This window comes from Lactuca saligna, chromosome 5, assembly GCF_052625555.1.
Source record: "Lactuca saligna cultivar CGN05327 chromosome 5, ASM5262555v1, whole genome shotgun sequence".
Lineage (NCBI taxonomy): Eukaryota > Viridiplantae > Streptophyta > Magnoliopsida > Asterales > Asteraceae > Lactuca > Lactuca saligna.
Window position 1 is genome coordinate 38450554 of NC_136421.1, and position 72089 is coordinate 38522642.

Sequence of the window (72089 nt, forward strand, 5' to 3'; positions counted from 1 at the left end):
AGCAACCCTAAACGGCTGGCCCTTCAAATCTATTTATAGGGCAAATTTGGCCCTTCCTACGTCGTGGCAACCTTTTTCCACGTCGTGGGCTTGGTCGTCACTGCATGCATCATCCCAAGTTGCATCTAGGGGCCTCCCGGAGGTGTCAAGAGACTTGCCATGTCGTGGCACTGCTTGCCACGTCGTGGTCTCTGACAGTTTTGGGGTTTCGCGTCCCGAACTTCAGAAATTCATAACTTTCGCATACGAACTCCGTTTTCGACGTTCTTTATATCGACGCGAAGGTGAGATTATGATCTACAACTCTAGTTTAGACTCCATTGGCTAATTTTGACTTTTTTTTAATATATTATAAGTATATTACTTATATATTATCTTTAGTAGGCCGGGACAGGAAAACTCCGTTCGAAATTCATAACTCCTTCATCTGAACTCCGTTTTCGTCCGTCTTTCCATCGTTGCACTACTATCGATGAGATCTTCAATTATCATTTAGATCACTAAGGATAGATATCTATCTACCTTAAATTCACTATTTACGTCGCGCTGGGTCGTGCTAGGTCGTGCCGGTTCTGTCGCGAAACTTCGATAGGTCATAACTTCTTCGTTATAACTCGGATTTTGGCGTTCTTTATATGCACGGAAACCTTGTGACATATAATAAAACTTGGTTAAGATTAATCCTTCTAAATAACCATCCATCAAAAAGTCATTTTTGATGCTTATCGTCTCTAAATTGACTAGCCCTGATCTACGGGCGTTACACACAACCTTCAAAGAACAAATCCTAATACCTTCACAGCCATTAAGAAAACCAATACCAACCGCTTTCAATTCTGTTTTGTGGCTTTAGGTTGCATGGTATAACATATTTCTTTTATTGAGTTATATAATATTTCATGGTAATGTATCTCGATTACTTTTTACTTATCACTAATATATGTTCGTTTTTATGTAGATTCGTACCTTCCTTAGGTGCATGATACCGTTGATATATGTGGATTATTTACCCCTTCTTGGGAGCTATCTGACAACAATGTACTTCGCAGTGGCTTTAGATGGAAATCATGAACCCCTACTCTTAGCAGATGGTTTGGGAACCTTAGAGTGTGAAGAATCATGGAGATGGTTCATGATGAGGTTAAAAGATTGTTTAGGTGAGGACATAGAGGTTGGTTTCATAAGCAACCTATGTGATAAAATAGACTTTGGTGTTCAGAGTGCCTACCCGGATTCCTATCATGGATATTGTCCTAAAGATATAGCTCGAAAAATACGTGAGTCTATCGGACATAACAATACGGAAGTCGAATCGTTGTTTTGGAAGTCATGCAATGCATATAGCGTTGATGATTTTTACTTGTGTTTGGAAAGGTTGCAAAGTACATGTAGGAAACCACCTTTCCGCACCTTGCTCAGGAGTCCAATTTACTGGCTTGACGATATACCGATTTCAAAATGGACATGAGCATTTTTCCCAAAAGTACGTTACAATGTTAAATCGATTGACGTCCCTGAAATTTTGCAAATTATATCCACACGTGAGTTTCCTATAACAACGATAATTGAGTTAATCACTACGTCGATACAATCAAAGTGTGGTGAACGGGCTGAAGTGGCGGGTAAGGGAGATTGTTATATTTAGTTTATTTATCGTGCTATTATTTTTCTAAAATTATCAAGTTTTACAGGGAGGTTGTCTGATGGGTTGACCCCTTATGTTGAGAGTAAGGTTCATAAACGTGTCAACAAGTCTTATAATTGGAAGGCAAGACGTTTGTATGGGGATACATTTGAAGTCGATGACAATTTTGCCACCGCCAACGTACAACTTGAACGAAGGGTATGTATTTGTGGTAAATGGGAAAAAAGTGGTATACCATGTGGCCACGCTATAGCATGTCTAAGAACTCGTACATCTGAATCCATTCACAGAATGGTTGATTACAAGTTCACTAATTTTGTGTATCGACTTGCATATGGATCTGAGTTGGTGAATACTATACCATCACATGTGCTTTGGGAAATACCAAATGAAACGATGGTCCTGTTACATCCCTCAATGCAGTAGTTATTCATGTAGCACCTTTATATTTTATGTAGTATAATGTATTACTTTTTTATGTACCCCTTTTTTTTTAGTGCCGTGTTATGTATTAGTTATTCCTGTACCCTGTTTATATTTTATGTCGTATTATGTATTATTTATTTATGTACCCCGTTTATATTTTATGTCGTATTATGTATTAGTTATTTATTTTATGTCGTATTATGTATTGGCGATTGAAGAAACAACATACATTAAAAGAAATGGACATTTATTAAATAGTAACAAAACACACATACAACAGCAAGCAACTTAAATAACGAAAAACAATTAACTTAACCAACATGCATATTAAAAATAAGGGAAATTCTTTAAAAAATTCCATTCATCTAAGTGGGTAAACTCGCTACCATCATATTCAAAACGGTATAGTTCCAAAGCCACCTGCCGCAGAATGTCTTCATCCGTATTTGCATGTTCATTATCCAACTCGTTATAAATACGTTGAAATTGTTTCACCTTTATTTTCAAATCCAGAAACTTCGCATTGACATCTCTTCTTCTGCGATATTGAGTACGCCCCATTAAATGGTGAAACAAATGACAGACACGAGACCAAAATGATCCAGCACGAACTTATGGGGGACCCGGTGGAAAATCCTTGTAACGACCCAATTTTCATGTCCGAAAATTTCATTTTAAAATATTACTTTAGAAAACATTAATAAACAAAACCTTGTTTTAAAAATTCAAACCATACATCCCATCAAAATATCATAGTACAATCCCAGTGAATTTTGTAAATGCGGAAACCAGAGTGTGTGCATGATGTGCCACTACCGCGCCGGCTCCTTCCCCTTCGGTGAAGAGGTACCTGAAAACAAAACTGTAAACGTAAACACAAAGCTTAATGAGTTCCCCCAACGTACCACATACCATACAAACACATAACATACGTACTGCCAGGCTATTCTGGGGTGCCTGACTACCCGGTACGGCCATTCTGGGGTGCCGACCTACCCATACGGCCATTCTGGGGTGCCGTCCTACCCGTGTCAAGCCATTATGGGGTGCTGACTATCCATGTCAAGCCATTCTGGGGTTCTGACTACCCATGTCAAGCCATTCTGGGGTGCTGACTACCCATGTCAAGCCATTCTGGGGTGCTGACTACCCATCGGTCCTAACAACCGATCCTCGGGGACTGGTCCCCTCCTGCTACCTCTATCACATAACATAACAGGCTAACATACAAACATATCATCACATACTGTAAGACATTTCTGGGGTATATGACTACCCTGCGGTCCTAACAACCGAACTCTACTACTATCGCATATAACGTATCATGATAGCATATAACATATTAGGTAATAGCAAACCTAGATGATATCACAAAGACAATCATCTATCATACATCTCCTACTGGTGGGCCGGCATTGTGGCCTTAGACCCACCACTACTGGAAGGTAACTCACCTCAAAGTAGCTGCTGAACTGATCGGGAACTAACTGACCGCTGCTGCTCCGGAAATCCTCCGGCTGCAATTCCCACAACATACTCAATCAAACACTATTAACTGTCCTTTGGGTAAAATGACCATTTTACCCCTGGTCTAGCTCTAAGTCAAAGTCAGAGTCAACTTTCAGTTGACCCGACTCGCCGAGTTCCTACGCTCAGGGTCTTTCTTATTCGCGACTCGACTCGCCGAGTCAGTCTATGACTCGCCGAGTCCAACTAGTTCCAAGTCCTGACCTGTCCAACTCGCTGAGTAACCACCCGACTCGCTGATTCGAGTCTCAACTTGAAGGGTTTAGGGTTTCGCGATCTGACTCGCCGAGTCCAAGAACAGACTCGCCGAGTCCTAGACAATCTTCAACCAACTCGTCGAGTTGTTCATCCAACTCGCCGAGGCCATGCCTAACTTCATCCGACTCGACGAGCTGCTCATCCTACTCGTCGAGTTCCTCCTCATCTTCAAGCTACTCGCCGAGTCCACTCGAAGGACTCGTCGAGTCTATCCAGTCCTCAATCCATGCAGTGGCTTTTCGAGCCAAACAGAACTTCCAACTCATAGATCCATACTTCTAGGGCCTATTCTCCACGTAAAGTGGCAAACTTTACGTGTAGATTGAGAGATCTATGCTCAAAACATACTAAATTAGGGTTTATGGCAACCATGCTTCTTCAACATACCAAGGGCTGATACTTTAGGGGATTCAAGACCAAAACCAACATGGATCTGAGGTAGCAACCTCAGATCTGAACCTCCAACTCGAATTGGTTACATAACAAACCAACAATGACCAAAACTCACACATAAGAATAGATCTAGATGCAAAAGGGAGTCCAAGCAACAACTTATTACCTCCAATTGTTCTGAAATGACTCCACAATCCCAGATCTACAGTCCCTTCTTGCACCTCCAAGGTCTTTCTTCCTCCTCCAAGTTTTAGTGCACTCTTCAAGGCAAGATCTAGCTCAAAAACGAATATGGCGGCTAGGGTTTGGTGTTCTGGGGTAGAGAGGCAGTAAAGGAACCCTAGGAAGGAGAATGAGACGCTTAAATAGGCTCCAAGTTCCTGGATTTAGGGTTTTCCTCGTTCAGACCCAACTCATCGAGTCTCCTTGGCCGACTCGCCGAGTCGGTCGCTTTCACCACAACCCGGATCCCGCTCGGACTCGCCGAGTCCCTCCATGGACTCGCCGAGTCTCCCCTAAACTTGAGGTCTTCTTTCTTTTCTTTGCTTTCCAAACTTTGGGGTTTTACAACTCTCCCCCACTTAAACTAAACTTCATCCTCGAAGTTTGCTACGATCAAATGCCTTCGAACTGCCTCCAACTCTCGGTCTGGAAAATCTAACGCCCTTTTGTCCATCACTCCAGCCACTCACCTTGCCGATCATTATCGTTGGTACATACTGAATCCTTCTCCTTTCCATAATTTTCCTAGCGTTACTTCCTCTGACTGGGAATTCTGTACCCCTCATCCGCCTACTGGATGCACTGAGACCACTTTGGTCCAACTAATCTACCGATATCCGAGTTACCGGACTCCCACCGGTCACTATACTCCATCGCAATCTCCTAGTCGCTTCCAGCGACTCCTGAAAATACTTCGACTATCTATAACTGTTCTATCCATTCTTTCGCTCATACTGAAACGATGTTGCTGGAAATAGCTTGCTTATATCCCATCTGATTACTCAACTCCTACTAACTCGAGCCTTCCATCCTGAAAGAAAAGCTACCTGCCTAGCTATCTTTACATATCACTATACTCGGCCGAAGGCTCAGCTGATCCTACTGAGAGAGACTTGCCATTTCCAAATCAACCAGCTATACCGTCAACACTTGCATTCCAACGCAAATACAATACTGACCCAAAACCCCGAAACCTTCCAAACACATAATTGCCTGCAATACTGAACCTGCCTGAAACACTAAACTGCCTGAAACGCTGATCTGGCTGAAACACTGAGCTGTCTGAAACACTGAACTGGCTGAAACACTGAGCTGCCTGAAACACTAAACTGGTTGAAACACTGAGCTGCCTGAAACACTAAACTCAAACCCAACTGTGGAGTCAAGGGACCCGCACTTAGTCGCTTCCACGACTTCTGAATGAAATCTTCCTCTAGGATTAGTTTCCACTAGTTATCCTGTCACTGTGGCTCTAACAACCTTCCGATCCAACCGATCGGGTCCATACATCACATCCTGACATCATCCATTCCATGTCTATCAACATGATGGTTCCCAGACTGACGATAGCCCTTAACATACCCGAACCCCAATGGTCTACTGCTACTCTGATCTCATAACTGATGTGACGATCTATAGCCCAAATTGCTGACTTAGCCATAACTGAACCATTTGGGAAATCCGAAATCTAACCCGTGGATTCCCATATTCCCACTGCTGCACCCGAACGGGTGGGAATTACTATGTTCCCGCGTTCAACGACGCGCTCATGCTGCTACCAATCTGAAAAAAGGTTGTGACTACGCTCGCGGACTTACAACTCTCTAGTACTATCTGGCTACTAGTGAATGCTACGACTACCCTCGCAGACTTACAACACCACTTACTACTATCTGACTGCTAGTGAATGCTACGGCTACCCCCGCAGACTTACAACACTACTACTACTATCTATCCCGAGGACATCCTGACTATCCCTAGTCCCGCTAGTGATTCCTCATCCCGATTTCTCAAACCAGCCCTCAGTCTTTGAATTCTGCATCATCCTCGACATCTTATATCCTTGATATACTTAGCGCTTCATCGAGGAATGCTCCGGATTGGTTCCCAAACCAACCGTCTACTAATCCGGATACAAGAAGCTATTGTTGGGAAGTTTCCAACCTCCCAACTCCTGAATCCACATAATCCTGCATGCTGGCTCTGCCACTGGCTACTAATACGAAGATATCTCCTGCTAACCGTTTTCTCCGGATCCTCATTCCGACTCACTTGAGCCTTTACAGGTGGTCCTCAAATCCTGGATTCCCAACCAGCTTCTAACCATCTCCATTACATGAACCCACTGCTGGGAAAAGTTCTCGAACTCCCAATTCTGAACTTCTCAATCCATCCATCACTGTGCTACTACCACTTCTTCTCAGAGGCCGCGCACTCATTCTGAGTGACTCTTATCCATGTATACCCGGAGGGTTCTCCCCCACTTCGATCCTTCTTACCCCTTGCTGCTTCACATTCAAAAGAGATCCCGACCTTTACTACCATTCCAAAACTTCTACTGGGGAACCCAAGCCCGTCAGGTAGGAATTTGACCATTCCATCCAAACCACTATCCACTAGCGAAACGAACCAGATCTCTCCCTACCATGCTACAGTTACTGCATCCTCCGAAACTTCTCCATATGAGCACATCCCCTAACTACCAACCAATTATCCGAGGTATGCAAATGGCATATGACATAATCACAAGCAAGCCACTCCATAACACAACACTTATACCACAATTGATGCAGAACCCATAACAACATAATCATAACATAAGCTGACAAAAACAAAGTTACATACCTCCATTACTCAGTGCTGCTCGAATCCCTGCTGAAATCTACCGGAGAAACTTGGCTCTGAGCCGTAGGCACCCTATCCCGGCCTTGACAACCACTGACGGTACTTGAAGTTCCAAGGGCAGGAGCTGGCACCTGCCCTGCTGAATACAAACTCGGACAGTGGGACTTCTTGTGGCCCCTCTGACTGCAATGGAAACACAACGGATCAAGTCCCTGGGCGATGGTAACAACACAGTCTCTGCTAAAATGACCAATTTGGCCGCACTTGAAACACCCAGCATCGCCACCACTTCTACGCCTACACACACCCATGTGCGTCCTTCCGCACTTCCCGCATCGACTGCGACTCTGATAGTTCCTCATCCTCAACTCTGAAATCTTGGGCCTCTTACTCGAACCTGTGGCAACCTGAGTCTCATCCATTTTCCTCTTCCCTTCCGACTCCCTGCCCGACTCTCGCTCCTGCGTTACCCCAACGGCAACGTCTGCTGACTGAACAACAGATGTCTGATCCTGAAGCCTCGCTATCAATCTATCAGTGATCCTCACGACCATGTCTGGCAGACTCTCGCGAATGGCTCGCGAAACTTCCTCAACTATCCAATCATGCAATGGTTTCTCTTGGAGACAGAATGCCCCACACACCCCTGCCCCCTGATAGCAGAAACTAGAAATGGGATCTCCCTCCCTAATGGATCCCTGAACTCCATAAGATTCGGGACCTAGACGAGCCCCAATCTATCCTGAAACTAACCCGGCCCTAAAGGCCTCAAGATGACTGTCCATGAGCTCCACAATAGCCTCTCTAACTAAACCGAAAATCACTGGAGTCTGATCGATGATGTTGCGCATAATCTCTGCGGAAATGAAATCCATCATCTGATCATCAAGCTGCCCGGCTCTAAAGCCCGAGCCAGACCCCTCCCCTGCACCTGAACTGCCAACTGATATCTCGCGCAACGTCACCATGCTGAAAATATAACAATCCCTGACCAATTACATACTACTGCTGAGGGATCTCTCACATACTCTACTAGTTCCTTGGTTTCGCCTCGGCTCCTCTTGAATCGAGTACGGATCCTCTGCTTTCAGTAGTATGGGCCCCTACTACCTTCCACATCTATCCGTACTTTCCTCAAGAGTTACCTCAACTCCACCCAGTCCCCTTTACTCTTCTACTGATCTCTGCTACTCTCATCCTAGGCTTGCCCTAGGGAACCTCTGACTCTACCCAAACAGTCCTCAGCTGCTGAAGGCCTCCTTGTAATGCCAATTAGCCACCACCTGAATACCATCACATGTGATGAGGCTCGGATAATCCTTCGAGTAAAAGTCTCGTCCCTACAACGGTTGGACTCAGACAAGAGCTGCGCAGTAGGGCCAAATCTAGCACTCTTAGATTATCCAACCCTAATCACATGTGATGTGACGTATTCACCTAATGGATAACTCCCATCACTCAGAGTCCCACAAAGCACAAAGCAAGCAGCATTCGGATAAAGGAAACATACTCAGGCAAAACAATTCTCATAACAAGAAACTGCACTAGCATACAATGCTAAGCTCATGCTATCAGGCATAACCTACACAGGCTATCCTACTACTGTCTACTCAATACTAGCATGCAATTCTTATCAGCTGAAACACATAAAACAGGCACATAAGGCATCATCCTAGATCCTTAGTCTTATTCTAGCATGTTGTTCTACTAAAGCTGAAACTGAAACTGAAACTGATAATGATGATCATAACATAACTTGTATGGGTAAATTGGGAGTACTTACTTGAGCTCGGCCGGTCGCGCACATCACACACTTTTGTTCTTTCTTAAACTCTTTTCTCGTTGTTCGAAATCATTTTCTAAAAAAAAAAATTCTTTAAATCCCTAGATTTGAGTTCAGACACCCCCGAAGGTGAGTCCGAATCCCTCAAACCAGGGCTCTGATACCAACTTGTAACGACCCAATTTTCATGTCCGAAAATTTCATTTTAAAATATTACTTTAGAAAACATTAATAAACAAAACCTTGTTTTAAAAAGTCAAACCATACATCCCATCAAAATATCATAGTACAATCCCAGTGAATCTCGTAAATGCGGAAACCAGAGTGTGTGCATGATGTGTCGCTACCGCGCCGGCTCCTTCCCCTTCGGTGAAGAGGTACCTGAAAACAAAACTGTAAACGTAAGCACAAAGCTTAGTGAGTTCCCCCAACGTACCACATATCATACAAACACATAACATACGTACTGCCAAGCTATTCTGGGGTGCCTGGCTACCCGGTACGGCCATTCTGGGGTGCCGACCTACCCATACGGCCATTCTGGGGTGCCATCCTACCCGTGTCAAGCCATTCTGGGGTGCTGACTACCCATGTCAAGCCATTCTAGGGTGCTGACTACCCATCGGTCCTAACAACCGATCCTCGGGGACTGGTCCCCTCCTGCTACCTCTATCGCATAACATAACAGGCCAACATACAAACATATCATCACATACTGTCAGACATTTCTGGGGTATCTGACTACCCTGCGGTCCTAACAACCGAACTCTACTACTATCGCATATAACGTATCATGATAGCATATAACATATTAGGTAATAGCAAACCTAGATGATATCACAAAGACAATCATCTATCATACGTCTCCTACTGGTGGGCCGGCATTGTGGCCTTAGACCCACCACTACTGGAAGGTAACTCACCTCAAAGTAGCTGCTGAACTGATCGGGAACTAACTGACCGCTGCTGCTCTGGAAATCCTCCGGCTGCAATTCCCACAACATACTCAATCAAACACTGTTAACTGTCCTTTGGGTAAAATGACCATTTTACCCCTGGTCTAGCTCTAAGTCAAAGTCAGAGTCAACTTTCAGTTGACCCGACTCACCGAGTTCCTACGCTCAGGGTCTTTCTTATTCGCAACTCGACTCGCCGAGTCAGTCTATGACTCGCTGAGTCCAACTAGTTCCAAGTCCTGACCTGTCCAACTCACTGAGTCACCACCCGACTCACTGATTCGAGTCTCAACTCGAAGGGTTTAGGGTTTCGCGATCTGACTCGCCGAGTCCAAGAACAGACTCGCCGAGTCCTAGACAATCTTCAACCAACTCATCGAGTTGTTCATCCAACTCGCCGAGGCCATGCCTAACTTCATCCGACTCGACGAGCTGCTCATCCTACTCGTCGAGTTCCTCCTCATCTTCAAGCTACTCGCTGAGTCCACTCGAAGGACTCGCCGAGTCTATCCAGTCCTCAATCCATGCAGTGGCTTTTCGAGCCAAACAGAACTTCCAACTCATAGATCCATACTTATAGGGCCTATTCTCCACGTAAAGTGGCAAACTTTACGTGTAGATTGAGAGATCTATGCTCAAAACATACTAAATTAGGGTTTATGGCAACCATGCTTCTTCAACATACCAAGGGCTGATACTTTAGGGGATTCAAGACCAAAACCAACTTGGATCTGAGGTAGCAACCTCAGATCTGAACCTCCAACTCGAATTGGTTACATAACAAACCAACAATGACCAAAACTCACACATAAGAATAGATCTAGATGCAAAAGGGAGTCCAAGCAATAGCTTATTACCTCCAATTGTTCTGAAATGACTCCACAATCCCAGATCTACAGTCCCTTCTTGCACCACCAAGGTCTTTCTTCCTCCTCCAAGATTTAGTGCACTCTTCAAGGCAAGATCTAGCTCAAAAACGAATATGGCGGCTAGGGTTTGGTGTTCTGGGGTAGAGAGGCAGTAAAGGAACCCTAGGAAGGAGAATGAGACGCTTAAATAGGCTCCAAGTTCCCGGATTTAGGGTTTTCCTCGTTCAGACCCTACTCGTCGAGTCTCCTTGGCCGACTCGCCGAGTCGGTCGCTTTCACCACAACCCGGATCCCGCTCGGACTCGCCGAGTCCCTCCATGGACTCGTCGAGTCTCCCCTAAACTTGAGGTCTTCTTTCTTTTCTTGGCTTTCCAAACTTTGGGGTGTTACAATCCTCCTCTACAGTTATAATCCAAGCTTGAACCAACGCGACCTCCTCTATAGTTACTAAACAACCAATACAGCTGTTCAAATATTGTTTTTTAGATTCTACTCTCTTTGTTTCAATCAAAATGAGTTCTATATCATGGAGCAATGAAGAGTTCTTGGTTCTTACACGTGCTTATATTCATGTGTACGAGACAAGCAATTTGAACGATCCAATGTTTTGGAGCCGTTTAACCAATATTTTCAATGCTGAAAACCGAATGGCTACAAGAAACGATCGTGACGAACTATACATCTTAGCAAGATGGTATGAAATGAAAACCGAAGTTCTATTATTCAACGATCTTTATACCAAAATTGACGACACCCGTTTAAATGCTACTGAGGAGGTCATCTTGGAAGCTGCTAAGGAAGAATACAAGTCATTAAGTAACGAGTTGGAATTCCAGTTTGAAGCCCCTTGGAATATTTTGAAATATATCCCGTTTGTTTAAAATCTATTTTAGTTTATTATGTGAGTACTAGGTTATTTTCATGTATTTCATATGTATTTCGTTTGTTTAAAATCTATTTTAGTTTATTATGTGAGCAACTCGTATGATTAATTTGAATTAATAAATGCCCATTGCATTAGTTTTCACAATACATTAGAATACATTACTAACAAGAATTCCATTAACCATTATAAACATTACAACAATTACATGAAAAACAACGACATAATACAAACAAAGCATTAAAATAAAACACAAGTCCATAGGTTATTCTGAATAGAAATTAGAGCGGGCTACATGAAATACTGTTTATTTTTAACAACCTTCCAACCTTTCTCATATTCGAAGTCTCTGTTGTCATGCTCACAGATGTAAAAATCTGTAACACCTTCCAAGAACACTTCTTCGTCCCGATAACGAACATTGGTACTTTTCGCATAATTACAGGCTCGATTGAACCATGTCATCTGACAACCCAAAAATTTCCGTTAGTTTTAACGTCGAAATTAATTACGTCAAAAATTAGCCAAATTTATCCCGAAAATATTTTTGACCAGAATTAAGGAATATTTTAAATAATATTCGTCAAGCGAACCAAAATTAAGGCGGCATAATTTTAAAATTTGCCGTGACTAACAAAAGTCGTGAAAAACCCTGTTCGCGGTTGGTGTCAGGTGAACCACAACCAGTCCATAAACTCCACCCTATATAAGGGTTGAGTGGGTTTCCTTCCCACCTTTTTCCCCACCTTAGACACTCTCTTTCTCTACTTTCTCTCTCTACAAAACGGGTTTTGGTCAAAAATCACCTCTTCGAGCTTCAAATCGGTAAGTTAACCTCCCTAGCTTGTTGTTCATCTCATCTATCCTTCAAATTCGTGGCTTAAACATTCAAAAACCCCAAGAACATGAGTTTATGGTCTTGGGAGCATCCCAAAACCGTAAACCCCTTGGAAGTGGGTTTTGATGCCGAAAAACCCTCCCAAACACTTCTAATGCTTAGCAATGACTTAGAGGCTTACACAAAAGGACTTAGAACACCAAAAACTTGCATTTGGGGAGTAAACATGAGTTTACGGTCTAAGAACATCCTTAGACCGTAAACCCATCTTCTTGGACCATAAGCACCTTTTAAGGTGTTAAACTACCCCTCAAACACCTCCAAAAGCTTCCACGAGTGCCTAGAGCCTTGTAATCCTTTGTTTGTTACACCAAAGCATAGGATTCATGGACAAAATGAGTTTACTACCGTAAACTCATGTGTTTAAGGTAGTAAACTCCCCAAGAACATCTTCTTAGACCGTAAACACCTTTCCAAGGTGTTTAAGTGCCCTAAACACCTTCCTAAGCTCCTAAAAGTGACTAGAACCTTACATGCATGAGTTAGAACCACCAAACAACAAAAGAAATGGCCAAGCATGTGTTTACGGCCGTAAACTCATGTGTTTACGGCCGTAGACTCCTCAAGGAGTGTCAATGGACCGTAAACTCCTCAAATGGTCCATTTTAAGACCTTAAACCCTTCATACGCCCTAGAATTGAACCTAGCCTAATTCCACAAGTGTTATAAGACCTTAATGCATCAAAGACCACACCATCCATGAGTTTATGGCCATACACTCATGGGGATAAGGTCTTAGGGCTGTAAACTCTATAAAGAGTTTACTCTTGAAGAGTAAACTCTCTATCCAGGCCATACACACCCTTGGATGTTACCCGGGACACTCCTAGCACTTGACCAAAGTGTTTTCCGCATTTTAGAATGCGTATACGTGTTTAATTAGCATTATATTTACTAATTGTATGTAAACATATGTCATCATATGTTAATAGGTCACTAAGTGTGCTCAACTCTTTATTTGACACCGAGCACCCAACCGACACCTTCACCCGATCTACTTGCAACAAGTGAGTTCATACCCCTGAATTTACCTTTTTAAATGTTTTTACATGATTTTATGGGGGGAATACAAGTTAAAACATGCCAGTTATCATATCAATCACATGTGATTGATAACCCGCATGCACAAGGATTTATTACACTGTCAGCTGTTTTACCAAGTATGACACTATAAAGGGTTTTCCAAAAACGTTTTTACTTGTGTACACCTTTTCTCAAATTGTATTTCGTGTTGTATGTTTTACTTCGAAACCAGATACAACAGTATTTTAAACAAAGGTTTTTCTTTACTTACATTGTTTTATCAAAGTTTTAATCAAAACTTGTTTATGAAAGATTTTCAAGGGTTTCTAAAGGTTTTCAAACTTATTTTACAAAAGAATACCAGGTCATGATTTTCTTAAGTGTAAAGGTTTTCCAAAGTTTTCATCAAAGATTTCTTCCATGTTTTTATACTTCTACTTCGTTAAACGCTTTTACTTAGTAAATGCCCCTACTTCGTTATGCCTCTACTTCGTTAGGTGCTTCTATTTCTTTAAATGCTACTACTTCGTTAAACGCTTCTACTTAGTTAATGCTCCTACTTAGTTAAATGCTACTACTTCGTTAAACGCTTCTACTTAGTTAATGCTCCTACTTAGTTAAATGCTACTACTTCGTTAAATGCTTCTACTTCGCGAAACGCTTCTACTTGTTAATGCTTCTACTTCGTGAAACGCTTCTACTTTGTTAACGCTTCTACTTAGTTAAATGCTTCTACGTCGTTAAATGCATGTCTGTACCTGTATATTTATATAAATGATGTTTAAAGGACTTAGGAAGGCTAGTTCGCCCTATTTCCTTTTCCTCGTTTGGATGTGGTCTGGTGGGATCGGATATCCGTCCGAAGGTCGTTTAATCGTTAATTATATATCATGTGTACATGTATAGACATGAAGGTTTACATCGATTAGTTCAGTTGTGAGTCTCTACCGTTAGTCCAGCACTTACATCAGAATTCACTTTTCGAGATGCATCTTCAAGACACGGATCTCCCCGTCGTCGAGTTGGTAACCAGAGTCTCCTGTAGGGAGATCGGGCATTGTGTGTATAGATCTATACGAGATTGACACCCCCGCATCCTGACTGCTAGCTACAGTCCACGACCTACCAAGACAAGGGGTGACAAATGTCATATTTACACCGACGCTTGCAGGGCGTCAAGTACTCTAGTTTCGATCAGTATGGTTACGAGTATCTCCATGTTTACCTTATAATTCATGGCCTTAAGGTAACGATAATTAACATTGTATGCTGGAAACACACTCTTAGAATTACACTTTGTTTTAGACCTTGCTAGCTATATCTTTCATTTGATATTGCCTGGGGTCTGTGTTTCTTTGTTTTAGACCTTGCTAGCCATATCGTACATTTGATACCGTCTGGGGTCTGTGTCTCCTTTTGGTTAGACTGAGCCAGGCGTATCGTTCATGCGATACTTTCCTGGAGTCTATGATTTCTTTTCCTTAGTCAGTAGTATTTTATGCTGAGGCTTATGTTAGTTTCCCCTAGTATTTTTACTAGTGATATTCTCCTACTTTCTTTAAAATCAAATACCGTATTTTGGTAATGATAGTATTTCAGGGAAAATTACTCTTTAAAACATAACTCTGTCGAGTCTTGGTAGAAGACTGCTTTTAATTAGAAAATATAGGATTTTCTGGAAAGAACTCTAATACACCGTAGACCCTAAACTACTAGTTTTATAAAGTTATTTTGGATAAAATGATTACTTACACAAATGAAATTAAATACTTATGAACTCACCAGCATTTATAAAAAATGCTGATACTCGCTTTCAAAATAACTTGTATTCTCAGGTCAGCAATAGACAGGTACATTCCAGGAGCTTTTGGTGAAGACAGTTTAGTACTAAGCTGCACCTATATTATTACTTGTATTACTTAAATGTCTCTATGAATTGTAAACCATGTAAAACTATTACTATTAATGCAGTGGTTGTTGTACTTTGATTACTATACTGCATATGTTGTGATACTTGACATGACGTCATCCACCCCAGAACGTTTCCGTCGTTTCGGTTTTGGGGTGTGACATGTCACTTCTTCCTTTACATCCATCCACTTAGTAACATCTGATTTTTCTCTTTGTTGTCCTTCTCCCATCTCATGGTTAAACAAAGATGTTATGCGAGTCCATTCATCACCAATTAGGAAATGCGGGGGAGCAAGTAACGATACACCATTCTTAACACTTAGCCAGCATCGTGTAAGAACTAACACCTCGTTTGTCGTCCATGGCCTTTCAGAATTGGAACCAGGTACTTCATTTGAAGAACTTGCTGCATTCGACGACATTTCTAATAATGGGAGTTCGTTTCGTTTAGGTGATTTGGGTGTTTGGTTTTTAGATCTTAAACATCTATTTATATAAATAAATACAGGACTATGAATTAAAACTTTGACTATGAAATGGTTGCATTTGGACTACGATTTTCAGCTTTATGCAGTGATTTATCATGTCAAACTGTCATCTATGTCTTGTCACTTAAGGGTTCCACTACGATTTGCAGGTTACTGCAGTGACTTGTCATTATTGTCTAGTCATTTCAAAGTTGGACTTTTCATTACTGTCTAGTATGTATAAATACCACTTATAGCATAAGTTTATTACAATGTCGACTTTATTATGAGTTCCTCACACAAATTCGAAGTTTGCTCATGCAACGAAGTAGATTGTTACTACTGTGATTCGGTAGACCCTTTTTTTACATCCTCTTCAGTTGGGCCATATATGTCACATGAAAATTTTGAAGAATTGAAGAAGGCTGAAGAACAACAAGAAGAGGACAAAGAGTCATCCCGACTTCTCACTCAACTTGCTAATGATATTGCATCAGAATGCAAACAAGCTCAAGAATGGATAGACCTAAATAAAAACAAAATCGAAGAGCATAAAGATTGGATAAAAAAGAGTAAGAAGGCAATCAAAACGACTGAAAAATGGCTTGCTGAGAAGGATGAGCAGTTGATACACATTATGGTAAAAAAGGATCGTTTGGAAGACAAAATGAGAATTAGGGATGACTATATAACAATGGAGAAAGAGAAGTACCCATTGCAGTTCCCTGAGTTTAAAAATTAGTTACAAAATTGTTGTAATATTATCATGATACATATTAGGTTGCAAAAGGATCGTTTGTTGTTTTTTTAAATAACATGTTGTAATTGTTAAAAAAAATCTGCAAACTATATTTTATAATATAAAGGCTTCATTAATTGTTATAATCAACAAACTAAACTAAATTATGAAAGCATAGCAATGTCTTGTAAGATTTAATAAAAATATTACAATACATAATAAGTTAACAACTCGTCATTACTCTTCATTTCAAGGTTGTTTTATATCAAAATCAGCGTTATAGGTTTGTGAGCAACTCGCTAAACCACCAATATTAAATGTCATTTCTGCAGTAGAAATTATGTGACGTGCTCCACTACCGGACGCCCTTCCAGTATAATTATTGCTCGTGTTCCTAATTGACCACATGTAGAACACTCTTTTATAATTGGACCCTCGCTTTGGGATGGAATGCGGTCTGTGTTTCTTGGCCTGCCTGGCTGACGTTTATCCATTATAGGTGGCTTAACAATCATCAAATCATTGGGGATCTCCCATTCGGATGGCTTTGGCAAAGGGTTTATTGATTCCTCATATGTTTTCCTCAGTGTTTCGGTAAAGTAAGCATTTAATGCATAACTCGAGCAGTCTTGGTAATTGTTCACTGTTAAACATCTTGTGACATGACCACAAGGTATCTCATCAAGTTGCCAATGCCTACATGTACATGTCATATGCTGGAAATCAACAATCACATTTTGTGCCCCCTTTTTGACCTCGCATTTCGTATTTGAGATCATGCGAACATCCCATTTACTAAAAGTTTTCTTGTTTTCTTTTACAATTTCATCCGCCCAAGGGGTAAGTATTGTTGTTGCTTCCGCTAAAAAAAACAGCCAAAATGAAGAAGTTAAGATCAATAACATCAAAATTAATAAAACATTAATATTAAAAATTTACTTAATACCTGCAAAGTTACGTCTTTGAAACCACCATTGTTGCATTGTAGCACGAAAAAAAAATCGATCAACTTAAGTATTGGCACCTTACGTGCGTGTCTAGATAATGCATTTATAGACTCCGCACTATTAGACGACATAAGATTGTATCGGTTCCCTTTAAAATGTGCCCTTGACCAAGTTTCTAGATTTATACTTTGTAAGTACTTCCATACTGGTTCTTATGTCTTTTTCATAACATCCATGGCAGCATCAAAAGCATCAACTGTGTACGCCCTACACGCCTCCCAAAAAATTCCTTTAGCTGTCTTACTCTTGTCGAATCTAGATACTATGTTGAAATACAAATGGACACCACATATTCCATGATGAGCGTGAGGAAAAATGTTGGCAACGGATGTTGCTATAGATGGAGACCTATCGGATATAATTGTAAGCTCCTACATATTTCATATGCAATCACGTAGTTTTTGAAAAAACCATGTCCAAGAATCGGTACACTCATTTTTGCATATACCATATGCAACCGGTAATATTTGGTTTTGTCTGTCCTTAGTAACTGCAAGTAACATGGTACCTTTGAACTCGCCCTTTAGGTACATTGTATTTAAAAATTGACAAAAGCGCGTACCTACAATACATTGTATATCTATTCAAATGCACCAAATAAATATTTAAAAATTAATAAAATATTATAATACTAACCGAGCAACCGAATGTGACGTACAAAAACTCAAATCGGTCATCAACATCTGTTTTAATATGTGTCACCGTACCCGGATTATGTTTGACCAGATTGTGACAATACGCCGGAAGTTTGGTAAAAGAATCCTCTTTCGTACCCCTTAACAACAACAATGCATATTGCTTCGCACGCCATGCCTGATGCTATGAGATATTGATATTCAATTGAGCATTCATATCATTAACAATATCTTTTCCCCGATAAACTCTACTATAGTCTTCAACCAAAACATCAGCAACATATTCACCCAAAACATATTTGTTTGCTTGTCGATGATTAGGTTGCAAAAATGTTGAAGAACATGTGTGTACATCAACAAATTTATTCACTTGGAAAAGTCCATCAGAATTTTTAATTGCTTTTGCTCTTAGTAACCAAGAACAATTTTTGGAAACACACACAACTTCATACCTTGATTTGGTGGATCTACTTGTCCTCGTCTGGAAACCTTCTCGAAGACATTTTTTACCAATACACCGCTTTAAAAGTTCTTTGTTCTTAAATATACTCTCACATTCAATCTTTTGAAGATTAATGTCTACCATCTGTGTTGGGATATCTTCATTAATATCAACTGGGCATGCTGGTACAGGGGGCATACCGTGAAAAAGGTTATCGGGAAACTTAGCTTTAACTTCATCACCCAACTCATCTCTATCGGAATTGCTTTGTAGCTCGGTTATATCTAAACGTACATCACCAACATCAACATAATGCCCTTAAACATGCTTTTTTCATTTTTTTTGACTTCAATTTTTTTTTCTTTTTAGTTTTATCTACCACACGCCTATTCATAACTTTAGATTCTTGTTCGGCAACATCATCACAACGACCACCCACATCATTAAGATATGTACCAACATCATCATCATCAACAGACTTGTAATTCTCAGGATCCACATAGTGAATAGGTGAATAACTAACATTAACATTTTCAGCAACACTGTGAAACTGAGGTACACTAGGAGTATTGAAAGTACCTATCGGATCGTTGCTCCCTTTATAACTTCATAAATTACCAACAAGCTGATTTCCAGTTTGACCACCCCCATTAACCTCCTCAACTTCATCAACCACCACAAACACTTTCATAGCCCTTCATCCACTACATTTGATTACGTTTATCAACATTCTAACATCCATGTCTTCAACTATAGCTATATAATAATTTAATTCAGGATGATGGAAACAAAGACTAATTCTATATTTGTCTAACAAACCAATTTTGCTTCTCACCAAAGATACAAAATCACTATAATTAATATACTCAGAAAATATCAAAACAAATTCAGAAATACCTCCCTGTGGACATACATATTCCAAATTAGTTCCATTAACTTGTCATTTCCCACCGGTTAAAAGACAAACCAAATATTCAATCATTTTTTAGAGCAAATTTTAGAGAAACTTCCTAAACAAATAACAACCAAACTGATAATTTTCTACAAAACTTTTTATATAGCAACATGATTTCGTATTCAAACTGAAAAAAAAATTAAAAAAATCACAAAATGGAATCAGAGTAAATCGCAGATGGGGCTATTCCATCTGCGATTTTACCCTACATTTTCAATATATATAGAGAAAAAAAAACACCTACGAATGTACAAGCAGCTAAAGCACAACTGTGCTTTAGCTGTGCTTTAGCTGCTTGTATATTCGCAGATGGAAAACTCATTTCGCAGATTGGACTATTCTATCTGCGAAATTCAAGGCTATTTTTGCAATTTGGTTTTTTTTTTTTTTTTTTTTTTGTAATGTAATTAATGTGAATGACTATTTTTTTTATTTTTTATTTTTTAAGGTTTCCAAACTAAACAAAACTCAGAACATAAGATATAATTAAAGCATTTTGAAGAAGTTAGAGCATTGTGAATTGTGAGTTGTGAAAAGTCTTCCCGTGGGTGAAGTTCGTTAAACCACCACCTGTCCAGTTCAGCTCACTCACAAATCTAACGCCGCTCTCCCCTCGTTCATATCGCCATTGATTTAACTCGACGCTCCTTCCATTCTCTGGTTTCGCCGCCCTCAAACCCTTACAAAATCCCTACAAATTTCCTCCGACATTGTCTCCCTTTGATTCGATCTGAATCTCTATACCTCCTATACTTGGAGTTACCGTCCTCCTTCATCAATGGCGTCCTTCGCTGTTCCTTCGCCCAAGACATCGGCTTTGTTCGCGGTTCAGCCAAATCACAAGCAGAGTCCTAGTCCCAAGCACCGCAACAACTCGGTTGCTCTTTTCCAGTCGGATTTGAAATCCAGCCGTGCATTGGTTGCTGGATCATCTTCACTAGGATTTCAGGTGTTTGATTTTTTGCTTTTCTTACTGAATTTACTTGAATCTAGGATATTAGTACATGCTTGATGTTGGACTTACCTAATTGCTCAAGTGATTGCATTCGGTTCATTTCAGAACTTTTTTTGCATATTTTTAGATACTTTATCTCTGCTTGCGTAGTCCTTAGACATTGTATGTTTCAATTGATTAGCTAATTTGTTAGCTAGGAGTTCGACTTTCTTTGTTGTTATCGGCATCTTTTGAGTTTTCCGAGATAAAAAGTAGTCTTATAGCACGAGAAGCTTTTATTGCAATTCAAATTTGTAAATGTAAGATGATTTCTTCTTAATTGGTTATTTATTTATCTATACCGAGACCAAAACTAGTCTAAAATCATCAGTACCAAGTTGGAGACATGCTAGGATGGAAGTTTGCCGAAGCATATGAACTCTTTCTTCCATGGATATCTGTTGAAGAATTTTGCTGGTTTGCCTCCTGTTACTATTGGTTCAATTTAAAGATGGAAGAATCAGGGTGAAGGATAAGATAAACTATGCTTATTCCTGTAAGGAATCAAGAACAAAAAACCCGACACAAACTAACTAATTAAATGATGGGGATTACATTGATCATATAACACGATTATAATCTTGGCTTTTCTTTCTGAATTGCAAAGTCTTGGCTTTATCCAGAAAGATTTATTTGCTTATTCTTACCTGTAGACATCAAAGAAGAACCAGAAAGATGGTATGAGAGTATCTGCTCAGCTTAATAAGGTTAGTTAATTGGTGCATACATTTTTATGTTGCCTTTATCCATATCTAATACCCTTTATTCTTAAGGTCATTGCTCTTCAGGAAACAAATTCATCACCATCTTCAGAGAAAGCAACAAAGACACCCCCATCAGAAACCACCATCCCTGATGATGCAACAATTACTGCATTCATGAATCAAGTTGCAGAGCTTGTTCAGTATGTGAAACCACTTTACATACAGTAGACACAAGTTCTGTATAATATTTAATGGTGTATGAAATGATGTATTTCAGGCTTGTGGATTCAAGAGACATTGTGGAGCTGGAGCTAAAGCAACAGGGGTGTGAGGTTGTTATAAGAAAGAAGGAAGCTTTGGCACCACCTCCAGCATCTCCTATGGTTATGATGCAATCTCCACAACCACAGGCTATGTATCAATCACTACCACCTCCACCTCCCGCTCCTTCTGCATCACCACCACCACCACCATCAGCTTCCCCTGCAAAGCCAAAGTCCTCCCATCCTCCATTGAAATCCCCCATGGCTGGAACCTTCTATCGTTCTCCTGCACCTGGAGCCCCTGCCTTTGTCAAGGTAACTTTTCATACTCACATGCTTCAGAATTTTAGGGTTTAGGGTTTAGGGTATCTACATTGCTATTGTTGGGAAAGTTTTAAAAGCATAAAATAGAGTACATTGCCTATATTTGGTACAAAGAGTAAAAAATATGGTGTATTTGTTGACATTTGAGGTTGGTATTTTGGTAACGTATGTTATGTTGATGTTATACAGGTTGGAGACAAGGTTAAAAAAGGTCAAGTTATCTGCATTATTGAGGCAATGAAATTGATGAATGAGATTGAGGTAACTAATGTTGTTGCACTTTGCTTTCTTTAACATTTTGGGTTATATTCATGTTAACTGAATTATTTTTTGTAAGATAAGTTGTCCACTGGAATAACTATATTTAATGTAACGTAAAATGATAACAAAATCTCGTATGAGATGTGTATCAGCCCAATTAAAGCATGTTAGAAGTTATAATAAATATAATTTCTATTATTTTGTTATTAGGCTGATCAAGATGGAACAGTAGCTGACATTGTTGCTGAAGATGGAAAACCAGTTAGCCTGGATACGGTCTCTCTCTCTCTCTCTCTCTCTCTCTCTCTCTCTCACACACACACACACACACACGGGAAATTTTGTTTTTTTAAAACAGTCAAAAAATATAATGGTTTAATCACTATGTAAAATCGAATTGATTGATTTTTTGTGTGTTTAAGTTTAAAGTATGACTAAAAATTAGCATTGCATTGTTGGAATGGTTGCAGCCTCTGATTGTTATTGAGCCATGAAGATTGAAGAGGAGTATGAGGGCAACCATGTGATAAATTGAGGGAGCTTAATAATTAGACTGTTTTTATTTTTATTTTTATTGTGGTCTTGTTATCAAAATTTATGTAACAGATTGGTTTTGTTCACTTCATTTCATGTAAGATAAAATAACCAACCGACCAACCATTTTTAATGAGGATGTTGTTTTTTTAATCATGGATGAAATAACAAATATGTGTTAGTGTTGAAGGTGTAAGATACATTTACGTAAATTAATATTTCTGTATGAAAATAAAATAAAAATAACGGTCTTATTTATTTAAGTTAAAAATAAATATATGTGTTATTAGCAAAATTTCTATTTTATGTTATGGATAACATTCCATGTTAAAAAGGCCACTTTCACCATGGTTTTGAAAAACAGACCAAATTGGAACACAAAAAATCGACTTAAAGGGTTAACACACTATACCCGATCATTATGGTATAAACGGAAAAAAAAAATATATTCAAGAACTCGGTATCTGTAAAAAAAAATTAAGTGAAAAGAAGAACTTTTATGATTCAAAATTTTCTTATTTTGGATGAAAGTATTCGAAAAAAATCCTAAAATTTAATCTTAATCTACGAAAAAGTTCCAAACTAAAATTTGTTTATGAAAAAGCATAAATTATCTGTAAAAATGACGATTTGACCCATTTTTTCTGGTTTACCGGTTTTATTAAAGTCTCATTATCTTACCCTAATTTATAAATAAGTCACAAACTAAAATTTTGTGATGATTCGACCCTTTTTCTCCCAGTAACATATATTTTACCGATTTCATTGCTGACCTGGATGCATAGTCATTAAATAAGCTAATAAGATGGATATGTTGGGTTATATAATGTTTTATGTTTACCATAAAATTTGATATCCTTATGCATTGAATATTTTTTTGGAATATAAAATGCATCTAACGAACATTGCAATAATTACATAAACAAACAACTTCGTCAATTTTACATTTATAAGAAATTTCAAATTGTCTATCTAATCTTATGTAACCTAATATATCCATCTCATCAGACATCAACTTATTTCCTATTGTTTTTTTTTCTTTTGGAAACACACATTTTATTGGTTTCATTATTGACCTAGATACATAGTCATAAATGACCCGATGAGATTAATATCAAATTTTACAGTAAATATAACATTATATAAGCCATCGTATCCATCTTATCAGCTAATTTAATGACTAGATATCCAAGTCAGCAATAAAATCGCTAAAATGTATGTTAAATGGAGAAAAATATCAAATCATTACTAAATTTTAATTTGAAACTTATTTATAAACTATGAAAAAATCGTAGGACTTTAATGAAACCAGATAAGTAATGAAACCGATAAACCGGGAAAAGATTGTCAAATCGTAATTTTTACCGATAATTCATGTTTTTTCGTAAACAAGTTTTAATTTGAAACTTTTTCATAAATTAAAGTAAAATATTTTTACTTTTTTGAAGATTTCCGATTTATTCTTTATTTTTTAAATCAAACCATGCTATAATTTCATAATCACATATTACTTATAAATTGAACGTGCAAACACCTGGCCTGTAACACTGCCGCATAAGGGTGATCGCGGTTCGGTTTGAGACCGTGAAACCGGCCAAACCGGTCATTGGTTTGGTTTTACGGTTTATATTTTTCTATACGGTTTGACTTGCGGTTTTGAAAATTTCAAACTGTAATGAACGTTTTGGCTTACGGTTTTTAAGATTTCAAACCGTATAAAAACCGGATCGGACCGTAGAGTTTATATATATATATATATATATATATATATATATATATATATATATATATATATATATATATATATATTATTTTTTAATATATAATTGTATTTTGTTATATTAAATATTAGTTTTTATATATAGAATTATAGATATTAGATAATAAAATTATATCCCGCAATATTTAGCTACTAGAGTCCAACTCAATCTTAATTTGTAACCGGTAAATGACTAAATGGAGCACAAATGTCCAATTAAGAAAGTAACGTCCAAAGTCCAAATGAGTGAATCAGTGAACAACGAAACCTAATCGCAAGCGGCATGACTCAAACACGAATCGAAGCCGTTGTTTCTACTTTCTATCTTCGTTCTTCAATCTTCATTGTCATAACTCGTAAGTCCGAGACGCACTAACGCAGCCTCCGACATTTGGAGTGGGTGTTTGGCTTAGCTTTTTAAGGCCAAAAGATCTTTTTGGAAAAGTTACAAAAAGTCAGGTTTTTCTGACTTTTCCAAAAAGTTGATTTTCCTTCTTTGCAAAATCCAAAAGTAGCTTTTAGAAGTATTTTGCCAAACATCTTTTGTTTATGATCTTTTTTCTAAAAGGACTTTTTGCCATTCAAAAGCTAAGTCAAACACCCACGGAATACACCTCGCTGTTTACGGCCTCCGCCTACAGCCGCTTCTCCGTCGCCTGCAATAGTGTCGCCTCCACCTGCAACAACTCCTCTTCCAGCTTACAGCTTCATTGCTCATTCTCTGTTATGGTAATTTTTCAAAGTCTAAAAAGTTTTATATTTTCTCTTTGTTATTATTTTTAACAAAATATAACTTGTATTTAAAATTTTGCAAACAAACTTAATATTTGTACCGACAATATCGATTGAAAGGTATTCTTCTTCTCATGGTTTTATATTGAATTTCTTGTCTGATCTTTTGATATTGATTTTTTTGGACGGCAAAAACTTATGGATTGAATGTCATTTTGGAAGTGAACTTGCGGATAATGAAAAAATATTTGTTGTTTTGTGCGTATTAGTTTAATGTTTGAAGCACTGTTTTCAAAACCGGACCGGACCGGCCGGTTGAACCGGTTCAACCGGGAACCGGTCAGGCAACCGGTTCTTTAATACAAAAAAACCGCCTAAAAGCAAACCGGTAAGAACCACAGGTTCAACCAAAAACCGGTAGCAAACCGGACTGGTCAAACCGGAGAAAACCAGCCTGAAAAAAAAAATTATAAAATTTTATACTTGAAAAAAAAAATAGGACACGCCTTTTATGGGAGATCCAGGCTTGTGAGCCATTTAGACATTTAGCCTCCATCCCTTTTATGGAGTTTTCAAGGCTTCCAAGTTATATTTTTAGTCGATGTGGGATATATAGCCTAAACAATCACTTGTTTCATCTCTCACCTTCAAATGACTACATATACTTCTTTTATTTTTTTTTTCAAATGTTTCAAAATTACCGAATATTTTTTTTTAGTTTTTACGTAATCTTCATAATATATTTTAAAAAACTCAAATATAATTATTAGAAATTGGTTTTTGTTGTTTATTTTAAAAGTTTAAAACTCATGATATTATATATATATATATATATATATATATATATATATATATATATATATATATATATATATATATATATATATATAACGTCGTCCGGTTCATCCGGTTTTTGAGACCGGTTCAACCGGTCGAACCACTTGAACCATCAACCCAGTAACACGATCGGTTCGATGTCCGGTCCGGTTTTCAAAACATTGGTTTGAAGTAATAGAACAATATTTGCTGTTTTTATTTAATGGATGGTTTTTAGGTTGTATGACTCGATACAAATGTTAGATGTAACATTGCAGTTTTTTAAACGGTTTGCACTATAAAAATAAAAATAAAAAAAAAATAAAAATAAAAAAAAAATAAAAAAATAAAAAAACTGGACCGTGAACGCCTGCTCCCGCAGCCAGTGGTCTTCTTCTTTGTTATTCATCGTCTCTTACTGTTGGATTTTGGTTTCAGAAATCCAGTGAACGAATTCGAAAACCATAACTCAAATGGAATCGAGACTTTCTTCACTCTCTTTATCTGAATCAACCCACCAAAGCCCTCAGAATTCAGGAGCCAAATCTTCACCATCTTCAGTAAGTGTAAGTCGGCTATGGAGACCAGCAGCACAGAGAAATACGAAAAATCAATGGTCTAGATTGAATTCTCTTAGACAAGAGTGGATATCGTCATCTTCAACTGCGAGATCACACGCCACTTCACTCGTCAATGCTTATCTTTCTCAGAGGCATTTTCTCAAACACCTTCTTAGCAATTTCGCTGTGAATAAGAATGTTCTAAATTCTAGCGTGAACTTCATTTATTTGCGGTTGCTTTCTGTTACAGGTACATGAAGGATATGGAATTGGGTGTTTTGAGTGACATGGCTGACATTCAGAAAAAAGCTTGCTTGAAGTTATTAAAGCAACAGGTGATCAATTGTATCTTTTCATATTGATTCCAGTTGTGTTGTAGCATCTGAGCTTGTAATCGTAACCTAATACGACATATGAGGGTTGAAAGATTCAAGATTGAAGCTGATTATAGTAAATTCAAAGAGCCGAGTTTCAGTTTCCATTTTGTCGACAAATACTATATACTAGTATTAATAGCATACTGTTCATTTCAGTATCTTAAATCATCATATATTTTATATTTACTCATTTCTTGTAGGTTCTTCATCAAGATAAACTCATATCATCATACAAGGACATGGTAAGTGCATTTCAACAGTGAAGAATTAAACACCATTATACCCATTTTATATTTATGATCTACAGGTGACTACAGTCGTCAACATGGTCAACACAAGTGCATCGATGAGATGTTTCCTTAAAGGGGCAACCAATAGCCCCTTCATACAATTCTCTAGCACTTCTGAAGACACAAATGACAATGGTGATGGTGGAGGCATACCAGTCTTTACATTTTACCCTATATCTACTTTTGGTATGCCACTATTGTCTATAGTAGAATACACACAAAAAAAAAAAGGTAAAGAAATTATCACTAATATTTTATTTCTTTATAATGATGCTAGAGAAATTAGCTTGGAAGATGGTTGAGATGTTTAAGTTGGAACTATATTTGAAGGTACATTTTGAAAATGCAACATATTTTTTTCATTTTTTCTACAAACATTTGTTATAATTGATTTTTTCCATGGTTTGAGCATGAAAGTGCAGCGATTACTTGTGATAGAGTTTCTTTCACTTGGAAACAAAGAAGATCAGATTAATAAAAGACTATGTTGGTCAGATGAAATATACGAAGGAGAATTTGGTAATTTAAGTAGGTGCAACATGGATCATAGAGAAGCTCCAGAATCAACTTTTGTACAACCCAATTTCCAACCAGATTCTGATATCTTACAGGTATATATGACTCTAATCAAAGGGGTTGTTTTTTTTTCCCCATTCATTAAGTTCTATATGCATTAAGTCATTATGTCCAGGTTTAGTGCTTAACCCATTAGCTCAAGTATTGTAATTCAAACTGAAATACAGATACACCATTTGAAGATATGAATCTTTTTTTAACTTTATTTGTATTATTTTGCAGGTGTATTTAACAGCCTGGCTGACTGATGTCAATATAGATAAGCTCAGGTATTAGCTGGATTGGTAACACTTTTAAAACATTTTTTTTTTTTAATTTCAATATAGTAAATTAATTTGATTATAGCATTACCTGTAGTTTATCACTATCTGAAGATGTTTGCATACATACATATATACAGGGTTGATGATATATTTTCTGAAGTGGGAGAAGAAATGCATGTTAACTATGTGTGAGATACTGATGCTTTTGTTTAGGTTAAAGAAACTTTGCTATCTTTTATGTTTGTAATCAACCTCCTTTTTGCTAGATTTTGGTGCAAATTGCTTTTTTTTTTTTTTTTTGTTAGGGTTAATGCAAGAAATAGTTATATACTTTCATTGATTTGTTTATTATAGTATACTATATTCATTTGTTTTTATTATTGTGTCGTATTTTGACAAGTCTATTCAATTACCACAATAATATTCTAAATATAAATTTCACTTATAATTCTGTTGATTTTTTGAACTTTAATATTTATAATAAGAAGAAAAGTAGAATATACAATGTTATAATTTTGTGGATTTTTTAAAATTGCAGTGTTGTAACCGAAAGAAATGAAAATTGGATGTTATAACTTATAATACTTATAATACTTAAATATTGAAAGCAACTGACATTTGAAAATTGCCAATTAGATTGGTTTTATCTTAAACTCGATTGAGTATGAAGGTTGATAGTTTTGTATTTTTATGAAAATACTACCAAGTTAGTTGGTTTTTTTTTTGTGTGTAGTTATTTACTCTTCTTTTTGGTACATTTATTGAGATTAAAATAAGTTCAAATTTTACATTTTTCTTAAGAGAGTTAAATTCATATCTATAGAACCATGTTAAACTCTATTTTTTTCTGTTTATGCAACAAAATGGAATTCTTTATGCAACACTATCTTGATGCATCCAATATATGCAATAGAGTCTATCCCTAATCAATTTATGCATGAATACTTTGGTTAATTTTTAGCAGCAAATTGAAACATGATTGTATAATTTGTGTCAAAAACTTTTTTGTTATATACATTTCACCTCTCCCCCAAACCTTGCACCTTTCAATATCAAGGAGCACGCTGCGGTCGACAGTAGGAAACTCATTTTTTTAATACCAAAAAACAGTATAACAATTTAGCATTTGTTGTGTAGCTGTTTAATATATATATATATATATATATATATATATATATATATATATATATATATATATATATATATATATATATATATATATAAAATGACATAAGATAGCATTTAGAATAATAATTCAATATTATTAGAAAATGATTGATCAGCTAACTAGATAATTCAATAGTATTCCAAAAACACGGAAGTACTAAAACATTCATTAAATGTGTTGATTTGATCTTTTAGGATGAGGAGTACACCAAGCAAAACGTTAGGCCGCCCCTCCTTATGAGTTTACTTATGACCATGCATTAGTACTTTAGTAATTTTCTTTTGAAGCAACATAAATCTAAGATGTAAATTAATGATAATAAACAAGTTACAAAACTATCTAAACAATTAAGAAATAATATGTTTAGGAGAATTTTAAAAAGCTTCATAAACTCAGTCTAAATAGCCTACTAAAAAGTTAGCTTATAAGCTAATATTTGAGTTTATCAAATACCATAACCTAAAAAAAAACTAAAATAAACAACGTAGCACTAAACATAAGATTGATAAAAACGATGGGTTTGGATTGGGATTAAAAAAAGTAAGCAACTATACGCCAGCATAACGTACAAGGTCCAAATATTCAAACCGTATAAACCAGATGCTCATCACTCATTGGAACCAATATATACCAGAGTTGATTCAAAATAATAAAAATGTGGGGTCAATGAACAATTGAATTATATTAAAAAAATGCCATGTTAAACCCCTGAACAATCTTTAATGGCCGAAAAAACACCTTTTTTTTTTTTTTTTTTTTTTGAGCTTGGAATAAAAGATAATAAGAGTGAAAATATTTAGGGAACGCAAACAGAAACAGATAACAAATTCCCATAAAATACATATCTGATCTTGATCCATTCATTCATTCATTCATTAAAACTCTGAGATTTAGAACATTTTATCTACTACTCATAAATGGAATTTTGCTAACTAATTGGCTCTTCTTCTTCTTCAACTGTTCATTCCCACATCTACCGCCCACCCCCACCCCCACCCCCACCCCCACCCCAAAAGGAAATCCCAAACTTGTATCTCTCTCTCTCTCTCTCAAGAATATGTAAGTAACCTAAACCCCAAAACACCAAACTGCCATTCGTTTTCATAAGCAACAACCTATTTTACTCACTTTTTCTCCTGCCTTTTTGGTAATGCACATTACATTACGTGCAAGAAAACTGATGAGGGTAGCAAAAGGGCAACTTGATGTTTTTACCAATTACCAATTCCCAATTCCCAATTCCCAATCAATCATCACAGTGAGAGGCATTGTACCCTTTCCGGAAGATTCTTTGGCAATGGGACTGCAATAACATATCTTTGAGGGGAAGGTTTTGGTGCATTTGCAGCTGCATCAGCAGTTGATGATGTCGATGTTGATGATGATCCTTCAGCATCCGTTTGCCCCCTTCCATGGAATTTCGCAAAACGATTGATGATGCTGAATTTCTCTAAATCTTGACATTCCACTCTTAAATCCAAGATTGATGCTCTCTTATCCAGCCTACCACACACAACAAAAACAAACAAACAAACAAACATTATCAATAATCCATAACCATTACCATATTATAAACCCTAAACTGCAAGAAATATCAACCTACTTTACTCTTTCTTTTAGGCAAATCAAACAAAGTTACCTTGAAAAATCATTTTCTAGACTTTTTGATTTACTCATGCAGTCTTCCACGACTTCATCAAGACGACGATCCTCGGTTTTCTCAGATTCTTTGCTTTTATCAGAGAGGCTGCATTTGCCCAAACAATATACAATATATAAATACAAGAATGCAAAAATCTTAAATGATTTAAAAAACATCTCAAGGATCTTTCTTACGAATTTGATCCACCATGAGAATCATTACAACTTGTTCCGGATGATACTAAATTGCATGCAGTTCCTAAAGCCTTTCGAGCCGCATAAAAAGCCACACTCTCATAACTCAAAGTAGCATCAGTTGACAGAATAGTGGCTGGGGGAGGAGGAAACAGTTGCTGCATCAGCTGTGTTGATGAGATAATACGTCTCTTTTGTCTTGGCACGTCTTCAATCACTTCACCATCATCTTCCACCTGTCACCACCATATACTTATTATTAGAAACTATCAAAAAATATATATACAAGTAGTCAAAAGATATGAAGAAAAAAAAAAAAAAAAAGCACGCCTTTTCCATCAACCGATTCGCTGCTCCACACCATTCCATTGAAGCAGAACTGCAATCAAAGAAATCAAAAACAGGTTAAGAAAACAATCTTGTATGAAAGAGGAAAGACATGAATGCCCTTTTGACACATACCATATGTCTTGATGACTTTTAGAAACCCCTGACACTTCCTTGAGCCAAGGATGAGGTTCAGGTGTAGAGTACTTGCGCTTCTTTGATCTCAAAGCAACCGAATTTTGAACACTGATGTTTGTTTGCAATGGAGGGGAGGCAAATTGCTCGGGTGGAAAAGATGAAGGAATCAAGGGTTTTGAGATGACAACAGCCTGGCTGGGATCAGCTGCAGCACTTGCCTGTTCCTTATCATGTGCCTCCATAGTCTTTACAACATCAGGTCTATGTGACATCATTTGACCACTTTTCAGCACTGTTCCATATTGATCAAACCAGGATGGAGCCATTTGGGGATTTACATGAGAGTGTTCAATTTTGACACCAGGAAGAATGCTTTGAGACCCGTTTTGATCAGATGCAGATGCAGGAATCTCAGAATCTTGAGGTGGGGGTGGGACTGTTGGTTGCCCTGACCATGGAGCTGCATGCTGACCACTGTCGTCTTTCGGTCTCTTCAGTATGAGGGTATTTTGGTCATTGTCCATAGCCTTCATTTGGTTTGGTAAAGAATAAAGAGTATTTGGTTTAAGAGAACGACCAAAAGCTTCAATATCCCTCTGAGACGCAGTAGGGTTAAGAGATGATGACGACTCATTGACATCTGTCATTTCCTTTTCAGATGGGGATTCTTTTGTCGGCTGCTTTTGTTCCTCAACATTCTGCTGACCTAAAGATGTCGATTCCACTATACTTAACGGGTGCAATGTGGAAAGATTTGATTGGCCTTGGGCTTGGGCTTTACGAGCTTGGGCTGCTGAAAAAAGTTGCTGAGTTGGGATATTGGCCCATGCATTGGGCAACATTTTTGGGAATGCAGCTTGTTGAGAGTTTCCACGAGGCTGAGCAGCAGCAGGGAATTTCTCTTTCTCTTTTTCTTTCTCTTTCTCTTTGTCCCCTGTTGAAGGCTGAGAAGCAGAGTTTTCATAAGGACCCGAGTTAAGTGATCTGACACGGGTGGCTTCCTCTGCTTGCCTGATTTGAGGAGTATGATGATGCCCTTCATTGCCAGAATGATTTGTGCCCCTTGAACTAACCATTGTCTGGTTTTGAAACTGATTTCTTGAATTTGGAAAATCAGTACCCAAAGCTGCAGAGAAGTTGGTTCCCATCTTATGCCCCCCTGAGCTTTCACTTGCACTTTGCCCCGAGATACTTGTTCTATCATTTTTGAATTCTCCACGTGATGCTTCTTGGAAAGGAGGAAAAGGGGACAAATTCGCATGACCCTTACCTCTTGAATTAGCCTGAGCTTGGGCCTGTGCATGTGCATGTGCCTGAGCCTGAGCCTGAGCCTGAGCTTGAGCTTGGGCCTGAGCCTGGGCCTGGGCCTGGGCCTGAGCCTGAGCCTGAGCCTGGGCCTGGGCCTGACTCAAAGAATTAGGTTTAATGGTCTGCATAGCCCTCTGGGATGGAGGTCCGAGTTGTAAACCAATCCCCTGAGAGTTGGATGACTGACTTCTTTGGTGGCCTCCAAAAGATCCATCAGAATTTTCTGGTTCAGGGATCTCAGATGACAAATTGCGTTCTAATGAGTTCATTTGCCTTGCAACTCCACGGTCTCTTGATTGATCCACCTTGTGAAGAAGCTCCAGCATATTTTGACTGTTAAATTTAATAACAAAATCCATCAAAATGAAATCATAAGATCATGTACTTTCTTTTTTATTATAGTAAATCAAGAAAAAAGAGACCCGCAACTCAAATAGTATACCTAGGTTGAGATGCCTTATCTGATCTGTCACGAGGAGCAAAAAGATCAGGCACATGACCAGGAATCATGCCCTTGAACCGCATATCATGTAACCCTTTGGGGACTCCTTCAAGCTCCTGAAAGAAAAAAAAAAAAAAAAAAAAAAAAAAAAAAGTGTTCACATCTAACTAGAAAATATCACATGAGAGAGACATTAGGTATGAATATACAAAAAAAATCACCTTTCCCACTTCAAAAGCTTTAGTGGGTTGACCTTGACCACCAATTTTAGCATGTCCAAAATTTCCTTGAGAATGCTGAAGGGGGATGCCCTTTGTATTGGCAGCTTGTGTTCTTCCATATGGCATTCCAACATCTTCATCTAAGTTTCCCATTGGATGATACTGAAACTTTCTTTGAGCTGAAGGCTTTCGGTTACCCTGATTGGACAAACTTTGTTTTGTCCCACCTAATGATCTCGAGTCACCAGCATCTGATGAAAAAGTCTCCCTTTGGCCAAGAGCATTAGGAAGGTGAGATGAACTTGACCTGTAACTGTCATTAGAGTTCTCCCTCTCATGCATCTTTAAATCTTCCTTATCAGAGCTATTAAACGATGATTCAGAGACTTGTGGGCCCTTGTTCACCCGACCCTGTGATCTCTCTGAGTTCTCACTTCCTCTAGATTTAGAATCAACATGTTTCCAGTAATTAAGTTGATTGTTGTTTGGAGAAAACTGGTTGCCTAAATTTGGAGCAAGACCTCCTCTGTTTACAGCCTCCCTGTTAACATTGGGATGAACACGGGAATTAATACCAGATATACCCTCACCTTGTCCTTGACCCATTCCATTCTGCATTACTCTCTTCCAATCATTGCTCTGATGAGATTGCTGCAGTGAACTGTTATCCTCATTGATATTGAAACCAGTGTTAGCAGAAGGTGGAGGAGCAGACTCATTCGCATTCCAATGATTTTGTTTGGTATTTGGCTGCTGCTGCTGAGAACTTTCATATAGCCGGCTTTCTTGAGCTCCACGGTTTAACCAATTGCTTCCTCCTGAAGTATTTTGATTCATCTGTTTAGAATGATTCATATTTAATCTCTCATCGTTCTCATATGGATTGTTCTTAAACCCCATGTTTCCACGATGCTTATTGTTCATATTGCCACCATCAGAGAGAGGAACAGATCCAGGATTAGGCACGTTCATATCATTCTGTTTGACCAATGGAACTTCAGGATTCTGAAAATTCAAATCAGGCCATTCTTCCTGTACACCTGCACCACTGCTAATCGTTTCTGCTACTGCAGATTGCATCAGAGCACTCCAGCTACCACTCTGAAGAGAAGAAGGCAAACCACTTGCAAACTCATTATTATCATCCAATAAACTAGAGACACCTCCACCTGTGTTTTTACTAGTACCAAAAGCTTCCCAAATGTTAGTATCATCTGAACCAAATAAGATCTTCTCCTCATCAGGATCTAAAGCAGCTTCACCACTTGCTGATTTATCCTCTACTACAGGCCCAAATAGATCCTGTGCTACATTCTGTGAGGAGGCTTTTACTTGCTGAATGTGCCCTTGTCCAGATGTGTTTCCAAATAAACTTTTACCAGGGACAACTTGCTGTTCTGGAATTACATAGTGGTTACCAGGAAATGGATTTTGTGGTTGCTGATGTGGAAATTGGTTTACAGGCACCCGTGAGCTGGACACAGGTACTCCATACAAGGACTGATCAACTTGTTGATGAACAAAACCCATTGACCGCTGGGGTTGACCCTGTTCAGGGGAAAACGCAAGTCCACCGGAAGAACCCTGCACCTGCACATGAGGAGAACCACGCTGCAACCAGTTTGTGTTGGCATTACCAACTGCCACCTCAGCCCAATCAGAAGCTGGAGTGCCATTAATGTGACTTCCGGAAGCTTGTCTTGCAAAGAGAGAAGCTTGATTTAACGAGTTTTGTTGTTGTCTTTGAAGCTCCTCTTGCCTTTGTAGCTCTTGTCTTTGAAGCTCTTGCATCTTCCTGAGCATCAGTTGATGTTGAAGTTGCTGTATGTCACCGAATCCAGGCTGCTGTTGTTGCTGTTGTTGTTGGTGTTGTTGTTGTTGTAATGGTTGCATAAAGCCTGGATATTGATTGTTCATTTGATGTTGACCTTGACCTCCAAAAAGGTCAAAACCACTATGAGCTTCTGAAGCTTCTGACCTAAATGGATTCTTTGGAGGTTCTTCGGGAACAGGTTCCCGTTGTGACTCATAGAATGGAAAGCCCCTTTGGTTTACATTGTTTCGACCATACTCTGTTTCCACTCCCAGAAAATTTGCTTCATTTGGTGGTGTTTGAAAGTTTTGGCGTCCATACATGTAGCCATTTGAGTTTGACTGTTCATGGAGGGACAAATTTTTAGCAAACTCAGGCCTTGTTTGTGTAAGGTTGAAAAGATGAGGGTCAACACGTTGACTTCCGTGTCCTCTCTCGGTTTCTGTTTATGCATGAAAAGAAAGTGAGGATAAAAAGTCAAGTAAACATCAAAAAGCCTGCAGTTATGAGTGAATTATGTTTTACCTGATTGTTGTGGATTGAAGTTTCTTGGACTCGAATCTGAGACACCAAACTGTTTCTGATTACCAGCCCACAGATTGTCATTTAAAGGCCAATTCCCATCCCCACGTGGGCCCTGGGATAGGTTGTCTTGTGCAAAGAAATTGTGAACCCTATCCCCAACTCCGTTGCCAGGCATTAATGATTCAGGCCCCAAGTTTTGAGGCTAAAACAAGGTGTCGTGTAGATTTACCTTCAACAAGTATCCAAAATATAAAAACCCAACCAGCTTCGGTTACAAATCCAGTCCCTTGAGGTCCCAATTGTGTGTAGTTTTCAGCAGATATGAATGAAGCAATCTCATGTCACACTTCCATCAAGTCAACCAAGCTTTTGATATATCCTGCATACAAAAAATTCAAGTTATGGATAACCAGTTAGCTATAGATATACAAAGACAGCATGCTCAAGAACAGATATTAATCCAAATGATTACTGGATGTGGACAAAAATGTATCAGAACCTCCTTAGATAGTTTTCTGGAGATATAATTTAGAGAAATTTTAAACCAGAAATGGATGTGCTTGCACTATAAAAGGAATTTCAAGTTTTCGACTCTCCTATCCCAGATTAAGTGTTTCCTTTACTGTTAGAATCATCCTACATTAGCTTCTATAGAAAACCTGTGGTTATAAACAAATAACAACTTCAGATTGTTCTCTTTTAGAACCGAGTCTAGGTTGAATAATGTTGTAAAACAAATTAGATGCAACTAATTAGTAAATTGTTTATTAGAATCCATGAGTCCAAACAAAGAGTTTTAAGTAAATCTACATAGACAAAACTAAAGGCAGTGAAACCCCCTTGAATGTTTCCTACTATATGCTCATCTGGCTCTTTATTAGGTGTCCTTGTTGTCCGCATACACTTTTATTTGTCATGTCTCAATAGTCAATACGTTATAACTTTAACAAATGTCATCATTAAAAAAATCTTCATATCTGTCTGGTTACTCAGCACTATTTAGTTCTGTATCAATAAAACTACACAAAAACAGCCCAATTAAGGAAAGAAACCTAGAGCAAAATTATAGAATCATATAATATGATTCGTTGATACAAGAATGTTTGCTAAGGCAACAGCAGACTAAGCAAGATTATGATTGTCAATGGGGTTTGGATTGTTTGTTTCATGAATCAAAATATCTGATTTTGACGATTATGGTTCAGCTTTATTGTTAGAGTTTCATCAGTTATAACAACCAACTCAAAGAGAAAAGGGCCACAGTAACGATAAATCTATCAGCTTGAGCAACAGTTAACACCATGTATTGCAGCTTATTTTTTAGCATCACGGTGTCATTAATATACATCTCCAGTTTCTAGTTGGTTAAGACTTTTAAGAATAGCATAACTCATTCTCCTAGGTCAAATCTTTGAAGGCGCCAAATACAGTGCTTCAAGTAATCTATATGTAATATATGTAAGATGTTGAACAATTTTATTATGTGATCATGATATCAAAAATCTACATGCAATATTTAGCACAACATCAATAGCACATGCTTGGTTCCTTACAATAGTAGCATTCACATGTGTAATCCTATACTAAAGCCAACAAATAGCTTGAAAGAGAAGTTCCTCTTCAGAAAGTGAATACTAACTAAATAACTCATGACGACTCAAATTCCTCAACTTTGACTATTCAAAATTCAGAAGACCCTACTTCACTGAATTACTTAATACCAAATAGAAACCAATGTACGATGTGTCAGGTTCAAAAATACATTTAAAATCTGACACTCAAAGTAATTAAATGAACTGGTAACATTTAATTAGGGAAGACACGGGTGCAGACATGCAACAAACTATCTGCTAAAGCAATGACTGCGGTTAGGGGTCATTCTGGTAGGCCTTAGTGAGCTCATATCAACTTTATAAGGTTATTGCTCTTAACTAAAACACACAGTCATATACGCCTTGTTACCAAATTCATTTGCCTCTTACATTTAGAAAAAGAAACACTGGTATAGTGTAGCTAACTGAGCATTAGTGGGTATATAAACAGCTAAAGCTTTCAATAAATAACGCTTCATAAGATTCAATCAAAGGTCATATTATAGCTCCATATTTGGAACCAAGGAGGTTATATGAAGTTAGGTACTATCAAAAGAACACACCCACCCAAAACTCTATGGCATAACACAAATAGCAACAGTTAATCAAAACAAAAAGCAAGTTAAGCAAGCATATACTCCGAAAAACAATACTAACCAAGCCGCCACAGTCGTCACCACAACTAACCAGCTAAAAATCAGGCTAAACACACGAATATACACACATTGCATGGATAAATAAGAAAACCCCTTGAAGATATTCACGTTTAAAACCCAAAATTCCTTACTAAAACGCAAAATCTGCACAATATAGTGAGAAGATCAAATTTGCTAAACGTTTTCCACACCGAAATTCCATTCAAATCAACAGTTTATTTAATCAGAAAAGAAGAAGAAAATACCAGGCCAAAGGCGTTACCATCGAAAAGTAAAATTAAAGGCTTTTGCTTTTTGGATGATAAAAAAATTAGGGTTTTGAGGGAAATGAAAAAGATGTGTACGAACTTACTTAGAACATTGAAGCAGAGACGTCGGTGGAGCTGAAAATCGGAGCTTCGTAGAGCTTTAACTTCGGAACTAGGGTTTGAATCGGTGAGAAAAACGGGGGAGGTCGAGAAGATGAGGGATTCAGAGAGAGATAAAGTGATCGTGTGAAATTTTCAACGAACTGTAGAATGAGAGCCTAGGCCCTGGACCTAAGCGGAGGTTCGGGTGAGTACGAACCGTGTGGTTCGGATCGAGCCTGAAAGATTGCATCTCTCCCTCTCCTCTCCTGGTTGTTATTAATAAGAAATTCGAAAGAGGGTATCTATACATCATTTCAAAAACAAAATAAGGTAGAATATGGACTTTTTTTTTTATTTTAGTTTTTCAAACTAATTTTATGAAATAATCATAAAATAATATATTTTTAGAACGGTATTACTAATCAACATATGTATTTTAAACCATAACTTTAATCCCTAACGAATTGATGGAAGACATTATGGTTGTGTTTGCTTTTTTTTAATATTATTTTTATTATTTATATCTTCTCTTGAACATAATATATGAGAAATTTGTATAAATATGACAAAAGATATAAAAGTATTTATTTATTTATTCTATAGAAAAATTTTAAAAAAAAAAGATTTTACAATTAAAAAACATTTCTAATATTTAATTTCTTTTGTTCTTTTTCTCAGCTTGTTTTTCTAAAAAAATCCTATTTATTTCTATTTTTCAAATTGGTTTTGTTGTTTTTTATTTGCTCTTTTTGGTTTGTTTTGTACAAGATTGTTTTTTAAAGGGGTAATATTTAGTCACTAAACTTTTTTTCGTTATCTATTTGCCATTGAACTATTGAAATTGTTCACATTTTACCCTTATGACCGGCTGTTATCGGTCATAGGGGTAAAATGTGAACAGTTTCAATAGTTTAGTGGCAAATAAATAACGAAAAAAAGTTTAGTAACTAAATGTGAACAAAATCGAAAGTTCGTTTCCCTCTAAAAAGTTCATTGGCTAAATGTGAATAAACTTCCTATTGTATTATGTTTTAGCAAATTATTTATTTTTGTTTAATTGTAGCAACATTTGTTGATGAAAAAATCTATGAAATAAAAAAAAAACAAAATGTGACATCCAGATTTCTAGGTATCATAATTTAAGTATTTTTCTTTTGAGTTAAGAAGAGAGACTCGACGAGTTGACGCCTCAACTCATCGAGTAAGGTCGAGACTTATGACTCGGATTAATGAATAGACTCAACGAGTCGGTGAGGCGACTCGACGAGTCCGCGCTATTGGTAGAAACCCTAAATCTTTGGGCCCGAGCCATATTTAAAGGCACTTATGGCCTTTAATTGTGACTACCTTTCCCATAAGTGAGAACCCTAGCGAGCTTGAGTGTGTAGAGTGAGAGGAAGAGCTATCTTGAGCTTTTTGGTGTGATTTTGCAAGAAAGGAGAAGAGTTCCAGCAAGAGAGACCAAGGAAGGTTCTTGTTATGAGTTATTCAAGCAAGGAGCTTCATTTTGAGGTACAAAAAATGAACCCCTTTCCTTCCCTTATTGTGTAGATTCTATTTTGGGGTTAGGGCTTGAATCACTTCATCTTTGGGGTTTTGAATGCCTCAAACCCCTCTTGCAAGTTTGTGTTACAGATTTGGACCCTTCTAGGTCCAGAGAGCCGAGAATATAAAGTTTTAGTAGAGTAAACATTAGGATTTGAAGTTAGGAATTTGGACCCTTCTAGGTCCAGAGAGCCGAGAATATGAAGCTTTAGTAGAGTAAACCTTGGGGTTTGAAGTTAGGAAGCATTTATGGGATTTTTATGGTATATATAGTTACTTTCATCTTAAACATAGATATAAAGTATTTTATATAAATTGCATGTTATGTGTGCATATTATTTGAATACTTGTTGTCAATGTTGGATGAACAATTTTATACATGTTTTAAAATATTTAAACGGTATATTTATTTTATATCTACAAATATGTTGCGGATGAAACATGGGTAGATGAAATAGTTGGTGTGTGATGAAATAAAATGATGAAATATATGTGATGATAATTAGGTAAATAGATGATGATGAATAGGTGATGTAGGATGAAAGGAGATACCATAACCTTAACCGGAAATGTGGAGATGTAGTCATCTACCAGAATATAGATGGTGATCACGGACTATTCTAGACAACCCAGTGGAAACACCAGCAGGCCTGTAACGCCCGCAGATCCGGGCTAGTCAATTTAGAGGCAATAGGGGTCGAAAACGACTTTTCGACAAAAAGATTATTTAGAATAAATAATCTTAACCAAGTTGTAGAATATGTCACAAGGTTTCCGTACATATAAAGAACGCCGAAATCCGAGTTATAACGAAGAAGTTATGACCCGTCGAAGTTTCGCGTCGGAACCGGTACGGCGCCGGGAAGCGTAAATAGTAAATTTATGATAGAGAGAGATTTAGCCTTAGCCCTCTAAACGAAAGTCGTAGAATATGTTAAACTAAGAACATCGATAAAAAGAACGCCCAAATATGACTTCGTATGAAGAAGTTATGATTTTTCGAAGTTTCGGATTAGCGGTGTACAACCCGAAATTCGAATTTTAGATCGATTGATTTTTAGCCGACACAACCTAAACAAGAATCAAAGATCTCGTTATTAGTAGCATAACGATAAAAAGACAGACGAAAATGGACATCGGATAAAGAAGTTATGAGATTTTAACGGACCAATCCTGTCCCGGTCTGTTAAAAATATAATTTTAAAAATAAAGTCAAAATTAGCCGACGGAGTCTAAACGAAATTTGTAGAGTACGTCTCCACCTACGCGTGGATATAAAGAACGTCAAAAACGGAGTTCGTATGAACGAGTTACAAATTATAATAGCATATTTACATATTAAAATAAAGTATAAATCATGTATACGTACACATATATATATACATATGTATATATCATTAGAAAAGTATCGACGATGCGGTCATTATAAGACTAATGTTGAGTTCTTTCGACATTAGTTTAGTACAAAGATCATTAAATCCATTTAAAATAGTATTATAGAGGGGTGTTTAGTTGTTTATATAACTAAAAGGTCATTAAGTAATTATGGAGGGTAGTTTTTGAAAATTCAATTAATATAAATAAGAGCCTTGGGCTCTCTTATTTCTTGCACCATTCTCTTGATTCAAGAGTCTTTCTCTCCTTATCCCCCGAGCATGTCGGTCCCTCGTGATTCGACTTCTCTTTCTGTAGTTTTAGTATAGTAAGGTGAGCGCTGAAGCGCTGCACGAATCTTTCTTAGAAAGATTCAGCGACGAAGTTCTGCCCCTACAGAGCCCGACTCCTAGCTAAAATCCCCTTGAAAGTAAGTTATGTTTACCCTATTTTAAATATAGTTTATATTTAAAATTAGTATTGTTATTATAAATTTATAATAAATATTTGAGCTATTATTATGACTTATATAAGTGTCGTTATAATATCTTTTAACTACTCGCGGTATGGGGAATCTGGTTTAAAGGGACGCATAGGGTTGTTGGATTTCAGAAGTGCTACACGCCAAAATGGTCCTGCCCTCCAGTGTTTTATGTTTGGCCCCTGTCTGTACATAGTAGTTGGAAAGTACTGTTTAAACGCTTATATAATAATAATAATAATAATAATAATAATAATAATAATAATAATAAGACTAATAATTAGTCACAGTAATATTATACTAAAATCTAGTGGTGATAATACTAGGTTTCGTCAAAGGAAATTATTTTAAAGTAAACGAAGCGCTGTCCGAGTACCGAGTCACCACCTTCTCAGGTGAGTGCATAGTCCCTTTCATCTTACACATAGATGTGAAGTATTTTAATATAAATTACGTGCTATGTGTGCATATTGTCTGAATACTTGCTGTCTATGTTGAGTGAAAGATTTTATACATGTTTTAAATGATTTAAACTATATATGTATTTTATATCTACGAAAATGTTGGGGTAAAACATGGGTAGATATAATAGATGAAATATGAGTTGGATGATGAGTTGAGAGGTGATATAGACTATAAGGTGTGGGTGAGAGGTGTACGATGTGAGAAACCTTTTTCCCAAACGATGTCCCCGTCATTCAGCAGAGTATGGATGACAACCACGGACTATCCTAGATAGTCCAGTGGAACACTATCAGGCTCACAACCTGTAGGTGTTGTGAACGATGTGTTCACCCGGTGTACTCTAAACCTTGGTGATCATGCAGACTTGATACCTAGACCCTGGCGATCATGCAGACTTGGTGCCAAAACCTTGGCGACTATGCAGACTTAGTGCCTATTGTATAAATTCTGGCGACTATGCAGACTTAGTGCCTAAACCCCGGTGACGATGGACTTCGTGCCGATTCCTTAGGATGATCCTTAGGAATGTATGAACGAGGAATAGTTGATTCTTAGGGTAGATCCTTAAGAATAAAGCAGATAATAGGGATGGGTAATTGGGTTGATTGTTTGATTGTTTGAAAATAATAATTATATTATTGTGGGTTGAAAACCCTATGTACTCACCAGGTTTCCCAACCTGACCCACTCAGTTTTTTTATATCACAGGTGTCGATATGAAGTCACATTTCACTGAGAGATTTAAAAGAGATGTAGATCACTAGTGTAAATAAATGTAAGTTCTGTTTATGCTTATGTTTCTGTATTGACGATGACATCCCAAATGTTTTTAAAAGTGAATAAAAATATATTTCTTTAGAAATGATTTGACAACGCGATTATCATGTTTTTCTGGGAACAAATTCCGCAACATTTTTATTAAAAGAAGTACTCTGATTTTTATAAAGCATAAACAAAATCGGTCTTTTCTGGCCGTGAAAATGGGGATGTCACAGTTATAAGGGGTGTGGAAGGACGTCGAACCCTATAATGGGGGGTGAAGGTGGGTTGCACCTGATCCTACATCAGCTTGGAAGGAGAACGAAACATCTACTTATAAGGGGTGTGGATACCTTCATTGTCACAACGTGTTTTAAAGCCGTGAGGGCAGCAGATCCCATAAGAACTCTACAGTTAAGCGTGCTCGGGCGGGAGTAGTACCAGGATGGGTGACCCCCTGGGAAGTCCTCGTGCCGAGTGGCCCAAAGCGGACAATATTGTGATACGTGCCATAGGGGGATGTTACAAGGCCCATAACCTGTAGGTGATGAATTACGAGTTCAAGCGATGTTGTAACTACGTATTCATGCGATGATACTCTAACCACTTACTATGAATTACGAGTTCAGACGATGTTGTAACTACGTATTCATGGGATGTCACAAATTCTGCATACCAAATCAGTGGTCATAACTCACATCAGTGAGAATGGTTCATTATTTTGTAAAACCAAAATCAGATTGGAAATTTTGATTTTTTATTTTGGAAAATGTCAAACCATTGGTTTTTTATTTCGGTTTCGTTTTTTTGTTTTTTTAAATATATTTTTAGGTTTTTTTTTTCATAGATTTCTTCATCAACAAATGTTGCTACAATTTAAAAAAAAAAAAAATTGCTAAAACATAATACAAGAGGAAGTTTGTTCACATTTAGTCATTGAACTTTTTAGATGGAAACGAACTTTCGATTTTGTTCATATTTAGTCACTAAACTTTTTTTCGTTATCTATTTGCCACTAAACTATTGAAATTGTTCACATTTTACCCTTATGACCGGCATGACCGGTAACAGCCGGTCATAAGGGTAAAATGTGAACAGTTTCAATAGTTCGATGGCAAATAGATAACGAAAAAAAGTTTAGTGACTAAATGTGAAAAAAGTTGAAAGTTCGTTACCCTTTCAAGTCATTATCCCTTTTTTGTTTTTTGTTATTTTTATTTGAATTTGAACATGTTTTTTAATGATATTTTGAATGTCATGGTTTTCGAAAATGGTAGACAATGGTGGTTGTGATAATGGTTTTGGTATAGTTGCTGAAACTTGATGATTTCGCTAAATTTAATTTAATTTATATAAAGAAAATAAATTCTAGCATACAAATTAAATTAAAAAAAAATCTTCTATGTACACATTGAAACTTTTGCTCCATATTTTCGGGTACGCGCTCACTGTCCTTTAAGGACTTCAGAGGGAGTGGTGCGCCGGATTTTCACATGGTGAAGGACCCCATTGTTGCCAGGAGATGGATCGCAGACATTGAGTTTACGCAGTTGACGAGCTTCTACCTGGAAGGGTCGAAGGTCTGCTTTGTTGCGGGGTGTTTGAGGGATAGAGCCAGAGACTGGTGGGAGTCGGTTGGGGATTCATTGGAAGCCCCAATCGTTGAGTCTATGACGTGGTCAGATTTCGTGACCAGATTCAGGGTTGAGTGTACGTCAGCTGTAGAGCTTCAGTAGCTGGTCAGAGAGTTTTTTTTTTAAATGACTTGTTTGGATGAGGTAATTATAATTTATTAGCTAGAATAAGATATATTAATAAAATGGGTTTCCCGGCCCCCCGCTATGCGAGGATTCGGGGGAGAGGCTCGCTCTTTGCGCGATATGCGAAGACATTGTAGTACATCATGAACCCTTCTCCCGATCAGTCCTTCTGTGGTTTGGGTAGGATTTGAATTAACTTGGTTTAATCATGTGGACTGTCTACCATGTCTTCATTCACAACCAACTAAGCCATTAAGTGATTGTTTATCAGTGCATCTAACGATGAGCAGACAAGAGAAAAAGAACGTCTTGTAATTGTGACAACCCGATATTTCGAGACAATGTAATGTAAAACCAATCAAATTTAGGTCAAAATATAACTTTCCTAAAATCTTATTTGGGTTAAATAAAGTAGTAGGAATCGTATCGAGGTTTTCGTACATATAAAGAACCCTAAAATCCGAGTTATAACGAAGAAGTTATGACCAACCGAAGATTCTCGGCAAAATCGGCAACACCGATTAAACGAAAAACGCGAAGTTTCAATACAATAGTTTTTAGCCTTAAGTATATAAATGAAAGTTATAGATAACCTCAAACCGTGAGCATACATAAAAAGAACGTCCAAATCTGACTTCGTATGAGGAAGTTATGATTTTTCCAAGATTCGGGTATAGCAGTAGACAGCTAAAAACTCGAAATAGAGCGTGAGATACTTTTGACCAAAACAACCTAAATGAGAATCTAAGGTCTCAACATTAGTAGCGCAACGATGAAAATTCTGACGAAAACGGACATCGGATGAAGAAGTTATGGATTTTTAACGGAATTATCGCGTCCCGGCCCGTTAAAAATAAATAATTAAAAATAAAGTCAGAATTTTCCGATGAAGTCTAAACGAGAGTTGTAGATCATGTTTTTAGCTACGCGTGCATATAAAGAACGTCGAAAACGGCGCTCGTATGCGAAAGTTACGGATTTTACAAGTTCGGGGTCCGAAATCCGAGGCTGTCAGGCTTGCCTCGACGTGGCACAAGCTTGCCGCGACCCGGCAAGTGACTGAGGGTGTCCAATCAATGGAAGAGGATAATTTTGACTCCCCACGACGTGGCCATCACTTTCCACGACGTGGCACACCAGAAATGCCCCTATGAATACAACTCTTGGGGTGCCGGGTTTAGGTGCTCCATTCTTCTCTTTCTCGCGCCGAAACTCTGCGTTTAAGCCCCCGAGACCCTCCCAAAGCCACGGTTTTTCACCTTCAAGTCCCGAAGGAAGGTTTTGTGTTCCCGAGATTCCCGAGAATCCCGAGATTTTCCCGCGTTTTCAATTCTTCCTGTCAAAGTTCTGCTCGATTCTTTTCTAGACTATTTCAAATCGACCACTTCAATCAAGTGAGTTCATACCCCTTAACTAATGTTTTAAACTACTTTTAAATGTTTAATGGGGGGGGGGATACAAGTAGAATCATGCTAGTATTATATCAATCACATGCGATTAATAAGTAGAATTACGCTAGTTATTACATCAATCACATGTGATTAATATACAACATTCAAAAGATTTTGCTACTCATTAGCCGTTTTACCAAACAGTTTCCTTCAAATGACTTTTTTATAAACATTTTATATGTTTTAAACTCCTTTTTACACTGTACAGCTTACTCCGTACATTACCTTTCAAACTTATTTACAACTGTGTTTCAATCAAATGTTTCCTTATACTCAAAACTGTTTTATCATACTTACGCCTTCAAATTGTGTTATAGATCGACATCAAGTCGATCTTTTCTTAAAATAATATTTATGTTTCAAATGTCTTACAAAATTTATTTATGCTTTTATATTATAAATTGCATGCCTCTATATGTATAGTTATATAAGAAATGTTTAAAAGACTTAGGAAGGCTATCCACCATATTTCCTTTTCGCGCCTTGAGATGTGGTCTGGTGGGATATTGGGTATTCGTACGAAAGTCGTTTAAAAATTAGTTATATATCATGTGTACATATATAGTCATAAAAGGTCTTTCCAGTTCATCCCATGCCCTTAGTTAGTAAGGGTATACATCCATGACCATACGTACCAGTTAGACTGCTAGTAAACTACCATATGGGTAGTTTAGAAAGGTACTAGAACCGTTACTAGAACGCGATATCATACAATGAGTCAGTTCATTCATGAGTCAATACTTTCAAGAACGCGAGAAACCCCGAAAACTTTCCATGCAACAACAGCAAGCGGAAACCTCTGCCATCCCAGTACCGAGCAGACCATACAAAGGAACACTCCCGAAGTGCGACCGGTGCAATTACCACCACGAGGGAATCTGCCGAGCCTTGCAATGCAAAAATTGCAACAAAAAGGGGCACACCAAACGTTACTGCAAGAGCCTATCAAAACCGATCAACAATTCGCCCAACACCGATGGGAACCAGACTTGCTATCATTGTGGAGAGTTTGGGCACTATAAGAGAGATTGCCCGAAAAAGGAAAGAACCCGCGTCCCCATAACTCCTACTCGACGTTTCACTTCCACCACCAAGGTGGGTGCTATCCATATATGTTACCAATGCGGTGAAATTGGACACCTCCAGACGGATTGCCCGATAACACAAAACTCTGACGCAGACGGGAAGATTCTCAGGATCACAGCCGCAGGAGAGCCTGCTCCGGAACCATGTTAAATGTAATTTAGGCGTTTTGTTGTAACAGACTTATAAACTATCTAAAACTAGTGCAACTAGAGTCTTACCTTTTGCTAGATCCTGTCTGTATAGGAATTCTCGTGTTGCGTATACTTGTCTTTTGTAGTATATCTTATTCGCAGCAATAGTCTTATGGTAAATCTAAAGTACTGTAACTCTGTTCATGGTTGCACGGTTGTGCTTTGTCTGTAAACGTCTTATGTTCAAATCCAATGTCTTTAAGTTTCAGTATGATTTCGACATTATCATGCGAATTGATTCAGTTTGATCCTCACGAAAACAACTTCATACGTACATTTCTTTCTTCTAGATCACTTTTCCAGCGAAACCGTCACATCAGAACGCCGAAGTACTCATTCCAGGAGTACCTATTAGTTATTTTCTTTCCGAAGAAATCCCCGAAGTACCACTCGTGCAGTACGTCAAGTTTAATCCAGGGATTCATGCGGTTGATCTATCACTGAAGAATGTATGCATAAGAGTGATATATAATCAAGGTTCTACAGGTTTAAAATTGATGATTCCACTTTAAATTCTTTTTCCCCGATGGGATGTGAACTTAAAGAAGAACCAATTATTCGACTACCTTTTCAACCTTAATTATATATGACTAGTATACACGAAAGGGTGATTGTGAAACTAGGTATGAATTCTAATATGAACTTCAGGACGGAGAACTGCCTAAGTACGAGTAATCACATCGTCATGAGAACAAGCATAGAACCCAGTACGACTCCCGTAAACAGATCACCTTATAGTTTAAACACCCACGGAGATACAAGAACAGTTTTGACAACTTAGCGAACTACACATAAATAGAATTAGAAGACTAGGTTTCTCACCCTAGAGAACCTCAATCATATTCTTCCAGAGATCGACGGATCGCATTGCATGTACCTCGGTTATCGAAGACTCCGTCGAGATTCTTCATTAGAAATCGTTATCTCTGCCCCGCGTAGACAAAATGGTTGAGCAAACGCAAAGAAAGAAACTAACTCCAGGTATGGATCCGAGATTCGAATATCACCAGTTCGAGTGTTACGGAAAGATGTCCGGAAGACTATCTCCTGAACTCGATGCGGACACTTCGAGTCCGTAGTGATACCCTTCGGATAGGACCAATACGCCCATAGATTTTATGAGCTAAACGAGTAGGGTACGTCTTTCTTACCTGGATCAGTTCGTCATTTCTCCATGTAATGACTTACTTATCTACCCTTGTAGTAAGAAGGAACCCATGGGAAAACATTTCCTTCAGAGGAACTTTTAGCGATGTTCTCAAAGCACGAGTTTTGAAATTGAAGAGTCAAATTTCCAAAGACACACTATTAGTAATGTGAGAAATTATGATCACTCTTGCAATTTGTTAAAACCGTTGAGCATTTATCGACACCAGAGACGCCGACAGTTTTTCGCCAGATTCTAGGTCTTACCGACCTACCGCCTTAGTTCATTCAGAACTCCTCGCAAGCTACAGAAACTCGTACGACTTTGACCCAACAAGGGGTGGCCTTTGACTGGGAAGTTACGCATGAAAAGGAACCTTTAAGATTCCAAGTGAGTGACCAAGTTCTTTAGGATAACTCACTCTGGGAATGGCTTAATACGCTTCGTAAAGCGTGGAAAGCTAAATCCAAGGTAGATAGGACCTCCGATATTCTTATCAGAATCGGTCATGTGCCTCACACAAACTAGACCTACTCCGCGAACTCAGTAATGTACTTTCTACTCTTCGCATCTCGTTCATGAAACCATACCTTTCTGTTAGGACTCTTGCAAGTTCACTCGTCGAGATCCTCTCCTTCGTATTAGAACCGTAGTGACCCTCGACCGAGAGGTCAAGCAGACAAAGAAACGTCATCGCCAGTTAGTGAAGGTTCGTTGGAATGCCAACCGAGAACCCGTTATCACTTAGGTGCACTAGAACCAATCGATTAGGAAGTTTCCTCCTCACGACTCGATCATTCGTGCATACTTCCTTGCTTAAATTCTAATTTCGGGATGAAATTCCTTCTAACGGGGGGATAATGTGACAACCCGATATTTCGAGACAATGTAATGTAAAACCAATCAAATTTAGGTCAAAATATAACTTTCCTAAAATCTTATTTGGGTTAAATAAAGTAGTAGGAATCGTATCAAGGTTTTCGTACATATAAAGAACCCTAAAATCCGAGTTATAACGAAGAAGTTATGACCAACCGAAGATTCTCGGCAAAACCGGCAACACCGATTAAACGAAAAACGCGAAGTTTCAATACAATAGTATTTAGCCTTAAGTATCTAAATGAAAGTTATAGATAACCTCAAACCGTGAGCATACATAAAAAGAACGTCCAAATCTGACTTCGTATGAGGAAGTTATGATTTTTCCAAGATTCGGGTATAGCAGTAGACAGCTAAAAACTCGAAATAGAGCTGGAGATACTTTTGACCAAAACAACCTAAATGAGAATCTAAGGTCTCAACATTAGTAGCGCAACGATGAAAAGTCTGACGAAAACGGACATCGGATGAAGAAGTTATGGATTTTTAACGGAATTATCGCGTCCCGGCCCGTTAAAAATAAATAATTAAAAATAAAATCAGAATTTTCCGATGAAGTCTAAACGAGAGTTGTAGATCATGTTTTTAGCTACGCGTGCATATAAAGAACGTCGAAAACGGAGCTCGTATGCGAAAGTTACGGATTTTACAAGTTCGGGGTCCGAAATCCGAGGCTGTCAGGCTTGCCACGACGTGGTACAAGCTTGCCGCGACCCGGCAAGTGACTGAGGGCATCCAATCAATGGAAGAGGATAATTTTGACTCCCCACAACGTGGACATCACTTGCCACGACGTGGCACACCAGAAATGCCCCTATAAATACAACTCTTGGGGTGTCGGGTTTAGGTGCTCCATTCTTCTCTTTCTCGCGCCGAAACTCTGCGTTTAAGCCCCCGAGACCCTCCCAAAACCCCGGTTTTTCACCTTCAAGTCCCGAAGGAAGGTTTTGTGTTCCCGAGATTTCCGAGATTCCCGAGAATCCCGAGATTTTCCCGCGTTTTCAACTCTTCCTGTCAAAGTTCTGCTCGATTCTTCTCTAAACTATTTCCAATCGACCACTTCAATAAAGTGAGTTCGTACCCCTTAACTAATGTTTTAAACTACTTTTAAATGTTTAAGGGGGGGGGATACAAGTAGAATCATGCTAGTATTATATCAATCACATGCGATTAATAAGTAGAATTACGCTAGTTATTACATCAATCACAGGTGATTAATATACAACATTCAAAAGATTTGGCTACTCATTGGCCGTTTTACCAAACAGTTTCCTTCAAATGACTTTTTTATAAACATTTTATATGTTTTAAACTCCTTTTTACACTGTACAACTTACTCCGTACATTACCTTTCAAACTTATTTACAACTATGTTTCAATCAAATGTTTCCTTATACTCAAAACTGTTTTATCATACTTATGCCTTCAAATTGTGTTGTAGATCGACATCAAGTCGATCTTTTCTTAAAATAATATTTATGTTTCAAATGTCTTACAAAATTTATTTATGCTTTTATATTATAAATTGCATGCCTCTATATGTATAGTTATATAAGAAATGTTTAAAAGACTTAGGAAGGCTATCCACCCTATTTCCTTTTCGCGCCTTGAGATGTGGTCTGGTGGGATATTGGGTATTCGTCCGAAAGTCGTTTAAATATTAGTTATATATCATGTGTACATATATAGTCATAAAAGGTCTTTCCAGTTCATCCCATGCCCTTAGTTAGTAAGGGTATACATCCATGACCATACGTACCAGTTAGACTGCTAGTAAACTACCATATGGGTAGTTTAGGAAGGTACTAGAACCGTTACTAGAACGCGATATCATACAATGAGTCAGTTCATTCACGAGTCAATACTTTCTAGAACATTACATATACAACTATGTGACAACCGTCAAATTCTAGTCAATTCAAAGTCAAATAAAGTCAACAAGTCAAATCGGTCAGCTCAACTAACCCTTGTGTACATGGACTTACGTTCAGTATTTACTAAACAACTCACTATTCTAATAAGAGAACATAAATCGAAAAGTACGTACAACTAGATCTCTTTAACCTAAAAACTGTAGTACGTGGCGAGCCAAACCGATAAACAATGATGCATACTCATCGGGAGTGTGTAAGATCCTTAAACAAGGCTTAACAGGGTTTACGAACCATGCATTGCGGTGCCGGGCACTCACAACTGTCCCACACGGAACCTCTCTCAATTGTTTTCACTCTATCTCTCTCTATGTCAAATCTCTCCCAAATCCCTCCAAGCACGTGAAATCTCTCTCAAATATCTCTTTGTATGAGAAATCTCTCCAAGAATGTCAAATCTCTCCCAAATCTCTCCAAGTATGTGAAATCCCTCTCAAATATCTCTCGGTAATAGAAATCTCTCCAAGAATGTCAAATCTCTCCCAAATCCCCCCAAGCACGTGAAATCTCTTTCAAATATCTCTTTGTATGAGAAATCTCTCTCTATGTCAAATCTCTCCCAAATCCCTCCAAGCACGTGAAATCTCTCTCAAATATCTCTTTGTATGAGAAATCTCTCCAAGAATGTCAAATCTCTCCAAGTATGTGAAATCTCTCTCAAATATCTCTCGGTAATAGAAATCTCTCCAAGAATGTCAAATCTCTCCCAAATCCCCCCAAGCACGTGAAATCTCTTTCAAATATCTCTTTGTATGAGAAATCTCTCCAAGAATGTCAAATCTCTCCTAAATCTCTCCAAGTGTGAGAAATCTCTCTCAAAAGTTTCCCGTACCTTTTTGGAATCACTCGGGTCATTCCGACCCTTAACCGGGTCAAAAACGGCTCAAAACGGGGCGAAAACGAGAAAAATGGACATTAGGAACCGAAGGTCCTCTTAGGGACCAAGAACAAGGAGGAGCCGAACCCTCCTGAGCCGAAGGTCCTCTCAGGGCCGAACCTCGCCTAGGAGGAACCGAACCCGAGAACAAAGAACCGAACCCGAGAGCAAGAACCGAACCCGAGAGCAAGGAACCGAAACCGAACCGAAAGTACTGTTCACCAAACCGAACCGAAGGTACTGTTATCCAACCGAACCGAATGTACTGTTCACTACTGTTCACAACAGTCCGTTCGGTTCTGACTTCTCGCCTTTCATCGCCGGACCGAACCCTCGCCTCGCCTCTCGCTTCCGGTTCGCGCCTTCTCGTTCTCACCTCCTCGCCCCTTCGTTTCCCTCTGTTCTCTCTCTCTCTCTCCCTCTCGGTTCCTTCCTTCTCTCTTCCTCCCTCTCGGTTTCTGCCTCTCTCTCTCTCGGTTCAGCACCAGAAGGCCGAGCCTCGGCCAGATTTCGCATATTTGCCACTTTTAGCCCATTTTTGATATTTTTAACATTTTAAGCCCGTTTTTCATTATTTTAAAGCGGGGTTTTCTCCAGAAATTATATTTTAACATAATAAACTCTAAATATTCATAATTTAAACATATTTTGATGAAAATCATTATTTAAATAATAAAAATCAAATGGGTGAATTATTAAAGGTGGAGTGTTGACTTTATCTTATCCAATGTCACAAGCAACCACCCCACACCCACTCTTTGACTAACCACACCTCCCCACCTTACCTAGGTCACATCAATGTCATTTCCACTCAATTTACACTCATTCCCACGTTTTTAGAGCTGGAACAAACATCCTCTCTCCTCATTTTCTCTCATTTGCCCTCATTTCACTAAATATCAAACACCACTTTCTCTCAAACTTTTCCCACTCCAAACTCGAGATTCAAGGCTGATCTTCACGTGTCCTTCCACTCTTAGTAAGTATAATTCATCCTCCTTATGATTATTTCACTTCATTCTACTCAAATCATGAATATCTTACACAAACTCCATCATATTAGCGTTAGAGCTTCGAATCTTCAAGTGATTCTTCAAGTGTTCTTGGGTTGAACACTTCTCTTCTTCAACACTTACCTACTGAAATCACTTAAGGTGAGTCCATACCCCTACATTTTCATGTTTTCTCAAGTTTTCAGGGGGGGAATACAAGTTATAACATCAAGAACATAACTAAATATTTCTAACAGCCTTCATCAGAAAAGTTCAACTCCATTCACGGACTGTTTTGGGCATCTTAAACATTTTTGTTTTCAAAACTGTACAAGGTGCAAATAGTTCAAGTTTGTAGCTTTAAAATGACTACTTGCACATCTCCATACTATTTTTCTACAGTTTATGGTGATTTTTACAAAACTGCCTATCATTTCAAACAACAATCTGGACCAGTTTGTGATTATGGACTTTTTCACCCAAGTTAGAGGTCATTAAAAATTGTGATAAAAATTATGAGCAAACTAGACACATTTTGTGAACTCTCAGAATTTATGGATCTAGTTTTCGACTTCGTATGATTTTTCTATGATTTTTCCAAAACAGGGCAGAATTGCTAAATTTTGCCAACAGCATGTAAATATCATAACACTTTGTATTATGTTGAGCAAAGTGTATAATCATAAGTTCTAATATTTGAATGTGTTTCCTTGCTAGTTTATCATTATGAACTGAAACTAAGTCATTTATATTAATATTATTCATTCATTTAGAACACGTATTATGTAACTATAAAAGTATAGTTTGATAAATTCGCAACACTAATACATTTCCATAAAAGAATTCATACATATTATATACATTTTAGATGAACTATAATAGGTATAGTTTATGATACATCACTTAACACACTTATACAAAAAGGGGTACAAATACAAAGTACCGGGTCTCTATACAAAAAGGGGTACAAATACAAAGTACCGGGTCTCTATACAAAAAGGGGTACAAATACAAAGTACCGGGTCTCTATACAAAAAGGGGTACAAATACAAAGTACCGGGTCTCTATACAAAAAGGGGTACAAATACAAAGTGTCGGGTCTCTATACAAAAAGGGGTACAAATACAAAGTGCCGGGTCTCTATACAAAAAGGGGTACAAATTCAAAGTGTCGGGTCTCTATAAAGAAAGGGGGTACCGATACAAAGTACCAAGTTCACTTAAGTTAGTTATTATGATATTAAAATTATATTGCATCTAGAACTTTTAGACTTCAACTATAATCGCTGAGCGTACATGTTTGAGTCCTATAAGAATTTTGTCTAGATTGGCCTAGAATTAGTGATGCCTGCCTCATCTCCTGTTCCTTGTTTGGTTGTGGACCTAGGGCAGACCCACTATATTCAACGTTCTATCTAATTTAAACCTTATATAACTTATATACGTTGGACGATTATAGAGGAACTCTACGGGTCATTCTAGGGTTCATTAATGCATCATATAGGAATATTTCTATTCACACTTAACTAAGAAAATATTGGATTTTCTGGAAATCAAATTATATCGATCTTACAAGGAAAACGGTTTCTACTTCAAACAAAACTCTTATGAACTCACCAACTTAATTGTTGACACTTTTTAAAACTACTTGTATTCTCAGGAAATCAGTGAAACAGGAAAACTTCATCGCTTTGAGGATGGGACGTTAAACCGTCAACAATTTATTTTGTCATCATAATGTAATTGCTTTTGAAACATATAAACATATACTTTGGTGTAACTTTTGCAATTATATATATGGTGGTTGTTTTTACTTTGAGCACTATTATACACGTTGTTGTGATACTGTACATGAAGTCCTCCACCCCCAGACGTTTCCGCCATCCTTGGTTTGGGGGTGTGACAAACTATACTAGGACGAGAACATATACAACTATACTAGAACGAGAAACGTTACCCTTACATTAATACGTTAACAATTGTGATCCACTGTATCGGAGCATGCCTTAAATGTCATGGCCCGAGTTGTAGCCAGAATTCTCTTGGAGGGAGAGCGTTGAGTTTGCGTATAGATCTATACTGGATTGACAATCCTACACCTTGCTGCTAGCTACAGCCGGACCTGCAGGTCTGCGGGTGCCAAACGTCATTCCGTTATTACGACCGTTCTTTATGTCGTTGTTATCAGTCGATAGTATGGTGCAATTATCACATTATACCTTAATATAAATCCGGTTTAAGGTAGTTAGTACAGCAGTAGTTCCTATAATACAAAACTACAGTACTACAATGATTTACCCATTACATTTTTAGTGATACCCTCACTTAAACTTTAATGTACAAACTATATTTTGATAATGATAGTTACGCTTGGGAAAATTACACACTTTTGCAAGAAACGAACATTTAGAACAGTTAGGTCTTGGTAGAAGACGCACTTTATATAATAGTAGGAATCATAGGGATTTCTAAGGTTTTTCAAACGTTTACAATTGTTTTACAAACATTTTCATACTTACAGTTCACTTACAAATTCTTACATACAAATTAAGACACTAAATACTTATGATCTCACCAGCTTCAAAGCTGATACTCGCTTTCAAAATTACTTGTATCCTCAGGTCATCATAGACAGGTACCGATGCAAGGAGAAAGGAAGATGGAGCTTGTTCAAGACTTATCTTTCATTTTGATTTATGCTTTAGTGTTTATCAAAATTTGACAGAATACAATTGTATAATAATTATTTTATTAATGCAATGGGTGATGTTGTTGCTTGTTTACTACTTTACATTGTTGTTGATATTATACATGACGTCCTCCGCCCCAGAACGTTTCCGCCGTTCTCGGTTTTGGGGTGTGACAGATTGGTATCAGAGCATTGTTTATAGTGAATTAAGTATATCAACCCATAAAAGATATACTAACTATAAATACATAAGGGATTAAAAATACTTTGACGAAGAGTTTATACTTTAAATAGTAAAATATTTAAGTAAGTATACGTGCTGCATTCATACTAAAATCAGTGTCACTAGGACAGTACAAAAGAATTACGATTGTTGGACAACACAAGTGGGATTAGAGACATATGGTCAAGACTGGGAAGATATAGCCTGATCACCTATATTATCCGAGGGTTGACTAGCATGTGCCTAAGCTTAAGTGTGTGGTTGCAACAATGCTAAAATCTTACCAACCCTACCACAATGAGAACAATAGAACATAACATTAAATTCTAAAATACTATAGGAGTATTTGGTGTTACTAGAAGTACTTTATACTTGAGAACTAAAATGGGATCTTCATTTCTAAGTTGATAGTTGCTAAGTGGATACACTAAGGCTATATGTAATTAGGATGTTATAGACTTAGAATCTGTGATAAGTTTGCCTTACCTCTATTCTGTGTGAATTTGGAAATTAAGGTCACTTATTCGAAGGTCTATCCTGTTTAGATTACACATAGCTGGTATGCACTTCACAAATAGCGATGTAACTAATGAAGGTTTTCTAAATAATTATCTAGATAGCTCGTCTAATAATTATTCTCTTACCCTTAAATTCTCGCATATAAAACATAACTGGACTCCATCCCCTCGACAACCAGTACCTTCCAAATGAAGTCATAGCTGGTTGGTTTGGAGAATAACCAGAGAATGATCATCCTTTTCCTCTTGAATGATCACCATGATGAAGACTTTTCGTATGATGCTAACTCCGAAGCAGAGGTTGAAAACCTACCGCGAGTAGCTCCCTTTCCAATTCCTAACCCTCGTCCGACTTTTTCATGGCCCGACCCTGAGTGAGTGGAATGCTTGGAAATATGGAGCCAAGGACAAGATCAATCTATGCTATTTGATGGCGACCGAAGCTTTTCCGACTTGAGCAATGGGGGCTCAGCAGATAGAGTCTTGCCAATCTTGGTCCGCAGAATGGCCCAAAAGGAGATTCAAGGCAGGACAGCCCTAAATCAGATTACAGAAGTAGTCACCTATGCTATAATGCATACCCTCCGCACCGTTCGTCTAGAAGATGCTCACGAGAGGTCAGAGAGAAACCATGAAACCCTGCTGCAAGCACTGGCTGAATCACGAGCTGAAGTCATAGGGCTCCGAGTACGCCAGATGGTGTACGAAAGACACCTACTTGACATGGAACGTCAATTGGCTGAACTAAGAGTTCACCAGAGTGATGACCGTCGCCAATAGTAGACGCTTTACTTTATTTCCTTATAAAGAAGAATCATAATTTTCTGTCTATACCTGATGTGGCATTTTCTAGTAAATTTTCTTGTTCCGTAAGTACTTTAGCTAGGTCTTTATGCTGTCAGGAACTATCTTCTGCGGATATGATGTAAGACCTTTACAAGGTTATTTTCTAGAATCTTTACATCGTGAATATCAAAGATATTGACAGCCGGCTAACCTCTGTGTCATTCTTCATTTAAGTACTCTTATCATACTTTCATTGGAGTCTATATGAAACATGCTTTAGTCAAGATTTATCTCCGGAGACACTTCCAAGTCTCTTTCCGTGGTTGGATCTTGTTATTCACCAACCCATGATACCTCAGCTCGAACGACAAACGTCTTACGACCATTCTACGAACATACTCCCATTCCGTACTAGGACTGCATCATAGGGATGTAGGTCAAACCTTCGCGAACATATTTTCATTCTTTACTAGGACTGCATCATAGGGATGTAGGTCAAACTTTCGAGATCATACTCTTACTCTTTTCATGAACAATCTAATTACATCAAGGGTCAACCAGAATCGCTCACAAAACCTTTATTCTTTCGTATTAACAAAATCATGTCGTCATCCGGAAACAACCAGCCAAGCAACGAGACCTCTACTTTTCCTATGGACGCCGCTACCTTTCAAATGGCAGTTACAGCTACCGCAGTGGCTGCCGTAACCGTGGTTCTTACGCACCGTAGCACTAACAGCACAGTCAATGCTACTGATGGGAATGAAGTTTCCAATCGTGGTATCCATCCAGGAAGTCACCAAACGGTAACGGCCTCAGGCCCGCAAAGCCAAAAACCAAAGAACAAGAAACGGAAGCGTCAAAATTAGAAAGAACGCGAGAAACCCCGAAAACTTTCCATGCAACAACAACAAGTGGAAACCTCTGCCATCCCAGTACCGAGCAGACCATACAAAGGAACACTCCCGAAGTGCGACCAATGCAATTACCACCACGAGGGAATCTGCCGAGCCTTGCAATGCAAAAATTGCAACAAAAAGGGGCACACCAAACGTTACTACAAGAGCCTATCAAAACCGATCAACAATTCGCCCAACGCCGATGGGAACCAGACTTGCTATCATTGTGGAGAGTTTGGGCACTATAAGAGAGATTGCCCGAAAAAGGAAAGAACCCGCATCCCCATAACTCCTACTCGACGTTTCACTTCCACCACCAAGGTGGGTGCTGTCCATATATGTTACCAATGCGGTGAAATTGGACACCTCCAGACGGATTGCCCGATAACACAAAACTCTGACACAGACGGGAAGATTCTCAGGATCACAGCCGCAGGAGAGCCTGCTCCGGAACCACGTTAAATGTAATTTAGGCGTTTTGTTGTAACAAACTTATAAACTATCTAAAACTAGTGCAACTAGAGTCTTACCTTTTTCTAGATCCTGTCTGTATAGGAATTCTCGTGTTGCGTATACTTGTCTTTTGTAGTATATCTTATTCGCAGCAATAGTCTTATGGTAAATCTAAAGTACTGTAACTCTGTTCATGGTTGCACGGTTGTGCTTTGTCTGTAAACGTCTTATGTTCAAATCCAATGTCTTTAAGTTTCAGTATGATTTCGACATTATCATACGAATTGATTCAGTTTGATCCTCACGAAAACAACTTCATACGTACATTTCTTTCTTCTAGATCACTTTTCCAGCGAAACCGTCACATCAGAACGCCGAAGTACTCATTCCAGGAGTACCTATTAGTTATTTTCTTTCCGAAGAAATCCCCGAAGTACCACTCGTGCAGTACGTCAAGTTTAATCCAGGGATTCATGCGGTTGATCTATCACTGAAGAATGTATGCATAAGAGTGATATATAATCAAGGTTCTACAGGTTTAAAATTGATGATTCCACTTTAAATTCTTTTTCCCCGATGGGATGTGAACTTAAAGAAGAACCAATTATTCGACTACCTTTTCAACCTTAATTATATATGACTAGTATACACGAAAGGGTGATTGTGAAACTAGGTATGAATTCTAATATGAACTTCAGGACGGAGAACTGCCTAAGTACGAGTAATCACATCGTCATGAGAACAAGCATAGAACCCAGTACGACTCCCGTAAACAGATCACCTTATAGTTTAAACACCCACGGAGATACAAGAACAGTTTTGACAACTTAGCGAACTACACATAAATAGAATTAGAAGACTAGGTTTCTCACCCTAGAGAACCTCAATCATATTCTTCCAGAGATCGACGGATCGCATTGCATGTACCTCGGTTATCGAAGACTCCGTCGAGATTCTTCATTAGAAATCGTTATCTCTGCCCCGCGTAGACAAAATGGTTGAGCAAACGCAAAGAAAGAAACTAACTCCAGGTATGGATCCGAGATTCGAATATCACCAGTTCGAGTGTTACGGAAAGATGTCCGGAAGACTATCTCCTGAACTCGATGCGGACACTTCGAGTCCGTAGTGATACCCTTCGGATAGGACCAATACGCCCATAGATTTTATGAGCTAAACGAGTAGGGTACGTCTTTCTTACCTGGATCAGTTCGTCATTTCTCCATGTAATGAATTACTTATCTACCCTTGTAGTAAGAAGGAACCCATGGGAAAACATTTCCTTCAGAGGAACTTTTAGCGATGTTCTCAAAGCACGAGTTTTGAAATTGAAGAGTCAAATTTCCAAAGACACACTATTAGTAATGTGAGAAATTATGAGCACTCTTGCAATTTGTTAAAACCGTTGAGCATTTATCGACACCAGAGACGCCGACAGTTTTTCGCCAGATTCTAGGTCTTACCGACCTACCACCTTAGTTCATTTAGAACTCCTCGCAAGCTACAGAAACTCGTACGACTTTGACCCAACAAGGGGTGGCCTTTGACTATGAAGTTACGCAAGAAAAGGAACCTTTAAGATTCCAAGTGAGTGACCAAGTTCTTTAGGATAACTCACTCTGGGAATGGCTTAATACGCTTCGTAAAGCGTGGAAAGCTAAATCCAAGGTAGATAGGACCTCCGATATTCTTATCAGAATCGGTCATGTGCCTCACACAAACTAGACCTACTCCGCGAACTCAGTAATGTACTTTCTACTCTTCGCATCTCGTTCGTGAAACCATACCTTTCTGTTAGGACTCTTGCAAGTCCACTCGTCGAGATCCTCTCCTTTGTATTAGAACCGTAGTGACCCTCGACCGAGAGGTCAAGCAGACGAAGAAACGCCATCGCCAGTTAGTGAAGGTTCGTTGGAATGCCAACCGAGAACCCGTTATCACTTAGGTGCACTAGAACCAATCGATTAGGAAGTTTCCTCCTCACGACTCGATCATTCGTGCATACTTCCTTGCTTAAATTCTAATTTCGGGACGAAATTCCTTCTAACGGGGGGATAATGTGACAACCCGATATTTCGAGACAATGTAATGTAAAACCAATCAAATTTAGGTCAAAATATAACTTTCCTAAAATCTTATTTGGGTTAAATAAAGTAGTAGGAATCGTATCAAGGTTTTCGTACATATAAAGAACCCTAAAATCCGAGTTATAACGAAGAAGTTATGACCAACCGAAGATTCTCGGCAAAACCGGCAACACCGATTAAACGAAAAACGCGAAGTTTCAATACAATAGTATTTAGCCTTAAGTATCTAAATGAAAGTTATAGATAACCTCAAACCGTGAGCATACATAAAAAGAACGTCCAAATCTGACTTCGTATGAGGAAGTTATGATTTTTCCAAGATTCGGGTATAGCAGTAGACAGCTAAAAACTCGAAATAGAGCTGGAGATACTTTTGACCAAAACAACCTAAATGAGAATCTAAGGTCTCAACATTAGTAGCGCAACGATGAAAAGTCTGACGAAAACGGACATCGGATGAAGAAGTTATGGATTTTTAACGGAATTATCGCGTCCCGGCCCGTTAAAAATAAATAATTAAAAATAAAATCATAATTTTCCGATGAAGTCTAAACGAGAGTTGTAGATCATGTTTTTAGCTACGCGTGCATATAAAGAACGTCGAAAACGGAGCTCGTATGCGAAAGTTACGGATTTTACAAGTTCGGGGTCCGAAATCCGAGGCTGTCAGGCTTGCCACGACGTGGTACAAGCTTGCCGCGACCCGGCAAGTGACTGAGGGCGTCCAATCAATGGAAGAGGATAATTTTGACTCCCCACAACGTGGCCATCACTTGCCACGACGTGGCACACCAGAAATGCCCCTATAAATACAACTCTTGGGGTGTCGGGTTTAGGTGCTCCATTCTTTTCTTTCTCGCGCCGAAACTCTGCGTTTAAGCCCCCGAGACCCTCCCAAAACCCCGGTTTTTCACCTTCAAGTCCCGAAGGAAGGTTTTGTGTTCCCGAGATTTCCGAGATTCCCGAGAATCCCGAGATTTTCCCGCGTTTTCAACTCTTCCTGTCAAAGTTCTGCTCGATTCTTCTCTAAACTATTTCCAATCGACCACTTCAATAAAGTGAGTTCATACCCCTTAACTAATGTTTTAAACTACTTTTAAATGTTTAAGGGGGGGGGGATACAAGTAGAATCATGCTAGTATTATATCAATCACATGCGATTAATAAGTAGAATTACGCTAGTTATTACATCAATCACAGGTGATTAATATACAACATTCAAAAGATTTGGCTACTCATTGGCCGTTTTACCAAACAGTTTCCTTCAAATGACTTTTTTATAAACATTTTATATGTTTTAAACTCCTTTTTACACTGTACAACTTACTCCGTACATTACCTTTCAAACTTATTTACAACTATGTTTCAATCAAATGTTTCCTTATACTCAAAACTGTTTTATCATACTTATGCCTTCAAGTTGTGTTGTAGATCGACATCAAGTCGATCTTTTCTTAAAATAATATTTATGTTTCAAATGTCTTACAAAATTTATTTATGCTTTTATATTATAAATTGCATGCCTCTATATGTATAGTTATATAAGAAATGTTTAAAAGACTTAGGAAGGCTATCCACCCTATTTCCTTTTCGCGCCTTGAGATGTGGTCTGGTGGGATATTGGGTATTCGTCCGAAAGTCGTTTAAATATTAGTTATATATCATGTGTACATATATAGTCATAAAAGGTCTTTCCAGTTCATCCCATGCCCTTAGTTAGTAAGGGTATACATCCATGACCATACGTACCAGTTGGACTGCTAGTAAACTACCATATGGGTAGTTTAGGAAGGTACTAGAACCGTTACTAGAACGCGATATCATACAATGAGTCAGTTCATTCACGAGTCAATACTTTCTAGAACATTACATATACAACTATGTGACAACCGTCAAATTCTAGTCAATTCAAAGTCAAATAAAGTCAACAAGTCAAACCGGTCAGCTCAACTAACCCTTGTGTACTTGGACTTACGTTCAGTATTTACTAAACAACTCACTATTCTAATAAGAGAACATAAATTGAAAAGTACGTACAACTAGATCTCTTTAACCTAAAAACTGTAGTACGTGGCGAGCCAAACCGATAAACAATGATGCATACTCATCGGGAGTGTGTAAGATCCTTAAACAAGGCTTAACAGGGTTTACGAACCATGCATTGCGGTGCCGGACACTCACAACTGTCCCACACGGAACCTCTCTCAATTGTTTTCACTCTATCTCTCTCTATGTCAAATCTCTCCTAAATCCCTCCAAGCACGTGAAATCTCTCTCAAATATCTCTTTGTATGAGAAATCTCTCAAAGAATGTCAAATCTCTCCTAAATCTCTCCAAGTATGTGAAATCTCTCTCAAATATCTCTCGGTAATAGAAATCTCTCCAAGAATGTCAAATCTCTCCCAAATCCCCCCAAGCACGTGAAATCTCTTTCAAATATCTCTTTGTATGAGAAATCTCTCTCTATGTCAAATCTCTCCCAAATCCCTCCAAGCACGTGAAATCTCTCTCAAATATCTCTTTGTATGAGAAATCTCTCCAAGAATGTCAAATCTCTCCCAAATCTCTCCAAGTATGTGAAATCTCTCTCAAATATCTCTCGGTAATAGAAATCTCTCCAAGAATGTCAAATCTCTCCCAAATCCCCCCAAGCACGTGAAATCTCTTTCAAATATCTCTTTGTATGAGAAATCTCTCCAAGAATGTCAAATCTCTCCCAAATCTCTCCAAGTGTGAGAAATCTCTCCCAAATCTCTCTCAAAAGTTTCCCGTAACTTTTTGGAATCATTCGGGTCATTCCGACCCTTAACCGGGTCAAAAACGGCTCAAAACGGGGCGAAAACGAGAAAAATGGACATTAGGAACCGAAGGTCCTCTTAGGGACCAAGAACAAGGAGGAGCCGAACCCTCCTGAGCCGAAGGTCCTCTCAGGGCCGAACCTCACCTAGGAGGAACCGAACCCGAGAACAAAGAACCGAACCCGAGAGCAAGAACCGAACCCGAGAGCAAGGAACCGAAACCGAACCGAAAGTACTGTTCACCAAACCGAACCGAAGGTACTGTTCATCAACCGAACCGAAGGTACTGTTCACTACTGTTCACAACAGTCCGTTCGGTTCTGACTTCTCGCCTTTCATCGCCGGACCGAACCCTCGCCTCGCCTCTCGCTTCCGGTTCGCGCCTTCTCGTTCTCACCTCCTCGCCCCTTCGTTTCCCTCTGTTCTCTCTCTCTCTCTCCCTCTCGGTTCCTTCCTTCTCTCTTCCTCCCTCTCGGTTTCTGCCTCTCTCTCTCTCGGTTCAGCACCAGAAGGCCGAGCCTCGGCCAGATTTCGCATATTTGCCACTTTTAGCCCATTTTTGATATTTTTAACATTTTAAGCCCGTTTTTCATTATTTTAAAGCGGGGTTTTCTCCAGAAATTATATTTTAACATAATAAACTCTAAATATTCATAATTTAAACATATTTTGATGAAAATCATTATTTAAATAATAAAAATCAAATGGGTGAATTATTAAAGGTGGAGTGTTGACTTTATCTTATCCAATGTCACAAGCAACCACCCCACACCCACTCTTTGACTAACCACACCTCCCCACCTTACCTAGGTCACATCAATGTCATTTCCACTCAATTTACACTCATTCCCACGTTTTTAGAGCTGGAACAAACATCCTCTCTCCTCATTTTCTCTCATTTGCCCTCATTTCACTAAATATCAAACACCACTTTCTCTCAAACTTTTCCCACTCCAAACTCGAGATTCAAGGCTGATCTTCACGTGTCCTTCCACTCTTAGTAAGTATAATTCATCCTCCTTATGATTATTTCACTTCATTCTACTCAAATCATGAATATCTTACACAAACTCCATCATATTAGCGTTAGAGCTTCGAATCTTCAAGTGATTCTTCAAGTGTTCTTGGGTTGAACACTTCTCTTCTTCAACACTTACCTACTGAAATCACTTAAGGTGAGTCCATACCCCTACATTTTCATGTTTTCTCAAGTTTTCAGGGGGGGAATACAAGTTATAACATCAAGAACATAACTAAATATTTCTAACAGCCTTCATCAGAAAAGTTCAACTCCATTCACGGACTGTTTTGGGCATCTTAAACATTTTTGTTTTCAAAACTGTACAAGGTGCAAATAGTTCAAGTTTGTAGCTTTAAAATGACTACTTGCACATCTCCATACTATTTTTCTACAGTTTATGGTGATTTTTACAAAACTGCCTATCATTTCAAACAACAATCTGGACCAGTTTGTGATTATGGACTTTTTCACCCAAGTTAGAGGTCATTAAAAATTGTGATAAAAATTATGAGCAAACTAGACACATTTTGTGAACTCTCAGAATTTATGGATCTAGTTTTCGACTTCGTATGATTTTTCTATGATTTTTCCAAAACAGGGCAGAATTGCTAAATTTTGCCAACAGCATGTAAATATCATAACACTTTGTATTATGTTGAGCAAAGTGTATAATCATAAGTTCTAATATTTGAATGTGTTTCCTTGCTAGTTTATCATTATGAACTGAAACTAAGTCATTTATATTAATATTATTCATTCATTTAGAACACGTATTATGTAACTATAAAAGTATAGTTTGATAAATTCGCAACACTAATACATTTCCATAAAAGAATTCATACATATTATATACATTTTAGATGAACTATAATAGGTATAGTTTATGATACATCACTTAACACACTTATACAAAAAGGGGTACAAATACAAAGTACCGGGTCTCTATACAAAAAGGGGTACAAATACAAAGTACCGGGTCTCTATACAAAAAGGGGTACAAATACAAAGTACCGGGTCTCTATACAAAAAGGGGTACAAATACAAAGTACCGGGTCTCTATACAAAAAGGGGTACAAATACAAAGTGTCGGGTCTCTATACAAAAAGGGGTACAAATACAAAGTGCCGGGTCTCTATACAAAAAGGGGTACAAATTCAAAGTGTCGGGTCTCTATAAAGAAAGGGGGTACCGATACAAAGTACCAAGTTCACTTAAGTTAGTTATTATGATATTAAAATTATATTGCATCTAGAACTTTTAGACTTCAACTATAATCGCTGAGCGTACATGTTTGAGTCCTATAAGAATTTTGTCTAGATTGGCCTAGAATTAGTGATGCCTGCCTCATCTCCTGTTCCTTGTTTGGTTGTGGACCTAGGGCAGACCCACTATATTCAACGTTCTATCTAATTTAAACCTTATATAACTTATATACGTTGGACGATTATAGAGGAACTCTACGGGTCATTCTAGGGTTCATTAATGCATCATATAGGAATATTTCTATTCACACTTAACTAAGAAAATATTGGATTTTCTGGAAATCAAATTATATCGATCTTACAAGGAAAACGGTTTCTACTTCAAACAAAACTCTTATGAACTCACCAACTTAATTGTTGACACTTTTTAAAACTACTTGTATTCTCAGGAAATCAGTGAAACAGGAAAACTTCATCGCTTTGAGGATGGGACGTTAAACCGTCAACAATTTATTTTGTCATCATAATGTAATTGCTTTTGAAACATATAAACATATACTTTGGTGTAACTTTTGCAATTATATATATGGTGGTTGTTTTTACTTTGAGCACTATTATACACGTTGTTGTGATACTGTACATGAAGTCCTCCACCCCCAGACGTTTCCGCCATCCTTGGTTTGGGGGTGTGACAAACTATACTAGGACGAGAACATATACAACTATACTAGAACGAGAAACGTTACCCTTACATTAATACGTTAACAATTGTGATCCACTGTATCGGAGCATGCCTTAAATGTCATGGCCCGAGTTGTAGCCAGAATTCTCTTGGAGGGAGAGCGTTGAGTTTGCGTATAGATCTATACTGGATTGACAATCCTACACCTTGCTGCTAGCTACAGCCGGACCTGCAGGTCTGCGGGTGCCAAACGTCATTCCGTTATTACGACCGTTCTTTATGTCGTTGTTATCAGTCGATAGTATGGTGCAATTATCACATTATACCTTAATATAAATCCGGTTTAAGGTAGTTAGTACAGCAGTAGTTCCTATAATACAAAACTACAGTACTACAATGATTTACCCATTACATTTTTAGTGATACCCTCACTTAAACTTTAATGTACAAACTATATTTTGATAATGATAGTTACGCTTGGGAAAATTACACACTTTTGCAAGAAACGAACATTTAGAACAGTTAGGTCTTGGTAGAAGACGCACTTTATATAATAGTAGGAATCATAGGGATTTCTAAGGTTTTTCAAACGTTTACAGTTGTTTTACAAACATTTTCATACTTACAGTTCACTTACAAATTCTTACATACAAATTAAGACACTAAATACTTATGATCTCACCAGCTTCAAAGCTGATACTCGCTTTTCAAAATTACTTGTATCCTCAGGTCATCATAGACAGGTACCGATGCAAGGAGAAAGGAAGATGGAGCTTGTTCAAGACTTATCTTTCATTTTGATTTATGCTTTAGTGTTTATCAAAATTTGACAGAATACAATTGTATAATAATTATTTTATTAATGCAATGGGTGATGTTGTTGCTTGTTTACTACTTTACATTGTTGTTGATATTATACATGATGTCCTCCGCCCCAGAACGTTTCCGCCGTTCTCGGTTTTGGGGTGTGACAGTAATCAATGCCAACGGTCATCGAAGGTTCTTGAAGCTTCCATAACCTAGTCAACGATATATTAATATTTAATTTTAAATCATTGTAAAATATTAAATATCAATACATCAATAACTTATAATTACTTCTACCACACAAATGATGTCATGCTTGATGTGCACCTCATCGGTTGTGTTCTCGAGCCCCACGCATCGTTATGCATGATGAACAACGCCTCGCCTCCTTACTCCATGTGCCTCACACACATGCATCACATTTTTTCTCATCATGTGAAATTTCATACTACTTTAGGCTTCGAGTGTTTATGAAACAACTTATCCTCCCAAAACAAAAGTGAATCCACCTACCAACCTCCGACTTAATGAACCTAATATTCCCTATTGGGCCCTTATTATATTTGAAATTCTTGAATACAGGTTATAAACCTACATGTTAGGGTTTGGATAAGGTTTATTTATTATTTAGTCAGAGACTTTTACTAGTCAAATGCAAAATACCTGTTTTACCATTTACTGTAGAAAATTCCGTTTCCTCCACACAAATCGACGTCAATCTTTGTAGGGACAAGGCTTTTATGATACATATGACAACTAGCCGTTTACCCGCGTCAAGCGACGGGCGTGAATAACATCTTTCAAAAATTAGTTTCTAGAGACGATTAGTTATTTTGTGGAAATAGTTTAGTACATCTAAATAATTATTAATAAGAGTCATTCTAGAAAATACAAAATCAGTTTGAATAAAAAATAAAGAGTTATGATTGCTTACAAATGTGTACAGCACATGACTAATTGTACATTATTAATCGTCAACTACTTCTTTATACACAACCTTTAATGTATAAACTTCACTACCTTTGACTTGTTCGTCCCACTTCACTAATACTTTGTATTGACGCATGATATCTCTATGGACAATGCCACATAAAGTTGGTCATGCGAGAAATCGATTCTCGAAGATATATACCTACATTTGCAATTGTTTGTCCTGAGCTTTATTGATTTTCATCTTAAAAGATAATCGAATTTGACATTATTCTCTTTAGCTTGAAGGGGAACATGTCATCTTCAGATAGGCATAGATGAATCCTTGGCAAAAATACCCTCTTTCCAGCATGTTGACCAACAACTATTTCGACATCAATGATTATTAACTGAAAAGTTTTACATATCAACCGGGTGCCGTTACACAATCCATTTCATGGGTCAAGATGTCATAACAATATTATCGACATCAAACTTTTAGACGTAGGTAATGAGGGGTAAACCACTAACACTGAATGTGTTCAAGAATTACACGTGATAGAAGTTATTTATATCGTCAATGGCTTCATCAAAACTATAGTAAAGTCTCTTCTTCATGGAATTAGTCGATCAAATAATCATTAATCTCATCGTCATTCTCATTTTTTGTGGATAATATTGTTCACGAAATAATATAATCTGATTCAAATCCATTAATTTCGAGGGATAGATAGATTTTATTTTGTTTTACGCAAATAATTTTCGAACGACTCTTATTTTTATTTCGACGAATATTCGTTTCAGCATTTAAAGTTTAGGTAGGTGTTTGGTGAATAGTTTTTACACAATATGATTGTACTTGGGTAATGCAATGATGACATAGAAGTACAAGTTAGGGATGAACTTTTTAAGCTAAAATCGAACTTGAACCGGTTGGAACCGATTAGTGGTTTTCGATCAGGTTCTTGGTTACCCCAATTTATCATTTTCGTTTTTCAGTTTTGATCTGGTTCGATTCGGTACCGGTACGAAACACATTCTTAGATAACACACTTCTTAGTAGAACCAAACCGAACCGGAATTGGTTAGTTGTATTCGGTTCCCCCATTTACTCTTTAATGGGTTTTTAGTTCTTTTCGATTAGGTCTGATTTCGGCTGGTTCCATACCTATTCTCTTTCAAGGGTCTTAGAATCATATAATACCCACTCATCTTATCCACTAATCCAAAATCATAACATATCACTATCGTTTAGATCAAATTTTTATATGTAAAATGACATGTTTTTGTAATTAACAAAAACTCTAATCATTCAAATTATTGAAAATGTTAAACTCTAATCAAATTTTTATATGTAAAATGACAAGGTTTTGTAATTAACAAAAACTCTAATCATTCTTTGGTTATAAGTTGTCATTTTAATTAACTTCATTAAACGTAAACAAGTAAATTTAAAATAGAAACCCTAATTTCTTTTGGAAGATAACATATAATTATTATGAATATAGTTTTCCCAAACTATGACAAAGCGTTTTTTTTTTTTTCAAAACCGGTTTTGATCCTGTTCAAACATGTTTGTATAGGATCGAGTATTTCCCGGTTTTAGTCTAAACCGGATTTGACTTCGTTGACCAAATCCAATCTGCTTTCAAAATCGAACCACTATAAGCAATAAAAACTGGTTGTTGCACCTTGACAGACATATTCCTTTTAGCTACTCTTTATTACAATGTTTGTTATGTTTTAGGGGGTTTTTAGACAGCTTGCACTTTAAGTAAGCTACTGTCATCACATCTAACAATTGTCCTTGACTAAACTATGTTGGACCTATACTACCTTTTCTGTTTAAAATTTAACTGAAAATTTAGTATTTCTTTCTTACATATTAGATTTTTAAAAATTATATTTAAATTCCTAATATCAATTTAAATTATGGATATCTTGCAGGCAATCATTTAAAACTTAATAATATGACATGCAAATATTGATATGGTCAAGGAATTACATCCTACTTGATAAAATAATATGCCTTCTTTACATAGTCACTAACGATAACAATTTCTCATATGTTTTATTCTAAAACCACATATGGACATTAATTACATCGACATTTAATTATAATAATCACGAATATGGAAGGGTAGCTAAATGTCATATTAATGTGGCACTAAAAATTTCTATGAGGTATTAACCATTTGGTGGTGATCTTGTGTTGTGGAAGTATCACTACAACGCCCTTTTGATGCAAAAGTTGACCTGCAAAGAATAGTAATGCACAAACCAAGAAAGATCCAAATTTTATCTAATTAGGGCATTTAAGCTTGAAAACTTTATAAGCTTTGGTATCCTGGTAGGTAAAAAATGAAAATGTAATGCCCCATATCAATCAAATTAATGGTCAATTTTACCAATCGGGCACCTGAAAAAATGTTTTAAGTATTCGAATTAAAATAAATAGGAAAACCATCATCATCAAATAAAAAACATGCAAATAAATTAAGAATACGACAATAGAAATTGAAAATTGTTTGTTAGTTTGGTATTCATGAAAAAAAAAATAACAGATGAAAAGGATGATACAAAAAATGATAGTTAAAGTAACAAACTAACCAATTGTGATGATAAATTTGGATTACTACCAATGTGAATCATTGCAGATCCAGAAACCACCAGGTGCTTTTAAAAGGCAGGGGATTCAGCTAACACAATCCCATTTATCAACTTTTGGTGATCCCTACATTTAACCAAATAAATGAAAGTAAGTTGTATATCTTGCATTTAACCCAATAAACAAAACAAAACAATACAGGCAGACTAATGCAGTAAAGTTTAAAAATCATCAACAATTTTGTAAGGAGAGTAATATCAAAAACATTCAGGTGAAACAAATACAATCTAAAAATAAAAATTCAACGCCATTGAGTTTTCTTTTTCTAAAATGAAAGTAGGATGCTACAATAAAGTATTTATTGAAAGTATGATGCTATTTCAAGAATTGTAATTACAAAGCATGAAATAGCATCATACTTTCAATAAATCCTTTATATATGTAAAGCTTTTACCTGTTCAAGAATCAAGATGAATTTGTTTTATATTACCTTTTCCATGAATTCCCAAAATCAATCCCACTTGAAGCTTGATTAAGAATTTTTTTTACACGTGTGTATGTTTACACACACACCCACACACATATATACACACATAAAGAGGATAAAACATTAACTTACATAAACTTGGGTGGTGTTTATGCATGTATCAAACATGAATCATCCTTCAAGTCACTCATACGGTCCTGTTTTGCATTCTCCAATTCAAACAATTCATACATTGGAAAAAAAAACAGTACATTTTTGTATAATACAATTGTAAAAAAAGATAAAACAACAGCTTCAAAAAAAACAATCAAAATCATTTACACTCATAACCATTTACTTTTAAGGCAAAACAATTAGCTTTAGAATAACTGTAAATTTTATAATACCTGCAACAATTTGACAGCAAGACGCTCATTCTCACTATGAACATCAAAGGCCTGTACAACACTATAATTAGACAAATTCATCCACACACCCACATTAGCAAGT

General features: G+C 37.7%; 4 protein-coding genes across 10 annotated transcripts in view; 2 read left to right on the plus strand and 2 right to left on the minus strand.

The window, feature by feature from the left end:
* The first annotated feature begins 20292 nt into the window (after positions 1–20292).
* Positions 20293–22897, plus strand: LOC144997777 (biotin carboxyl carrier protein of acetyl-CoA carboxylase, chloroplastic-like). The gene is made up of 7 exons (XM_078957644.1): positions 20293–20613; positions 21312–21365; positions 21432–21562; positions 21640–21940; positions 22139–22210; positions 22421–22486; positions 22681–22897. The coding sequence occupies exons 1-7, from the start codon at positions 20443–20445 to the stop codon at positions 22702–22704; spliced, it is 819 nt and encodes a 272-aa protein (XP_078813770.1). The 5' UTR covers positions 20293–20442; the 3' UTR covers positions 22705–22897.
* Positions 22898–26395: 3498 nt separating this feature from the next.
* Positions 26396–28494, plus strand: LOC145046277 (uncharacterized). Its single transcript, XM_078994574.1, has 8 exons — positions 26396–26763; positions 26862–26946; positions 27189–27230; positions 27296–27464; positions 27556–27608; positions 27701–27889; positions 28077–28123; positions 28255–28494. Exons 1-8 carry the CDS (start codon positions 26525–26527, stop codon positions 28307–28309), a joined length of 879 nt encoding a protein of 292 aa, XP_078850700.1. The 5' UTR covers positions 26396–26524; the 3' UTR covers positions 28310–28494.
* A 1603-nt stretch (positions 28495–30097) lies between these two features.
* LOC144997071 (uncharacterized) lies at positions 30098–38707 on the minus strand. 2 transcript variants are annotated; one of them, XM_078956892.1, is made up of 10 exons: positions 38496–38707; positions 38145–38287; positions 35896–36274; positions 33558–35812; positions 33337–33452; positions 31584–33227; positions 31452–31500; positions 31122–31357; positions 30925–31032; positions 30098–30788 (listed from the first exon to the last, which is right to left on the minus strand). In XM_078956892.1, the coding sequence occupies exons 3-10, from the start codon at positions 36068–36070 to the stop codon at positions 30539–30541; spliced, it is 4833 nt and encodes a 1610-aa protein (XP_078813018.1). In that variant the 5' UTR covers positions 36071–36274; positions 38145–38287; positions 38496–38707; the 3' UTR covers positions 30098–30538. The 2 variants fall into 2 exon arrangements, with proteins under 2 accessions (XP_078813018.1, XP_078813017.1); XM_078956891.1 differs by lacking the exon at positions 38145–38287.
* Positions 38708–70495: 31788 nt separating this feature from the next.
* LOC144997863 (Pentatricopeptide repeat (PPR) superfamily protein) overlaps positions 70496–72089 on the minus strand; it is a 7413-nt gene continuing 5819 nt past the window's right edge. Inside the window, exons 1-3 of one of the 6 annotated variants that reach the window (XR_013659970.1) lie at positions 71987–72089; positions 71733–71797; positions 70496–71239 (exon numbers count right to left, since the gene is read on the minus strand). The exon at positions 71987–72089 is cut by the window's right edge and continues 874 nt beyond it. The gene's annotated coding sequence lies outside the window, so the exon portion shown is untranslated. The other 5 variants (XR_013659971.1, XR_013659968.1, XR_013659972.1 and 2 more) reach the window with 5 other exon arrangements.

Excerpts from the sequence above, each read along its gene's own strand:
- LOC145046277 (XM_078994574.1), top strand. The coding sequence starts at position 26,525 with ATGGAATCGAGACTTTCTTCACTCTCTTTATCTGAATCAACCCACCAA. Across the intron at positions 26,947-27,188 it reads TGAAGTTATTAAAGCAACAG|GTTCTTCATCAAGATAAACT; the intron begins GTGATCAATTGT and ends CATTTCTTGTAG. Across the intron at positions 27,465-27,555 it reads TTACCCTATATCTACTTTTG|AGAAATTAGCTTGGAAGATG; the intron begins GTATGCCACTAT and ends TAATGATGCTAG.
- LOC144997777 (XM_078957644.1), top strand. The coding sequence starts at position 20,443 with ATGGCGTCCTTCGCTGTTCCTTCGCCCAAGACATCGGCTTTGTTCGCG. Across the intron at positions 21,941-22,138 it reads GAGCCCCTGCCTTTGTCAAG|GTTGGAGACAAGGTTAAAAA; the intron begins GTAACTTTTCAT and ends GATGTTATACAG. Across the intron at positions 22,487-22,680 it reads AACCAGTTAGCCTGGATACG|CCTCTGATTGTTATTGAGCC; the intron begins GTCTCTCTCTCT and ends GAATGGTTGCAG.
- LOC144997071 (XM_078956891.1), bottom strand. The coding sequence starts at position 36,070 with ATGCCTGGCAACGGAGTTGGGGATAGGGTTCACAATTTCTTTGCACAA. Across the intron at positions 33,228-33,336 it reads GATAAGGCATCTCAACCTAG|TCAAAATATGCTGGAGCTTC; the intron begins GTATACTATTTG and ends TAAATTTAACAG. Across the intron at positions 31,358-31,451 it reads CGAATCGGTTGATGGAAAAG|GTGGAAGATGATGGTGAAGT; the intron begins GCGTGCTTTTTT and ends TGGTGGTGACAG.